General features: G+C 34.8%; 6 protein-coding genes and 4 non-coding genes across 13 annotated transcripts in view; 1 reads left to right on the forward strand and 9 right to left on the reverse strand.

Moving 5' to 3' along the window:
- Positions 1-2,635, reverse strand: part of LOC132166022 (crossover junction endonuclease EME1B-like) — an 11,887-nt gene extending 9,252 nt beyond the window's left edge. For 2 of the 4 annotated variants that reach the window (XR_009438534.1, XM_059576758.1), the window contains exons 1-6: positions 2,241-2,635; positions 1,919-2,074; positions 1,684-1,757; positions 1,092-1,274; positions 867-1,020; positions 631-740 (exon numbers count right to left, since the gene is read on the reverse strand). Coding sequence is in view for 3 of the 4 variants with exons in the window: in XM_059576758.1 (XP_059432741.1) it covers positions 631-740; positions 867-1,020; positions 1,092-1,274; positions 1,684-1,757; positions 1,919-2,074; positions 2,241-2,523 (960 nt within the window). In the remaining variant the exon portion in view is untranslated. The remainder of the gene's footprint in view (positions 1-630; positions 741-866; positions 1,021-1,091; positions 1,275-1,683; positions 1,758-1,918; positions 2,075-2,240) is intronic. The other 2 variants (XM_059576760.1, XM_059576759.1) reach the window with 2 other exon arrangements.
- A 24,661-nt stretch (positions 2,636-27,296) lies between these two features.
- On the reverse strand, positions 27,297-32,407 carry LOC132166440 (ubiquitin carboxyl-terminal hydrolase 27). The gene is made up of 10 exons (XM_059577255.1): positions 31,970-32,407; positions 31,561-31,687; positions 31,033-31,133; positions 30,720-30,950; positions 30,239-30,307; positions 29,972-30,100; positions 29,567-29,704; positions 28,811-28,873; positions 28,193-28,531; positions 27,297-27,962 (listed from the first exon to the last, which is right to left on the reverse strand). The coding sequence occupies exons 1-10, from the start codon at positions 32,246-32,248 to the stop codon at positions 27,705-27,707; spliced, it is 1,734 nt and encodes a 577-aa protein (XP_059433238.1). The 5' UTR covers positions 32,249-32,407; the 3' UTR covers positions 27,297-27,704.
- Positions 32,408-35,730: 3,323 nt separating this feature from the next.
- LOC132166792 (uncharacterized) lies at positions 35,731-38,447 on the reverse strand. Its single transcript, XM_059577678.1, has 2 exons — positions 38,379-38,447; positions 35,731-37,139 (listed from the first exon to the last, which is right to left on the reverse strand). The coding sequence occupies exon 2, from the start codon at positions 37,125-37,127 to the stop codon at positions 36,465-36,467; it is 663 nt and encodes a 220-aa protein (XP_059433661.1). The 5' UTR covers positions 37,128-37,139; positions 38,379-38,447; the 3' UTR covers positions 35,731-36,464.
- LOC132166826 (small nucleolar RNA SNORD14) lies at positions 35,737-35,860 on the reverse strand. The gene has a single exon (XR_009438627.1). It is a non-coding gene; the product is annotated as a small nucleolar RNA SNORD14 (small nucleolar RNA).
- LOC132166824 (small nucleolar RNA SNORD14) lies at positions 37,400-37,523 on the reverse strand. Its single transcript, XR_009438626.1, has one exon. It is a non-coding gene; the product is annotated as a small nucleolar RNA SNORD14 (small nucleolar RNA).
- On the reverse strand, positions 37,748-37,869 carry LOC132166823 (small nucleolar RNA SNORD14). The gene has a single exon (XR_009438625.1). It is a non-coding gene; the product is annotated as a small nucleolar RNA SNORD14 (small nucleolar RNA).
- On the reverse strand, positions 38,078-38,177 carry LOC132166820 (small nucleolar RNA snoR99). Its single transcript, XR_009438622.1, has one exon. It is a non-coding gene; the product is annotated as a small nucleolar RNA snoR99 (small nucleolar RNA).
- Positions 38,448-40,214: 1,767 nt separating the features above from the next.
- LOC132166213 (26S proteasome non-ATPase regulatory subunit 12 homolog A) lies at positions 40,215-45,416 on the forward strand. The gene is made up of 12 exons (XM_059576993.1): positions 40,215-40,323; positions 40,424-40,618; positions 41,668-41,775; positions 41,877-41,981; positions 42,117-42,173; positions 42,364-42,560; positions 43,792-43,891; positions 43,965-44,077; positions 44,175-44,328; positions 44,424-44,501; positions 44,696-44,939; positions 45,044-45,416. Exons 1-11 carry the CDS (start codon positions 40,321-40,323, stop codon positions 44,912-44,914), a joined length of 1,329 nt encoding a protein of 442 aa, XP_059432976.1. The 5' UTR covers positions 40,215-40,320; the 3' UTR covers positions 44,915-44,939; positions 45,044-45,416.
- Positions 45,417-47,103: 1,687 nt separating this feature from the next.
- LOC132166136 (ethylene-responsive transcription factor ABR1) lies at positions 47,104-48,987 on the reverse strand. The gene is made up of 2 exons (XM_059576909.1): positions 48,459-48,987; positions 47,104-47,866 (listed from the first exon to the last, which is right to left on the reverse strand). Exons 1-2 carry the CDS (start codon positions 48,886-48,888, stop codon positions 47,136-47,138), a joined length of 1,161 nt encoding a protein of 386 aa, XP_059432892.1. The 5' UTR covers positions 48,889-48,987; the 3' UTR covers positions 47,104-47,135.
- A 13,716-nt stretch (positions 48,988-62,703) lies between these two features.
- On the reverse strand, positions 62,704-69,135 carry LOC132165788 (ribonucleoside-diphosphate reductase large subunit). Its single transcript, XM_059576472.1, has 17 exons — positions 68,568-69,135; positions 68,153-68,214; positions 67,946-68,033; positions 66,905-67,168; positions 66,524-66,764; positions 66,371-66,447; positions 66,009-66,179; positions 65,817-65,909; positions 65,575-65,724; positions 65,399-65,485; positions 65,100-65,264; positions 64,897-65,016; positions 64,326-64,528; positions 64,090-64,239; positions 63,858-64,005; positions 63,218-63,301; positions 62,704-63,123 (listed from the first exon to the last, which is right to left on the reverse strand). Exons 1-17 carry the CDS (start codon positions 68,793-68,795, stop codon positions 63,025-63,027), a joined length of 2,430 nt encoding a protein of 809 aa, XP_059432455.1. The 5' UTR covers positions 68,796-69,135; the 3' UTR covers positions 62,704-63,024.
- Positions 69,136-71,044: the final 1,909 nt, after the last annotated feature.

Genomic DNA, 71,044 nt, shown 5'->3' on the forward strand with positions numbered 1-71,044 from the left:
GAGATAACATCACTGTTCACCTCTACAATAGTTTTAAAATAAAAAATAAATTAAAAAAAAAAAAAAAAAGAGAGAGAGAGAGAGAAGACAACATTCTATGCTAGGAAGATTTTGTGGGCTCCAATCAATTGACCCTTTACAACTATCAAATAAAACACAACAGAGAACTACCCTTGTCCAAATCATCATAGATGTGGGAGCCAACTAGACTCAAGACTGAATCATACTTGCACCGTCCCCACAGGAGGGGGGAGGGCGTGGGGGGGATTCTCATTTTACTATCAATGTGACCGTGGGTTCAACCAGTACAATCAACATCACTGCACCTTGATTGACTATGTTGTCAGTAAATAATGGGGGTTAAAATATTATTCAGGTGAGAGGACTCTTTTCTAATTCTCTTATTTTCCTCTTGAACACAATTTTAACTCGCAGTGAACCCATGATTTGGCTAATCCAACCCAAAAAGGTGGAATGGCTTCTCAGCTTTGCAGAGTCAGATATGGAAGAGAGGATTAAACAGAGGAAAAGAGTAAAGGCCCTGTTCTTTTGGTAAGAACTATGCTAAGAACTTACTACTGTCTTCTCTCTCCAAACATTATGATTTTGGGGACTCCAGAAAATTTGTACCTGTGAGATATGTTCTGGAACGGTCATAGTCCACACAATTGATCTTTCAATTGGATTCGAAGTTATACGGTATGTAAGCCCCTTTTCAGCGAACCTTGTAAGCAGATGTCCTAAAGTAAGGAGGTAAAACTCAGCACAAGATGTTTGAAGATTAACTGAGATGTCTTAACAGTTTAACACAATCACCTACTTGGGAATAATAAGAAGAATATTGGAAAGTGGGGAAAAAAGCTCACCCCCAACTGACCCCAGTTCAACTGCTTTAGCATCAATTTCAGCCACAATGGATTTTAGAGCAAACTTCCCTTTCTCCCACTTTTGCTTTTCTTTCTGCAATTTTTTCATCTCTGCAGCTTCAGCCTTCTGGGCTGCTTTTTGCAACTTCTCTTGCTTTACAATGGATTCCCTGTCAGCTACTTGCATGTTAAAACAAAACAGTAATTCACATCATTAAAACTTACTTCCTTCTTTAGTTTCTTCTCTTCCATTAAGTGAATCCTTTCCTCTTTCGTCATCTTCTTCCTTCCCATAGCTCTGTCCATAGTACTTTTCTTGTCGGCATCAACTTCAGTTCTCTTTTTCTGATTTACATTGTTATTGATCTGCTGCATACTAACATTATCTTTGTCAAGATGATCATAGACCTGCTAATGGGTCATCAAGTCATTGAATGTCCTATAAAGTGAAAGATACATCAAATCGGAGGTGCAACAACACCATAATTAGAAAAATCAAGGTGTTAGGATTAATTGTAGCTATCTACCCTATATATGAGTCCTTTGCAATGTCCCCATAAACTACAAAACTCTACAATGAACATCCTAATTCGAGATTAACTTCCAATTCCCATGTCACTGTCCAAGTTATTGTAAAAATTAACAAATTAGTGGACAGGTGAGGTGGTCAGTTGCACTAATTTGTCAAAAAATAACATATTAGTGCAAATTAATTTACATGTTTACCCTACCCCGCTTTTGATGTCAATTGATTGCCATCGACACAAATGCACAACAGAATATGAAATTCCTGTAACCATGCATCAAGAAGAAGTACCTGATCAACATCATCTCGCAATGAGTACGAATGCAAAGAGCTGTCCCCAAACATTCGCATTGTATTATCATTCCCTGACGAACATTTGCCGTAACTTCCATTAACAAAAAAAAGAGTCCATGTGATCGAAATTCTTTTCACTTACTTTTTAGCATTTTAAAAGACCACAGCTAATGTATTTCTTCCACATAAAACAACCATAAACAAATCAAATACATATTCGATATTAGCATACCGAGAGAACTCGTGGACTCGTTAATCCTAGAACTCCAATCCGACTCCCTCGCCACGTCAAAATCGGAGCCCATCGTTTCATTCTCCTTCCACTTTTCCCTTCCAGAACCACTTTCAGACTCATTGTCAGACTCCAAGCAAATCAATCCGCAAATTCCTGAGAATCAAGCAAACAGAGCTAAAACCAGTCCAAAAACGATATAAACCCAAAACTATGCACAAATCTCTAACAGTCAAAATAAAATTTTGAACGAATCAGCTAATAAAACAGAGAATTTTCAACAGTTCATACAATGCTGAAATGCATAAATAATCGAACTAACCGGAGAACTTGTTCTGAGAATCTGAAACCCTAATTTGGGGATGGGATGAGCCCGTTGTGCATTTGACGATTGCGACCCCAGAACTTGAGGCGGACATAGGGGTCTCGGGAACGAAGGAAGGCGTGGAGGCAGGGCCCGGTTTCTTCGGGGTCGGATCGTCGAGAAGGACCAGAACCGCAGGGTTGTCCGGTTCGAATCGGCGTTGTTTCTTGGAGGAGATATGGACTGGGGTTGAGAGCCCATTTTCTTCTTCGTCGTCGGAGAGGAGGATTGGCTGGGGCATTTTGGGAACTGGAGGAGGAACTGTAGGGAAGCGAATAGGAGGAGAGAGTGGATTCAGTGGTGGTGGCAGTGGTGAGTCTTTTTCTTCTTCTTCTTCGAATAAGCGCGGGATGGTTGGGGCAAAGCGTTGTGTTTGGGAACGAGGATAGGTTGTGTTTGGTTAGGAGAGTGAAAATATCATGTCTGGATCAAAGGAGGACCCTATCCAGGAATTTGATTTGTGGAAAAATGCTAGTTTTTTTTTTAAAATAATAAAAAAAAAAAACACATAGTTTTTCTAAAAACCGTTGGGAATGGGTCAAATAAATGACCAAACCCACCAAATGAATTAAAATCACCAAAAGAGGTTGTAATAAAAGGCAAAGTTTCGTAAACAGAACAAAACCTAAAATGGTTTGTTGCACCATCACTACTCAACTAAAGAAACCAAACAAGACCATCAGTGATCAAAAGAAAAATGGAAAACTCTATCAAAAGAAGAAGAAAAAAAAAAAGAAAAAAAAAAGGCAACACAACAAACTAGCCAGAAAAAAAAAAACAAAGAATAGAAAGTCATAGAAAAAAAAAAAAAAAAAATCCCAAAACAATAGCTCCAGCGGACGGCATGGCAAAGGAAGGCAATGAGGACACGGTGAAGGATTGGCACGTGTAAACCACACGCCAGTACTAGTGGGAGCCAGGAGGCAGAGCAACACCACAGGAGACCAGAGACAACAGAGAGGCTATCAAATACGACGTAAGGCTACCCACGCGTTTGCCCGTGTGGTCCACGTGCTAGTTGGACGGTAACACAAATGACGGCGGATCGAAGCGGAGGGACCCAGGATCACTGTGGAGTGGCGCATGTGAGGGGATGGAGCTTCCTGAAGTTCATAGATTTGATTTTGAAAAGAAAAAGAAAAAATCCAAAAACTTTAAGAAGAGGGTGAAACCAAGGTTGTGGACGGTGGAAAGGAGCTGAAATCGGGCATTCTGCGGTAAGGGAGATGTCGACGGAGTTACTAAACCAAGAAAGCTCGTCATAGGCAATAGATAGGCCTCCGAAGAAGTGGATAAAGCCTCTGAAGAGGTGTATAAAGCCTCCAAAGAGGCGCGAAAGGGTGGGGAAAGGAGGAAGGGGGGAGTAGAGGGGAAAGGTGGAGGAGGAGGGGTTCCTCCCCTAGCAGTCAGAGACTTGATGGTGCACAAGATGATCACACTATTATTAGTGTGGTCATACCCACACCAGATTATGTAAGTTTTACAGGAAGGTAAAATGGCTTTCAGGTTGAGGTAGCAGGTCAAGAGTAACAACTCTTGACCAAGAGTTGTATTGGGACTCTATAAATAGTTTATAGAGTCCCATGAGAATGTAGATATTCCTATTCCATTTTTACGTTAGTTTTTATCTTAAGCTTTCTGTTTGGTTTTCTGCATTCAAAAGTCTCTTGTTCTCCACCGGATTTCCACCCTAACGGGAGAAATCCTTTCTGAAGAATATTTACAAGATCCTACCATTAGAATCCTACAGTGGTATCAGAGCCAGGTTATGGAAGAAAAAGAGAAGATTGAAGAACGAGAAGAAATTATAGAAGATCCTCACACTCTTTTGTCAGAAATTTATCAGACAATCCACAAACAAATCATCGGTTTAGCCTCTTCTGTGGCTTTCTACAATTTGCATCAGTCTTTGCAAAAGCCAGAGGAAAAACCCCTTGTCATTACTATCGGTGGATTGCGATATACAAGCAACATTAATGCTTTGAGGAGAACGTATTTTTAGAACAAAAATACTGGAGAAAATTTCTTAGTCTCCCTATAGACGAGAAAAATTTTCTAAGAAAAATTTTCCCCAAAAATCTACTTTGGATGTTTCTGACAATGCATCTCCATCTGCAAATTTTGCTTCGGGAAAGTGTGAGGAAAAAGAAGGAACTTCGTATGTGTCTTCATCTGAAGATCTCTACACATATCCTGCTCCATGGGAAGAAGAAGATTTAGAGGAATAAGATCCAGAAGACCAAACCTCACATCCTAAAGCAGAGGAAGAAAACTCAGAGAAAAGAGGAAATTTGGAGGAAGAAGACGACGGGTTGAAGAAAATTAACAATTCCCCAGCCCCAGACGACACCGTTTTACAAAGTAAGAAGACAATTACACCAAATGACGCCGTTCAGCGTTGCCAAGTAACGAGTGAATTCGAAGTAATTAAAAACGACGATGTTCCATGTAAACGAAACAACGCCGTTTCGGGTATCATAGAACAAGTGCCTTCCAGCGCCTATTATACAAACAACACCGTTCCAATAGACAAGAACGACGCCGTTTCAGTGCTAGATCGGGTCGACACCTTCTGGAGCACACCTGAAAAGCTTATCATGACCTAATTCGTCAGTCGTTCCGCTTCGACCTAAAGTGGAAACACATGGCTCGAAAGTCTATGTTGCGAGCCCAAGCACAGATTAAAAAAGCCTAGAAACAAGTCAACGTTGAAGCCCGACCCAATGCAACCCGACCCGCTGAAGTCCGAGTCATTGCACCACAATCTAGACCGCTAAAACCCGATCCGCCATTCTGCCTGTATCTAAATACCGGCCTGGGCTTCAACCTGCGGTTCAACAGATCTGGTTTCACCAGACCCGGTCCAGCACCAGTAGACCGCTCGGTTCAAGGCAATTTCAGTCATTTCGACCGTTTTGGCTCGTTTCAACCCCGATTTTGTCCATTCAAAAACCATTGGAAATCAGATTCGAAGGGCGACAACTCTACAGGTTCTGTTTACAATAATTTTCAGCATTATAATCATATAAATAATTGGGATAAAGGTGAGTTTTCTAATCAAAGCCATCGAATTGTGAACCAGAGGTTCATTCGACCTTGTTGGTTGGCTCTAAGTCAATGGAAGTAGGTTGCGTTCATTGTTCAAGATTTGGCTAGAGCAAAGATCTCATCTGACAGACGCCTAAGGGGTCCACATCTTTTATGGATTGTTAGGACCGTTGAGCAGAGCCCCAAGGACCCGTGGCCTACAGGCATGCACCAATACACTCTTCCCAGGACGGGTGAACGGGTCAGTTCACCAGATCCAACTATTGGATATTATAGGGGTCACCCTAACAAATACAAGGCGTGTCTGACTTATCCTGAAGATTATTGAGCTGCTGTTATTAGTATTGTTATTATTGTTATTTTTATTTTTACAAACAATATTAGTTTGTAATAATAATTAGAACCGCAGACAAATTATTTAGTTTGTAATAATTAGTACAGTTATTCAGACAATTGTAAAAATTATACTGAAAAATAATAAAAGTAAATATTATTATTATTGTGTTGTTATATCTACTTTCTAAAAATGGCTATTAAAGGTGGCATTGATTCCTCTAGAGTAGAAAATCTCAATGAGAAGAATTTTAGAATGTGGAAACGACACATTACTTATGTACTCACACATGACAAAACACAATACACCCTTACATTTGGGAAGCCCGATCCAGCTGACCTAAATGATGGAGAAGCCAAAAAGAAGCATGAAAAATGGACGGAAGACGACTTAATGACGAGAGCCACACTTTTTCACAACATAAAGGACAATATCATTCCTCTATTTGAAAGTCACGAGTCTGCTAACGAAATGATGGAAGCACTGAAGGCAAAATATGCCCCAAGATCTGATACACACGTACAGTTGTTTTTAGATAAATACAACTGTGTACGTATGAGTGAAAATGATCATGTGAGCGAATTTGTTAATCAAATGGAATTAATTGCAAAGGAGCTTGCAAATGCTAGTCATCCTGTATCAAATAAAATGCAGGTGACCGCCATACTTTTATCATGGGAACATGTGGTGACTTCTTTAACACTTGGTGGAAAAGAAGTCTCCATGATTTCTCTGCCAGTGCTACTCGTACTTGAAGAATAGCGATGAAAAGAAGAAGGTGAGACGAAACATTAAGCAATTTGATGATGGCTTATACTATACTTAAGGGTGTCAACTCGGTTCGGTTTCCCGGTTTTTGGCCAAAACCGGAACCGGGGTACCCCGGTTCTCGGTTTTGGGAAACCGGAACCGAATCGGGGTCCCGGTTACCGGCCGGTTCCGGTTTTACCCGGTCTGGTAACCGGTTTTTGAAGAAAATTAGTTTTTGGGCTTATTTTAGGTATTTGGCCTAAAATAAGCCAATTTTTTTTTTTCATAAGTTAGCTCATTTTTTTAAAAAAAAAAATCTATTAATCTTTTTGTCTAAATTAAAGAGGCTTTGTTGTGATTGTTCCAAATAATTAAAAAATAAACCTAAAAAAGCCCAAAAATCCTAAAAAAATCAATGTTTTTGCCTATATGGGCCTTAGAAATAAAAATTCAATTTTTTAAAATACCCTAAAAATCATTTTAAATTAGGTACATAAAGAAAACATTAAAACAATAAAAAGTAAAAACAAGTATGTAAACAAACCAACATGCACAAGAAATAAATACCACCTTTCTACAACAATTCAAAACCCAAAAAAATAAAAAATAAAACAAGTATTTAAATAATCTACCAACCAAAAGAAATATACTCACAATAAAAATAGTTCACAAACATTAGGGGACTTAGAGGAGAAGTGAGAACCGGAGACCTAAACCTAAGCGTAAAATTTTATATATATATATATATAAACCCGGTTCCAGTATTCCCGGTAAAACCGGGTACTAGAACCGGGGTACCCGGTTTTTGAATTTTTCAAACCGGAACCGGGTTCCTAGTTTCCAGTTTCTCGGTAATTTTTGACACCCCTAACTATACCTTAGACCGTTCGAGCTCCTACATTCAAAAGCAAGCCCAAAAAGTTCAAAAGAAAATGGAAAGGTAAACCAAAAAGTAAGGTTAAACCTAAAGGAGCATGCTTCAAATGTGGAAAAGTTGGACACTTCAAAGCAAATTGTCCAAAACTTAATGGCGATAAAAGACAAAAGGAGATTACAATGACGATTACTGAAGCAATAATGGCAGAACCAACTTCAAGCTCATGGTGGATAGATTCAACAGCAACAAAATACATCACAAGAAGTAAAAAAAAAAAATTATGGACTTCAAAGAGAAAGGTGCTAGAGAGTATAAAGTTTACATGGGCAATAACATCTATAGTGACGTGTTAGGAGAAGGAAAGTGTAAGATTTCTGTCAAAGGTTCAGTATTATTTTGCATGATGTTTTGTATGTTCTCAATATCCGAAGAAATCTAATATCAGTTCCTGAATTAGATAACAAAGGATACGAGATTAAATTCAAATCTGGGAAGGTCTATATTAGGAAAATGAATACTTCTGTAATGGGTACAAAAGTGGATAATATGTATTTAATTAAAGTTATTACTAAAGTTTACATTTCACATTACTCACATGTGTCTAAAAGTAGTTCTTATTTATGGCATTTAAGATTAGGCCATATTAACAAAAATAAATTGATAAGAATGAACAAAAGTGGATTACTACCTCATATTAATTTTGGATATTTTAATATATATATATATATATATATATGTGTGTGTGTGTGTGTGTGTGTGTGTGAGTGTGAGTCATGTATTAAAGGAAAAATGACTAACAAGTCTTTTTCAAAATGCTAAAAATCAACGAAATTATTAGAAGGAATTCACTCAAATATTTGTGGACCATTCAGAACTAAGACACATAAAGGAATAGAATACTTTATTACCTTCATCGATGATTAGGAATGGATATATCTACCTCATTAAAAACAAATTTGAAGCTATTGATAAGTTCAAAGAATTCAAATTAGAGGTAGAAAAACAGTTAAGGAGATCTATAAAAACCTTGAATAATGATAGGAGAGAATATGAAGCTATGGATAATTTCTGCAAAGAAAATGGTATAAAACATTTGTACACAATGCCATATAAGCTTCAACAAAATGGTATTGCAAAAATAAGAAATAGAACTTTAATGGAAATGACAAGGTCAATGATGGCATTTGCTGATTTGCCTATCCATTTTTTAGGAGAAGCCTTATCCACATTAGCTTAAATACTCAACAGGGTTAAGACAAAATTTAAACCTTTAACCCCTTATGAGATTTGGACAGGTCTGAAACTCAACTTAGAAAATCTAAAAGTATGGGGATGCAAAGCCCATGTACTTATCCCAAAACTTTTAAGGGAAAAATTAAAAGATAAAACATAGAAATGCAAGTTCATAGGATATGTTGAGAATGGTAGTGGATATCGATTCTACCATTCTGAAAAAGGGATTAATAGAAAGTGGAGATGCTGTTTTTCTTGAAAATTTAGATCAAATAACTCCTATGGAAGATATCAGACTATTAGAAGATGGACAATCTACACACAAAAAAATTCAGATCAAATCACTCCTATGAAAGATATCAGACTATCAGAAGATGAAAAATCTACACAACCAGTACCTATGGAAAGCTCACTCGAAAATGAAGACATTACGAATCTCCAAGACAATGGAAGTAAAAGGAGATTGGATCTCAATAGCCCTAATCATGAAAACAGTGGGAGAGTTAAAAGACAAAGACGACCATCAATCATACTTAAAGATCATTATGTACTAAGTATAGATGACATAAATCTTCAAGATGATCCTACTAATTTCAAAGAAGCTGTAAAAGGTGATGATGCAATGAATGATGAACTAGACTCTATCAACAAAAATGACGTCTGGGAACTCACGAATCTACCACATCAAATAAAAGCTATTGAATGTAAATGGGTACTGAAGAAGAAATTCAAAGCAGATGGAAGTCTTGATAAATACAAGGCTAGGTTGGTAGCCAAAGGATTCACTCAACATCCAGGTGTGGACTTTGTTGATACTTATTCGCCCGTAGCAAAATTTATCTCAGTAAGAATAATCATGTCCATAGTAGCTAAGATGGATTTAGAGTTGAACCAATTAAATGTAAAAATAGCATTTCTAAATGGAGAATTAAAAGAAGACATTTATATGGTTCAACCTGAAGGATTCAATGTGAATGGACATGAAGAAAATGTTTATAAATTGAAGAGGTCATTGTATGGGCTAAAGCAATCCTCAAGACAATGATACTTAAAATTTCATGAGGCTATCATGGAGATCGGTTTCGAGGTAAGTCCACTAGATCATTGTCTTTACATATATAATGATAATGACAAGTTGACTATATTATCATTATATGTAGATGACATATTATTAACTGGAAATTGCTCGTAAATGATTCAAAAAACAAAGAATTTCTTAGCATCTAAGTTTGAAGTGAAAGACATGGGTGAAACAACTTATGTCTTAGGAATAAAAATTTCAAGGGATAGGACATCGAAATTGTTATACTTAGATCATGAGAAATATATATAGAAAAGGTACTTAGAAGGTTTAATATGGATAAATGTAAACCTCTGAATACACCCGTTTCAAAAGGTCAAGATTTGAGCAAAACAATGTGTCCTTGAGACCAAACAGAAATTCTTGAAATGGAAACCATCCCCTATGCCCAAGCTGTGCATAGTCTTATGTATACTATGACAAGTACAAGACCTGACATTTGTCATGTTGTAGGATTGATTAGTAAGTATCAATCCAATCCTGGAAAGAGCATTGGCAAATGGCAAGCAGTTAAAAGAATATTTATGTATCTGCAAGGAACTAAAAGCATTGGTTTATGTTTTGGATTAGAAGATCTAAACATTGCAAGATACACTAACACAAATTTTGCAGGAGATGTAGATGACAGAAAATCTACAAGCGGTTATATATTCTTATTTGGGGGAACAGTTGTTTCTTGGTTAAGTAAAAAACAAAATTGTGTTGCAAAATCCACAATGGAAGATGAATATATATCATGCAGCACAACGATAAGCAATGCTGTTTGGATTAAGCGTTTCATTAAAAGTTTAAATCTTGAAATGCAAGATGGACTTGTCAATGTAGTTTGTGATAATAAGTTTGTCATCTCTTTAATAAAAAGTGGAGCTCAAACTTCCAAATGCAAACACATTGACATAAGTTATCACTATATTCAAGATATAGTAGAGAGAAGTGAAATAAAAGTTGAATTTATTCCCTCAACACAGATGGTAGCTGATCCCATAACCAAAGGGTTAACTCTAGATAAATTTAGAGAGCATGTAGCAAAAATAGAATTAAGGAAAACTTAAGAAAAGGCTACATGGTAAGAATAGCATAATCAGAAGGATTCAGGGACACCTGAGTGAATGATGGTATGTGTTTCTTTCGTCTCATTAAAATATTTTTCGGGTGAATGACACTTGTAAATAACAGATATTATAAACTGACATAAATGTAAAGTCCACTCAAAGACATTATGTTAAAGTTTGGTACAATATCTGTATACCAATAGTGTAACAAATCATTGAAAAGAAGTGTCAATGTTTATCTCAAATAAGGATGACCTTGGAGATAAGAAATTGAATAAAAGATTCAATTCAATTTACATATGGTTATTATGTAAAAATCATTAATTATAGCATTAGGTGTAGACTGTATTCCCAACTATGGATAATTAATGTTAATTGCCTAGATTATATGACAAGTAAATTCACCACTAGTATGTTGTCAGTTAGACACGTATGGTAAAAAGGTTCAATCAGATTAAATAACATAAGTGCGCACACATAAAAAAATGTTATGATCTGATTATTGTCTTCAAGCATTAGCAGATAAGGAGTTGACATGGTTTTGTGGTACCAAAGGTAAACATGTACAACTAAGGTTTCATTACTAATTATAATAGTATGATCAAGTGGGAGATGATGGTGCACAAGATGATCACACTATTATTAGTGTGGTCATCCCCACACCAAAGTTTTACAAGAAGGTAAAATCACTTCCAGGTAGAGGTAGCAGGTCAAGAGTAACAACTCTTGACCAAGAGTTGTATTGGGACTCTATTTATAAATAGAGTCACATGAGAATGCAGATATTCCTATTCCATTTTTATGTTATTTTTTATCTTAAGCTTTCTATCTGGTTTTCTGCATTCTAAAGTCTCTTTTTCTCCACCGAATTTCCATCATAATGGGAGAAATCCTTTATGAAGAATGTTTACAAGATCCTACGGTTAGAATCCTACAAGACTCAAAGAGGTAGAGGTGTAGATCCGGAGTAATGCTAGGTACCATCTTTTTATCCTCCTAAAATCCTTCTAAAGCTGATGTGGCTTTTAAATCACCATTGGATCAAAATTCAAGTATGATTCATCTAAAATTTAATTGTGATTTTAAAAGCCACATCAGCTTTAGGAGGATTTTAGGAAAATAAAAAGATGCTACCTAACATTACTCGTAGATCCAGCCAGTTATAATTGGCCACCAACTAGTAACCAACAAATCGCTTTTAAAAGCAGTTGGAAATAACCTGTAACCGACCCTACCGGTCTAGTTACCGGTTTTTGCATTTATATACACCTGGTTATCGATAACTGGGTGTGTCTATATATATAAAATTTTATTTATTTTTAAATGTAAAATGACGTAATTTACTTTCGGTCTTTTTTTTTTTAAAAAAAAAAAAAGCCCAAAAAATGCTAAATTAAGCCCAAAAAATAGGTACAATACCCAAAATAGGCTGAAAATACCCAATTTTTTAAAGACCCGATTACCGGTCCGGATAACCGGCTATGAACTGGTAACCGGTGGTTATTACATGACTGGGTAACCGGTAGCTGGTTACCGGTTCCCATTTTTAAAATTGACCAACCAATGACCCCGAGTCCAGTTAACGGTTTTAGCCAATAACCTTTAATCGGAACCGGGTTTACACCCCTACAAAGAAGGAGAAGGATTTTTCTATGGAGAGAGAAGAGAGCTTTTCAGAAGTGATCTTGTGGACAAATGCTAGTTACCGAATCATGCAAGTTTCTTTTTTTTTTCAAAAAAAAAAACAAAAAATCAGAATTACAACAGGGGCAGGGGGAAGGCACCAAATCATGCAAGTTCATTGGAGAGATGGACCAACCTATAGTTTGGAGTGTTATAGCAATGCACCCAATTATATAACAAGAAATAACTCGGAGTGTTACTTTTTTTTTTTTTTTTTTTTTTTTTTTTTCATATGTCTACATGAAAGGCGAACTAGTGACTTCCACTTTATAAGGCGTGGTCCTTTACCGATTGAGCTACTTCTTGGGAACAACCCGAAATGTTACTTATAACTCCTCAATAGTTAGGTAATTATGCAACAGAAAGGTATACTCCTTTTTTTTTTTTTCTTCTTTTTTTTTTTTTTCCTGTTTCTTTTTTTTCTTTTCTTTTACAACCACAATAAAACAATTCTAAATCACGAATATAAACCAGAGTAGCAACTAACTACTAACCCATAAATAACTTAAAGCATCATAATCATGACTTAATAATATCACCTCAATGCGGTCATTAACAACGGTGGAATAAAAAGATAAAGGAAAAAATACACTTTGACTTGCACCTTCAACTTTAAAAAATGACATTTGGATACCTCAGACCATCATTCTGTTATTAAAAAAGTCACTATATTAGTAAGGATTTAAAATGGATGGAAAAGTGGTCATGTGAGACCTTTAACTCTATCTTTTCAAAATACCCTGACTTTTACTATAAAATACCATAATTGCCCTTGAAAATGAATTACCCTTATAATTATTGAAAACTTAAAATAAAATTGAAAAAAATATATATATATTAAAAAATTAGAAAAAAAAAATATAAGTGGTGGCCGAACCACCCCACACTTTAGTTTTGTTTACTTCTTTATTTTAGTTTTAATTAATTTAATTTGAAAGGTTTTTTTAATAAATAAAGACACCAATGTGAGGTCACCTGATGGGCACGTAATAACTTTCTATCCATTTTAACGATTTTTCCTAACAGAGTGACCTTTTTGTTATGGAGCTAAAATATATTTTTTTTCCAAAAAAAAAATAATAATAAATCATGCACAATTGTATGATAAATTTCTGGAGTCTCACAAGTAGTGGCCGAGTGACATTAGAGTACTCAAGGAGGTGGTTTTGAAAGGAGATAATAGGCCTAGTATTGAGGATTAATGCTATAATATTATACAAGGTATGAGATTTTCTATCGTAAGACCATGGAAATAAGTACATTTCAAACACTTGAATTTTTTTTTTAAGACACACACACACACATATATATATATATATATATATATATATATATATATATGACAATTTTGTAAAGCCTGAAAAACTGCCATATATGTATGTCATTTTATATATATATGCTTTGGTAACTTTTCTAGCTAACTAGCTAGTATATATGGGAGTATGGGATATTAAACTTCACTTCACTGATGTGCTCTTAGGAATAGCCACAACAGTTCTTTTGGCCTCTCGACTAGCTTCTTCTACGAGGTGTGGTTGTTTTGCTTTAGAAGGAGATGTGCTTCTAGTGATTTTTGCTGTGAATCAACCAATCTCTTTTCCTTTTTGCAGTTTACCTCTATTGTATCCGATATTACTCTTGATCTCTCTTTAATACTTTGAAAGTATCTAGCGTACGAATTATCGTGCACACTTGTTAGCTAAATGAGCCGCTACCCATCTTATGTTTAGTAGTATTCCTACAGTATCCATCATTCTCTCTTCTATTCGGATCAAAAATGAGAAAAATATGCTTTTGTAACCTCTTTTCCCCTTTCAATTTATTTATTTATTTATTTTGTTAAAAAAAAAAAGTGGGGGATATTAATGTTGATGAAGCATGTGGGGGAGAAAGGTATGTGGGATGTGTGTGATGGAGAAGAGAGTGTTTGAGGCCATCCCAACACATTCACGTGAGCTTGTGCCCTCATACACAAAGTTGACTACATGACTTGAAAAACTTACTTATGATTACTTAAAAACAGAAGCTGACATGAAATATTAAGAAAGCCAAAGACTAGACACCACCACATTATTGTGATTGGTAATTTGATACCACCCCATTGTCCAAAAACACACACAAACTTCCATAAACCCCCCTATACAAATTACATGGTCCATAAATTAACCATGCATATATATATATATATATGAACAACCCAACACCAAGCAAGTCATCAAGTGTTGCAGTACTACTTGATATTGGACCATGGGGGCTCCAAAATCCTGTCCCATTACATGCCATCATGACATAATCTGACCACTACCTTTTCAGATGACTTTTTCAAGTCTAGTGTAAGTGATTGTGTCCATCCATGTCGGCCCAATCAGGTTGTTTATAGATGCTATATATATATATATATACATTTTATTTTACTTACCCGAAGGTTTTTTATTCACTACTTATATCAATTTCTTTCTATATTTCTGCTTTATTGTCTTTTTTGTATTATTTCTCATTATATATTTGTACATGACATCAAAGTCATTTTTCTGTTTTTTTTTTTTTTTTGGCATTATTCTAGTCATCCATATAAAATTAGGATCATTTCTATTTCATTTAAACTGAAATATTCAGCTAAGGTATAGTGAAGGGGTATTTTTATCCCTTCAAAAAATGAAAAGACATAAATACCTATTCACTATAACTAACTGAATATTTTTCAATTCATTTGCACTGCAGAGGATCATGTTCCATCCATACACCGCGCCTTGCTGTTAGTGTCTTTCATATTATATCTCATCATATATTTTTACAATAGAAAAAAAAAAACAAAAAACAAAACAAAAATATAGGTGCTTAAAATGCTTATGTATATATATATAAACTAGACTTTCTTTTATTTATATTTTTTTTCTCATCCCTCGTTAAGCATGCATGATGAACATGTAAAATTGTAGATGAGGAGCCAGCTTGCTTTAGAGATGAGATATTATGTCTGATATCTCCACTTGTACGTCAACCCGGGGGGGGGGGGGGGGGGGGGGGGCAAAGTTGAAGGAAGGGAATTGATGGTTCAAAGCAGATAGGGGCCCCTAAATTGTAGTGCATATTGCTGGCAGGTGCCATGAACAAATGCCCTTACAGTACCCAAGGGGTAACTTGAGCTGGCTCATTCACCGATGCTATGGACCGGACCCCATCCCCATGCATATTATATGATGTGGGGGCACATCCATGCAGAGGGCTTAAGCACTAGCCTGTATATGTGCATGCCCTGGGGGGCCAATTGAAGAAACACCTTTCCCTCTTTTTAGTGCTTTTGGATAGGGATAGGGTTGCTTTAAAGCTTCATTCTCATAATCTCATGTCAAACTCAACTAGGAATCTAGGACCCATGGATATTATACCTTTGCTTAATTCTTAGATTAATGAATAAGAATAAAAAGATCCACAGTCTGTATTTTTGTCCAATTTTTCTCTTCGAGCATTGAGATTAATTAAATAAAATGGGAATTTTGTCTTAAAAAAAAAAAAAAAAAATTGGCCCTAAAATCAATCGCAATCCCATATGGGACGGACCATATAAATGGCGTTTCAAACGCGCCTCGCCTTTGAGGATTTGGGGCTGAGTTAATTCGGAAGAAGGCATCGGTTAAGGTCGGGCGGGTCTCTGCCACCCTGTTATATATAGTCGTCGATGATATGAGCTAAGTTTGAGGATTCCTTAGATTGAGAGTTATCATTGTATCTTAATTTACTTTGATACTATGTTAAATTAGTTTAAGCTTAAGTTGATAGAAAATAGTGAATTTAATTATTTAATTAATATTTTAATGCTGGGGGTAGGATTTGGTATATATTAATGTCCAATTATGAGCAGCATGTAATACAAAATTGTTGAAAAAAGTCTGAGATGAGGACAAAAAAACAAAGGAAGAATTTGTCCAAGAAAATAGCCTGACATGATACTCTTGTTTCCCTAACTTTAATAAGTCACCATATCTGGTTCATGAATCAAAAACATTAGTTCGACAATGTGGCTGTTCAAAAAGAAGGATTGCAACATGATATATATATATATACCTTTAGATTCCAATCATTGTAAGAGTGCAGAACTTAAAGGGCTTAGGATGGCTTTGGAGGTCCACAAAAACTTCTTATATATTCAAAAGGAAAAGGGTAATAAAGATAATACTTTAAAAGCTAAGAACAAAATTTGATAGTTAAAAACTTTTCAGGGGAAAAATTAAGTAATTTCTAAGGGAGGGCTAATATTTTTCATGGAAAAAGTTTTTCCAAATCAAGCCTCAGCATGATCAGTGTCTTTATCTTAAGCTTTAATCGGCATGCAATTCAATCATGTTTAATGTATGTGCAAAATAGGGACAAGGCAGGGCCACTGATTAGATATTCACCCCTGCATCCCATGTGATTTTTGTACAGATCATCGTGCTCACACTATCTGAAAGGGATTGTAGCCCCCACCAGTCTAGATAATCTCCTTCCATTCATTAAGGCATTGTTTCTTCCATGATTAATCAAATAAGAATGATATATATATGCCATGATGAAGTATATATATACACTGATATAGCAGAACATTATTGTATACTTCAATTCTTTTAGGGAATTTTTTGTATAGCCACTTCTAATGAATGAATATGATCCATTTGATGTTAGGAGGGAGGCAATTTCCTTGTGCTTGGCTCATTGCTGCTGCACAAATCAGATGAATCTTTGTACAAACAAGAAAAATGCAATTTTTTTTTGAGGAAATTGTCACATTTTTTTGTTTTTCTGATATCCGAGTATCCGTGGCTTCGCTCTGACTACATCCCGGAACACTATTTTGCAGCGAAGGGCTTGATTCTACCGACACCCCTCCTCCACAAACCACCTCAAAGATAAATTGTCTCCCCCAAAAACATGTTGAGAAGAAAAAAAGTAGGATTTTCATAAGACGATAAAGAGTACATATTGTCATATACCCCCAACCAGATAACAATATTGTCATGCAGAACAGTACAAGACATTGATGCTGTTAGAACACCAACATGCTGACCCTATAAACCCTTCTTTTCGAGTGAAAATCTCACCAACAAATTCACATCACACTCACCTATAGCAACATCACATTTCTTACTACTATTCTTCCCCTCTATATAAGAGATTGAAACTTAGATGAAGATGCAATGCAGAAAAGGGGATTTAGTATCATATCAAAAGCACTCTCAGTCTCCAAAATGGCTATATGCAAGCGCCTTCTTCTTCTGGCTTTTCTGTTGCTTTGCTTCATCTCCATCACAGCTACAGGTAAATTTTCTCTTTTTCTATATACTTTCAATTCCTTATACCAGCATTCCAAAGTGCATGCAAGTTTGATCTTTTGCAGCTTTTTTTGGGTTTTTTCTGCAGCAAGGAATTTGCCAAGGGCTAGCAATGAAGCTCCCAAGGGATATGTTGATCAAATTACACCAAACCAAGATCATGAGGTGCTTGACAGTGATGAATTAGTGTCTATGGATTACACTCCAACAAAAAAGAATCCTCCCATCCATAACTGATACATATATGATCCAACTTTTGTTGATCAAATCCCAGTTTAATATTAGTTTTGGGTGTATATATGTTTGTTGAGGGGGGGGATAAGAGAATTTTGAAAAATATGGTAAGTATAAATGTAAGCCAGAAACAAATAGTCATCAGTTGATTACTAGCTAGCTAGGTTTAATAGGTGTTCAAGTTAGGGTTATGGCAAGTTCCACAGAGATGTGTTGGTTTGCCTTTGTTTAGTTCTCAAATATATATATATATATATATAATGATCTTCTTTGTTAAAAAACTGAATTTGGATTGCTGCCATAGGAATGTGATTGCATATATAAATAATTCCCTCTGCCAAAGAAAAAGAAAATTGCTTTCAAAGCTAACAAGAGGGAAGTTTAAGTTGTTGATGGATTTTTGTACATATAATAGTCTTTCTTATTTTTTGTTTTGGCAACTAGATGCAACTACAGTACTAGTTCTTTTTCTGGTGTCTGAAGTATGGAGTTATGTTAAAATATTAAATTTACTATTCCCTATTAGCATAAGCTTTTGGTATAGACTGTATAGTCTTCATAATTTACCTTCAATTTCAATAATTAAATATTTCACGTCTTGCGTCTTATTTAGTGGAAAGAGTTTAAGCTTGCACATGAGAGGAGTATTAAAATATTAATTAAATGATTGAATCATCATTTTTTATTAATTTAATCTTTTCGAATAAGCAGTGATTTAACATGTTGAATATTAATAAAGATAAGAGAAATCCTACTCATAATTCTCAAGTATCTATATATCTCTCAATTTTATTTTTTTATTTTTTATTTTTTTTAAGAAAACAAGTGGACGTGAATGTGCCACATAAACAAGAATATTGAGAGATGAACACTTGAGAATTCTGAGTAGCATTTCTTCGAGAATAATTAATTAATGTCAGTTGCTTGTTCAATTGCAGCTACAAATCCAACTCCACCCCATGATAGAGTGTTAATTGGTTTGAACCATAAGATGCTAAGCTATACCGTCATCAGTTTAGTTGATCTATAGCTAAAATCATAAGCAAAAGCAACTGGTCAAGAATATTAATGTGTTGAAGAAAAAACTTTTGCATTAGTACATGAGTAATGAATCCTACACGATCAACTAGCCGGTTAGGGTTGATGAATGAAAGCTTTTATTTTATCTAACAAAAAAAAAAAAATTAAGCATGACCAGTTGCAACATAAGCAAAGTAAGTTTAAATCCGATACGAACCCAACACGAAATTAGTGGGTTATAGTTAAAGGGTCTGATCCAATGACGGTAACCATGACCAGTTGCAACATGAGCAAAGTAAGTTTAAACCCGATACGAACCCAACACGAAATTAGCGGGTTAGGGTTAAAGGGTCTGATCCGTTTAATTAAATTGATCAAATTATGGTTGACATTTACAGTTTTATATTCATGACTCAACAAGGTCCGAACCCAACACTTTACATTTAGGACTCACAATTATTTACCCGACCCAAGAGCCTGATACGAAATTAACAGGTCATGATTAATTTATTTAATCTTATACTTATATTCGACACGTGAATACTTAAATTCTGTCACCTCATAGTTACAAGGTCTATCAACCGATTAATTTAATTATATTAAAAAACATCACTTTGAAACATACAATTTCCTATGCTCAAGGTCTGATCATAATCAAATGATTATATAAAGAATTATAAACAATTGATTTTATATATTAAAAAAAAAAAATGTGATGACTAATTACCATGCATGGTTTTATGATTTAGTCAAGGGTAAAATACGTTTACACCATTTGAAGTTTAATTTCTAATTTTTCTAATTACATATGAAATTTTTTTAATCAATATTAATTACTTTCCACTTTTTGTTAAAATCGTGGACAAAATTTTGTTGCATGAGATGCACACACTAACTGACCTTGTAATATTTGGTCACCTACTTATTATTCTTATACGACTAGTTTAGTTAGTAATTTGATTGAAGATGGATGAAATTAATTAATTAAAAACATTGAATATCACAAAAAATATGTATGGATCGGAAATATTGAAAACTTCAGGCATATCAGTAAAACAATATCAAACCATATGGAGTATTGGTAAAAAGTTTTCTGAGGACAGGATTATAAAGGTTTTTTTTTTTTTTTTTTTTAATAAAAAAGGCAGTCAGGGGAGACCAACTGTAGTTATTCTACTTAGGTATGACCATAATACCACTTACCCGCTGAGAGCCGTACAGAAGATACCTAGACGGTGAAAACTGTAAGTGCTCCGATCCCTCATGATTATAAAGGTTAGAAAACGGCAGTTTGATGTTAGGTGGAAAAATTTAAGGAAATCTGTTGCATAGAACGGAAATTAGGCATGCCATTTTCTTTCTTTATTATTATTATTATTTGTTTTATTTTGACTTAGGAGCTTGAGGCATACTTTAGGTTGCTCCTCATATACAAGGCCTAGTTTACACACATATTCATGTTCACTATCACTAGAAACCTCAAGTTTCCTGAGTGTTCGGGCTATGGACATGTTTGCGTTGTATGTCTCAATTATAGGAAGTCCAAAAGTAAAGCCATGAACGCTACCAAGAATAATGATGAGTCTGATTCTGATTACTCAGATAAAAACGACAATCCCATTGATTTTGTTGCTTCTATGAGATGTAGTAGTGGGTCTAGTCACGAACAATGAGCTGTAAATGGCGTATAACAAGCTTTTTAAAGAATGCACCAAATTGAAAAAGATCAATAAAGATTAATAAGATTGAACTTGAAAAAGGAGGTTTTTGGTTGTGATTTTGATTGATAATTTTAAAACTGAGAATTGTGTGATTAATGAGAAAATAAAGACACTTGAGAATGAATTACTAACAATTCTAAAAATCAATTGAAAAATTTCTGATCTCTAGTGTACAACTTGATAAACTGTTGAATTTGCTTATATAAATTAACTTATGCAGCTAGATCATATATTGGGAATTGCCAATAGAAATTATGGTAGAACCATGAGAACAAAAATATTTCTATTCAATCTTTGTTGGATTAATCTTGATTATTTAAATGTTTTCTAGTGTTGGTTTGTAAGGTTTTAGAGTTAACCAACTAATGTGGATAGGTTATAAGTTGTAAAGGTATATATATTAGTGATTGTGTAGTAGTAATCTGCAATTTTGTATGTTTTGTAATTCTAGTTACTTATTAGCAAATTATATTATTGTATATTAATATATATATTGGTTTAATATATTATTACCCTTTTCATTTTTTTTACTATATTTTTTCCAAATGTTTCCTCCAAAAGACCTTCTGCATATAGATCAACATCCCCTACAATTTCAAAGAAGCTATGATTCAGAAACAAAGTCTTCATTGAGATCTCGTTCTTCCAAATTAAACGGATTATACTTACCAAAAAAATTACACATCAAATAAGAAATTACTTTGCATCTCTTGTATTATCTTATGCACTTAGTTCCCCTATTCCATATTAATTAGGGGGTGAAAAAAAGCCACGACAAAATAGTCTTGCAATACATTCTCTACCGACCCTTCTCACATTCTCTCAATTTTCAAAATCACATTTGAATCTGTGGGGTTTATGCAGGTTCCACACATGCATAAGCCCACCGATCCAATGGTGATTTTGAAAATTGAGTGGATGAGATAAAAACCGAGGCTCATTATAAAATATAGAGAAACAAATATTAGACAAGTGTTTTTAGCTCAGCAAAAAAAATAAAATTGAAAGGCTTTAATTGCCATGCACATGATGATCAAACCCTATCGGTAATTAATTTCCATAATTGTATTGTTGCTTCGTCTAATTAATATTTGTCTGTATCTTTAAGCTTTAATTAGCAAGACAAATCATGTTTAGTGTATATGGAAATGAGGGACAAAGCAGGCCCACGCGCAGATGATCCTATAGTTCATCCCACGTGATTTTTGTACACAACATCGTCCATCGCCTTATCTGAAAACGATTGTGTCGGGTTTTTCTCCCTCCCTTCATTAATGCATAGTAATTTATATATAATTAGATGATGATTGACTCATATCATAGATGATTAAACTCTGTAACAAGATCATCATCATTCAACAGTTCTTCCTAAATTCTGGCCTCACAATTACATTGAAAATCTCTTGTATGTATATATGCATACATAAACATGCATGCCACCCTTACATGTTTGTCATGAGGTGAATTGCCATGCATCATGCATGTGCTTGTCTGTACTGGATCATCAATGCTGCTCTTGTCAGCCCGGAGAATAGGTATGAGCTCAGGCCCACCGATCCAAGTTGCTCCCACTTCCTCCATACAGATCATCTAAACCTAATATGGAGAGACATGGAGGCACTAGAGATCACAAAACATAAAACCTGATCAGTTGGATCCATTCCTAGATCTTCTAAGTGGCGGAGCCGGGGGGTGTCCTGAGGGGGCACACGACTCCTAGCGAGCCAAGTTATTACGTTTAATGGCCATTGTCGTTAGTTATTTAGTGGTTGGATTTGTTTCTGGCTTGTGAATAGGTGGTTTGGACGGTAAGGATTTGTTCAGCATTTGAAGTTCACTTGACCTACTTATATACATAGAGTTTCTATTAGGTATAAAACGTGCGTAGGAACATGCCGAGGCCAGATTAATATAAACGCTAATAAAACTCTTAACACACCGACATGCAAAAGCCAGAGTAAATCCTACATATAATTTTGCTTTATGTGAATCAAACTCCTAATTCCGCCACTGTCTTCAATCTAATTAAACCCTTAAACCCGGTATTGATGTCCCTTACTTCGAAAGAAAGTGCAATCAATTCTTTAAAAAATATTAGTTGATCCGTGTTCTATTAATTCAATTAAATGCATTATATATAAAACCCCTATATTTAAATTTTCGGAACGATGAAGGAGAGAAGTGGAGAGAGAGATGTGATATACCATAATTATCTTACATTAAATCCCGTAACTTAATTAATGAAATTCATATAAGGAAAATTCAGATTAAATCCTATATATATAATTTCGCTCTCTGTGAATCAAAATCCTAACTCCGCGATTATCTTCAATCTAAACCCTTAAACCCGGTGTACTTGGAAAGAAAGTGCAATCAATTATTCTTGTAAAATTTAGTTGATTCTTGTTCTATCAATTCAAATTTGTAAAATTTAGTGATAATCAGATTAACCTAGCAACTACTATGCACAAGAGAGAATGAAAACATGTTGATACATATTAATTAATTAATTAAAGAGAGAAGCTATATATTAATTTGAGCATATGCATGGAAGAAACATGATCAAACCTAGAACCCCACCCCACCCTAGCTAAACGACATTGGAATTAATTCTGAGTACTTTTTATCCCCGACTATCTTCTAATACAAGAAAAAAGAAACAAAAAAACAAATTATATGCAGCTTTCAAGGGGAGACAAACTCAGATCCCTCTCACTGGTTAACCTGCATATATTGCTCCTTGCATTTCTCGTCTTTGATTAGACTATCCTTTTCATGCTAGACAGCAGGAGACATCGATGTGAACTCTGTTAGACAATATTAGACACGTTCAAAAGTTCCAATACGCAACTAGATCGACCGTCCATATAATAATATTTACATGACTATATACTTTAATTAATTATATGTCTATATAAAGGAGAGTAAGATGAAGAGAACTCTACGCAGACAAAGAAGAGATCGATCAAGTGAATTATTATTCAAAAAAGAGTCGAATTTGATGGCTGCAGTACCATGCAAACGCCTTGTTCTTGTGGCTTTCCTCATCCTTTGCTTTTTCTCTATCCAAGCCACAGGTAGATAGTAATTAAAATATATATATATATATATATATGCAGTACTGCAGAATATATATATGGTTCTTGCTTGATTATTATAATTAATTGTTTTTTGGGTTATTTTTTGGTTTTTTGTAGCAGCACGCAGATTAATAAGAGAGGCTGGAAATGAATCCCAGAAGGGCCATGATGATCTGTTTTCTCCCAAAGAAGAAAGGATGCTAGAGAGTGCTGATGAATTAGTGGCTGCAGATTACACTCCGGCAAGAAGGAAGCCTCCGATACATAACTAAAAATGAAAAAATTTTGTTAAATAATTAAGTATTGGTATATATATATATATATACACGTATATGTTTTACTTATTAAGATTAATATATAGTTTTGAGTGCACAAATAGATCTAGGTGCATGGATCTTTTGATGGAGAAATGGAAAATGGTACGTGAAAATGTAAACGGGAACATATAATTTTACTTCATGTGGTTTGTATGGATCTTTTGTAAACTAGGGTTTTATAGAAAGCTTTATGAATAAATATATTGGATGCATCTTTGGTTGTATTTTTAATTTTTTTTGTAAATTATATTCTGTTTAACAAATTAAACCCTAAAAACAAGAGACTTAAACAATTGCTCAACCTATCATAAACCCTAATTTTTGACAAGTAATTATCAATTAAGCTTTTATGCTAAACATATAGCTCAAGTAATCGCATAGATGTGCTTTCTCCAGGCATCAGACTCAAGCCAAACAGATCATGAGGGATATATATGTATATACAAAATTTCTTTTAGTTGTCTGTTATAACATAGAATTATCTCCTTTTTCTTTTTTCTTTTTATTATTTGTAAATCTAGTTGCTTTTCCGGGATCATAAGAATGCATATATAATTGGTTTGATAAGTTATAGATTGAATCAATGATATATAGATCTAAAAAAGAACTTTAACTATATATATTAGATGAAGATATGGGATTGATAGGGAACAAAATATATATATATATAGTGCGATGACGGCACTTGAGCGCATATTTGTTGCAGAGTTAACAAAGATGTCAGCCATTGGAAGCTCCCATTGGAAGCTCCCATAGAAGGGTACGGTAGATTGGAAGAGAGCTTCCTCTAGATCTAGCTAGTGCAGCTAGAAGATTGAGAGGCTCCTCGATTGCTTGAGTTTGAGCTATTTGAGGGTATTTCTGGGTGCAAGATTAGCAACAGAATCCTAGCACATGAGCACATGTCATTAAAGTTTCAATTTTGCTGGTGCTGGAATAACTTAATGGCGAAAAAAAATCTGCCAGCACAAATTTATGGACATGCATTAGGTTGCAGGTACAAACAATAGGCTAGGAAATGAATGCCAGGATCATATTTTCTGGCATTTATTAACCGATTCTTAGCATTTAAAAAACGCCACAAACGCACTTTTTTTTTATTTTTTTTATTTTAAGTGGGAACACCAAGGTCAACCGCTAGTGTGTTCTGCTCAATGCGCACCTCATGGATTAAAAGATGACCATAAAGAGATCTTCACTTTTAGTTGTGACAGAGGTGACTAAAGAGTCAAATTCAAAGCCAAAGGCCAGCCAAAATGTAAGAGACCACTTCAAAATCATTGAGGGGCTAATCAATGGCTGCTGCCTGCCAAAGTGTCAGCAAAGCTAGCTTTTCGTTTTTTGAAAGTAGTTAGCAATTGACATGTTGCCTTTCTTGATGGCTGCGAGTTGATATCTCAACTGCATATATAATGTGAGCCCAAGAGTGTGAGGAGAACATCCTCTCAAGAGCAAGTCATACCTCACCAGAAGTGGATAACCCTAGCTACTACCACTTGGGAGAGAATACTTTCCGACATAGATGATAGAGTAATTTTATAAGTCACTTTTATGTTACTCGAAGGATGAGGTGACTTTTAAAATTACCATTTGATCAAAATTCAATAATGATCAATCATAAGGTGAATGGTGATTTTATAAGTCACATCATTCTTTGGAGTGACACAAGAGTGACTTCTATCATTACTCTAGATAATATAATAGTATTGAGAAATAGTTTTGGCTTTTCTATTCTATCTAGAGCCTCTTGTTGTTGTATTAATAAACATATATACTTGGATGTATTTTTACACGACTCGATCTACTTGTTGTGTACAAGTTAAAATTTGAATCTGGTTCAACCTTATTTTATGTCTTATTTATCTTATCTCTTCTCTCTCATTGTTGTGTGTTTTTTTGTTGCTTCTTGTGGATGAGGTTGTGTCTCAATAACTATAATCATATATGAGTTGTGCATACTAAAATTCACTCTCATTTTACTGGTTGATCTATCAGTGTCCATCAACCATTGGATCAATCTTTATTAATAAAAAATAAATAAATTAAATGGCTGATTATGGGCACTGCCACATCAGCCCAATAAAATGAGAGTGGGATGGGAGTTGAGTACTTATAATTACTCTGTGACAAATTAGTTTCACAATAAGATTAATTTTTAGTCTTTTTTTTTTCTTTTCTTTTTTAATTGAATGAGGGAAAAGGGTTACAAGGGAAGTCTTTTATTTTTATTTGATGTACTATTACTAGGGATATTGACAATGGGTTGGATTGTGGATAACCCAATCGGCCAATCTTTAATGAAACAGGTTTATTGAACGATCAAAATTGGGTCTAGCTTATTCAGGTTTTTTATGCTTGTTAATTATGTATGAAATTATATATATAATCTCACTTTAAACATTACATTAGGTAATTGATTATCAAATTATATATCTTAATTAATATGGTTAATTTTGTTTGATATTTATGGATGTGTGAGGTATTTGGAACAAGTTTGGATAAATAAATAAGCCCGAAACTGTTTTTAAGATCGGGTTTAATTATAGAGCGTAACTATAATTGGAATTCAAGTCGGGCTCTAGACATGCTATTTCAAAATGGATTGAATATTAATTGCTTCACTTAAATATAGTTGTTGAAGATCATTCATTAAGTAAGTCATACTCGTATAAATTGGACTTGACTCGTAGACGCTCGTACAAACTCCTATAATATTATTTTTTATTTTTTATAGTATTTTTTTTTAGCTTGCAGTGAAAACATTAATTTTAAGCATATGAAAATATGAGGAAAAAAATAATCTTCTTCTTAATCTGATAGGCATAACTCAAATCCTTAAATCATGAGTCTTGATATGTGTGTGCATTTATATATACAAAGTATATAATTTACTATTTTAATAGTATGAGTTTGTAAAATATATCATTAGATATACTATAAATAGTAAATTTTGTAATAAAAACATATTGATATTTTTTACAACTACAAGATTGGCTAAATTAATTTGTATGAGTTCATAAGTAAAAATTAGTTTACCTAATTACCTAGAACGGTATAAATTGTATAATCTTCACAAAAATTCAGAAACTACAATTAATACGGATTATGAAAATATAAAACATGATGACATTTACAATATGTGAAGAACGACTAAGTTGAATAAGAAATTCATGAACACGTTCGAGTTTGTTCAAAAAATAAACGGACAAAACTTGAATAGATAATTTAGCCTCAATGATGAGCGATGAGCTCAAGTTAGGTTCATGCTCGAAACAAAATTAAATAAATCAAGCTTGAACATTAATACTTAATTCGAATCGACTCGATTACAACCCTGAACACAATTAGATCCTCAGTTCAAAATATTATGTACAATTAGAGAGATAAAAGACACCCAAAAAAAAATAAAAATAAAGGGCATTGCTTTATACTCATTTTGAGAAAAGTATGTACCAGAAGCAATAATATATAAAAATGAGGCTTTCTATTGTTCTTCCCGTTAGAATTCTTCTATTCAGCTTCAGCTTTTCAGGGTCTCTCCAAATAGCAAATGCCTCTTGGTATGACTTTGGTAGCTTGAAGAGCCATCCATGGAGTTGCAATTAAAGAAGGAGCATTTGGCCATTCTGGTATAAAAATGAAAGTTTCACAACAAATTGATATATTATGTGCATCTTTCAGCCTTAGACAATTTTCTCATAGAAGAGCAAGCTAGCCTCTGCATCAAGAACATCTTTTTCTGAGACATTATGCACTTCAAAATCTGAAATACAAAACCAACTCTCGTTGTCCGGCTCAAATTGATCGTCGGGAACTTCCTTTTCCTTATTTGAATCGGCTCTCACACTTCTGTAAACAGTGTAATGGCCACTAGCAGCTCTTCCAAAGTGCTCCACAACAGAAACAAGTCGATACAAATGAGTTTCTAGAGGGACAGTTACCTGCATGCACCAACACATAAATAAGACCTGAACTTGAAGGGTTTTTTTTTTTTTTTTTTTTTTCAGTACTCACCTTGAGGGGTTGAAATTCATCAACAGAAACATAAATGTGCCAAGTGTCTATCATCAATCTAACAGGCTTTGTAATGAAAAGTAATTTATCGTTGATGAAGGAAAGCACAAGTCGATAACTCTCAAGATTCTAGCAATATCAGGAAACCTCAACCTACCTTGTAATCAGATTGCATATGCATGATTGTAGGCATGGATTTTGGGGATCCTTCAGTTTGGGCCGAATTGATTTCTCCTTGAACACCTTGTGCATTTACACTGCAATGAGATTCATCTGGATCGAGTTCTTTTGAGTGTACATTTTCTCTCGATAGTCCATAAATGTAATTTAGCTTCATACTATCAAATTGCACACTCAAATGATTGGCAAGAGGTTTTGGTTTTTCGCATTGTAGCGTCACTTTCTTTCTTCGCAAATTTTCTCCCGAACTCTTTATTCCCACCCCACTGGTCATGAATGGGAACAGGTCCAAGATCAATGGAAAAGAAATATGTCCCTACAATCATCAGTAGAGAAGTTAGAATTTCCTTGCGCCAATTTCAGCGAGGAGCATTTCATGCAATTCACAAAGTATGGAAGAACTGAAGGACAACATATTCAAGAAGGGGAGAAAGAAATTAAGTAATAAAAGAGCATATAGATAGACATATATTGTAAAACTAAAAGCAAAATAAAAGGCCGGAAAGGTATTTTTAAGTATTAAAAACCACAGTACAAATAAATAATAAGAAACTTAAGGTAACAAATATAATAGAAGCAAGCAAATTCAAAGTACCTGAAGTTTGACTGGTTCTCCAAACATGTTTATCGACACACGTTTTAGATGAATGCATAGAATCTGCAAGTACATAATTGTGCTTGGGGATTAACAACATAATCAGGAATTCAGAAAGAGAAATGGAGATGTCAGGAAAACTTCAATTCAAATACCAAAAGCAAAAAAGCAGTCTTTGTAAACAAAAACCAGGGTGAAGTACCCAAGTTTGAAAAATAAAATAAATGTTGGGGATAGAGTTTTGGCCTTTCATCACAGCTTGTTGCAAAACAAAAGTTTGGCATTTGGATTTAGCTTTTCAATGAAATTTATTGCAGTGTTTAATAGATGAGATCGCGCTTGGTTCCAACAGCATCTTTTCTATCTTCAATTTTTTTTTTTTTTTTCTCATAAGCTAGTTTCATAGTCTAAAAATAGTCCATCATCACTCTGGTATCCTAAGCCTCCAAAGTCCGTCCACCCCCGCCCCACTCCTCACAGATCATGCATTGTAGCCTATCCATGCATGTGTTAGAACATAGATACATTGCTCCATCTGTGTGGAGCAAGGATTTCCTCTGAAAACATAATGAAAACCCAGTCCTCAAAAGGTTTAATGACTTCCTGCCAGACGGATCCTACAGTTTCATAGCAACCACCTAAACAATAAGCCAATCCCAGTTCTGATTCCACCTATAGGAGATCTTTCGATGTTAATTTGACAGCTGGCAAGTACCTCAGGTATCATTACTACAAAAGACGGTCTAGTATGTGTACCTTTGGACAACGAGCAATGCTTAGTTGCTTTAGTGTATATGAAAAGTTATTAGACCATGGTAGTGTCTCTAGATGAAGAAGTCTTTGGCAGTCGCAGTCTTCTTGCTCACTACATACCCTAAGTTTTTCAATCTCCATCTGAGAAACAAATGCACAAGAACCACAACATAAAAGATAAATAGCAGTCAATTGCTTCAAGTAAAACGGTAAGAAAAACTCAAGAGCCACACTCAGACCAACATAAAAGTAATTAAAGGTACTCAATAAGCAAAATGATGATGAACAAACAGGATAATGGAGTAGCAAAAAGCACCAAGCCCACTTCATTGTTGCCATGAGATAAATCAGGCCAGAAGGCTAAACTTTGATCGGTGAATAAATAGACTACTCAAATCAGATAAATACCTCGTTTGCCCCTACAGAGGACAAATACTTTATTCCAGCAATATGCCAACAGTGGCTGCAGTGGTAATTCTCAACATGTTCAGCAATGATGAACTGCTTCAGGCAATCCTCCAAAGTAGACCCAACTATCTAGTGTTGTATAAGAATAAGAAAAACAAAAAGAAGGGTATAAAAAATAGCATATTAAAAAAAACATGAGGACAGAAAATCCAAGTGACAGGCTTAAACATACACAATCTTAAATAGAAAAATCTTCAGAAAACATACAATGTGGGCCCCATTATTGAGCACAGGTGACAGAGGCAAGCTACGAAAAGATTCAAAACTCAATGAGATCTGCAAAATCAACAGAAAAAAAAATGTATATAAAATGATAAATTGGAAAATCAGGACAGAGAAAAGGAGAAAGGGGTTATAGGAGATTACAATAGTAGCCTATAAAGTTCATGTGCAAGAAATAATTGTTTTTCCAAAATAATTTGCACTTAATAATTCTCACAAACCAAAGATAAACCTAATAGGTTAACTATAGACTTTTCTCCTGAACAAATTAAATAAAATCAAATGGATGGAATAACTATAGTTTATTACAAAGGTACTTCATGAACACCCAAAGTAATAAACAGAGTTATATAACTTTCACGCATACCAACATGCATGTGAAACTGAGACATAACTCTGAATCAAATAAGGCTATGACATTTAAAGCATTTCAATTACAGTTGTTCTCTGTGAAGGCCACATGAACCTGAGATGAACAGCTTTGACAAGTCAATATGCTACCAAGAATTCCATCAAATGGTCCGAGGAACTGCTGCTGCCATCTTTCCTGCTCAGTTAGATCCTCCCTCCTCTTTGGATTGAGAATCCTACAACTGGAAGCACAAACATCAACTAAAGAACATTGATTTGGAAAATAACAATCTGAAAATTCCTCTCTTAAAGAGGACAAAAGATGAAGGAATGCTTCTGCTGCATCCTACAAGGACATGAAATAAAAAATTAGGCTCAGGATCATAGTTTACTCAAGTTATTAAAGCATTCAAAAGGAACCATTGCACCTGCTGGGCTGTCAGATTAAAATTTGGAATATAATGAGCCATAGCTAGCATCACTTTTCTTGGACTCAAAACAACTCTTCTTCCACCAACTTCACACAATTCTGCAGATAAGGATCACTAGTTCGGTTACACTGACCAAGTCAATTTTGTTCATTCAACCGTACAACTTTCCAATAACAAATTCAGAATGTAGCGTATTGAAGATTCATTCCAGAAATATAGCAGAATTAGTAGCAAACATTACAGAAACAAAGTTGAGAGTGAGAAGAAAATATAATATTTGTCATCATAAAGCATCAACTATCAAGGTTAATGTAATCCAGGAAATCAAAGATGACTTGGGCATCTTTTAATAAGTGTTTTTCTTTATAAGAATTCAGAGTAAAATGATGCATGAATTGCAGATTTCCAAGATAAATGCAATTCAACTTAACTTTTTATTGGTATACGCAAAAAAGACTAAAGTGCATGCCAATCTTTACCTCCGAACACAAACACTATTGACATAATTCACAGTGTTAATTTTACCTTCTAATAAAGTAGCTAAAGCAGCTGCAAGCGGCAAACTTGCAACCTGTTCCTCATCCACCGATAGTTGACATTCCTCTATAACCTTTTGAAGAAAATGTTGAAAGTAGGAACAGCTAGCCAGAGCCTGAGAAAATTTCCGGATTTAAAAACGGAACAAGAAGAAGATATTACCACTTTAGGTCCTCTACTAAATAAAACTACAATTACAAAGCAGTTTGACACTAAGAAAATTTTAGAAAGAAAAAGAAACATAACGTTGAATCTCTTCAAATTTCCATTCTCGGAGACCAAATAGAAAGTCCCATCAACTAAACTATCTGTCTCTCTTGTTCTTTCTAAATTTTCTCAGCCACCAAACTAAATTTAAGCAAAATAAGAGAAACCCATATACTCGAAGTAATCATACCTGCAAAATTACATTGAGAAAACAATTATTACCAAGATTTTGCAACCCGGGTACCAACCACAACTCCTCCGAACGATTCGCTCTCTCCGAAAACCAACGTAAGCTACTCAAATCGCCCACTTTACAGTCTCTTATAGCCAAAATCAAACCAACAGCACCCAAAAGACCAGCCACGTGAAACCCAGAACCTGAAACCCAGTTCATACAAGACAAAGTCCTAAACCCATGTCTGAGATTTCTAAGTATTTTCTTCAGGCTTACGCCTCCTTCGATTTTCATTCTATTTGAACCTCTAAGTATTATCAGTATAATTTGTCTCTGAGTCTGTGATAGACTGATAGGACGTATAAACGCACTGAATCAAACGCCAAGAGGAAGAAAAAAAACGACTTGCGATTTACGAATGAAAAACAGGAGTCAATTTCACGCTTAGTACAAAGTCAATTCTGCTTAGCGAAAGCGAAAAAAAAAAAAAAAAAAAAAAAAAAAGGTTAGCTCTTTGAGTGTGCGATTTCTTTTATCCTTTTCTATTGTTTTTAAAATTGTTTTGATAATTTAAAGAATATAAAATGAAATTATATATATATATATATATATATATATATAAATTTGGGTAGTTTTAGTTTACCCCACCAGCCGGTGGCTCAGCCACCTCCTAATGGGGATGGCCAACTCACCCCCAAAAACTATTCGGAGGTGGCTGAGCTGCCATCTTAGGGTAGTCTAACTACTGCCCTTAATTGTATACATTTTAAATTTTTATTAATTGTATTTTTTTAGTTGGTTTTAAAAAAAGTAAGTGTCGAAAATAAACATCAATTCAACCCAAAAAAAAAAAAAAAAAAAGAGGAAGAAAACAAAATTGAGTTTGATACATTATCCAAACAAGCCGTAAATACCCTATTTCTCATAAAATACATTATTGACAACTCTTTTCCCCTCCCCTCAACACTATTTACACTTCATTTTTCAAAAATTAAAAAAAAAAAAAAAAAAATCAACATCAAAACATTCTTAATTTTTTATTTTTTATATTACATTATTCATTTTTTATATCACATCATTTACTTTTTATTATTATTCAAATAAAAAAATCACTAAAAAAATAATTTTTTTTTTCACATTTTTATACAACTTTTTCATATTTTTATACCAAACATTCTTTTTTTTTTTTTTTCATTGATCCACATTAACTACATTAAAAAGGGGAAAAGGGTGAAAAGAGGTATACCAAACACTCATCATTTCAAGTTGCCTCCATTAACTTACATCCCGGTTAAACTACCATTATGCTTAAAAACAAATTCGGTTAGAAATGATTAAATTAAACAGAATTGCCTTATTTTTTAAAAAATAAAAAATCAATTAAAAAAAATTCAAAGGACATAAATACCCTAAAAAAAAAAAAAAAAAAAAAGTGATCAAAGGGCCTTTTGTGTCGATAAAAATTTATTTATTATTATTTTTGAATGAAAATAAGGAAAATTACAATTTACCCCCTAAAGTTGACAGTATTTTTTAATTCGAATATTAAAGTTTTCAATTTTTGCAATCCACCCCACAAAGTTCCACTTTTTTTTCAATTCGACCAATATTATCCTAAAATTTCAATGTTTCCCCTAATTTTTATTTTTTTGTTTTTTTTTTTTATTTTTCATGAAAAAAAAAAAAATTTGGGAGTGCAAAAATGGCCAAATGGCTAAATGGGTGGCTACGGCCGCCCTGAATTTTTTTTAAAATTTTTATAAAAAATAAAAAAATAAAAATTAGGGACAATATGTGAAGTTTTGGATATAATTGGCCAAATTGTAAAAATTTGAAACTTTGGGAGCGTGAATTGCAAAAATTGAAACTTTGGTGTTTGAAGTGAAAAACGCTGCCAACTTTGGGAGGATAAACTGTAATTTTTTCACAAAAATATGAGGATTTCATTGATTAAAAATTACAAGCATAAAGCTCTTACAAAGCATAGCAAAAAAACTCTTAAAGCACAATGCATAAAGCTCTACAAAATTATAATCAGGCTATGAGGTTACAAAGTCTTAAATACAAACAAAAATTCTTACAATCAAATGCTATCTATAACTTCAATCTTCTACTAACCCATATACAAATACAATTAAAGAGCAGATCTGCTCCGAACATACTAAAATCTAAGATATGAGTAGCTAAATTTCCTAACAAAATTTATTTAAACTGGCTATGAGAGGTAACCCCTTACACCGAACTATCCACGAAATATTTTTGTGGATAAACTGTAATTTTTCCACAGAAATATGAGGATTTCATTGATTAAAGATTACAAGCATAAAACTCTTACAAAGCATAGCAAAAAAGCTCTTTTCAAAATTATAGTCAGGCTATGAGGTTACAAAGTCTTAGATACAAACAAAAATTCTTACAATCAAATGCTATCTATAACTTCAATCTTCTACTAACCCATGTACAAATACAATTAAAGAGCAGATCTGCTCCGAACATACTAAAATCTAAGATACCAGTAGCTAAATTTCCTAACAAAATTTATTTAAACCGGCTATGAGAGGTAACCCCTTACACTGAACTATCTAGGCTGTGAGCAATAGCCCCTCACACTAATTATTCTTTCTCGCTTATGATGGCAGATCTAGAGAGAAGAAACATCTTATTCAAAACAAAAAATACAAACAAACAACCGCAGCAGCGACAGGGGAGGAGATGAATGGCAAAACACAGTAATAGGTGGACGAACGCATAGCAGATAGGCCGAAGTTGCTGATGTGGTCGGAGAATACTTACAAATATAAAATTAAAAATAAATAAAAATAAATAAAAGGAGATGAGGATAAGAACAGTGAATAGAAGAGGAAGGAGAGAGCTCCCTCATAAATTTAGTTTTTAAACTTACAATACTTAAATAATTTTCTTTTTTAACAACATTTTAACTAATGAATATAAAGTTTTGCAACAAAATAGTAGTTCAATGAGTTCAAGTGTAATGGGCATATTATTATCCCCCTTTTTTTTTACATGTACAAAAAGGTGAATAGATTTGAACTAGTGATCTCCTCTTTATAAGGCATGATCCCCCTATTGAACTATCCCATGAGAACATTTATTATCCTTCGTTTGTTCCTATTATTCCTATTTCAAACTTTAATCACTTAAAGTCGACAAAAATTTCCAATTAAAACTTCCTAACCCTTTCGACTCTTCCCATGATAAAATTAAAACCTTAAAATAAACTCTTTATTATATAAATCAAATTTCATCAACCAAAATTTACTTTCATAAATATCCTCATATGCTCTTTAATTTCTCCATAATTATTCTTATGTTTATAAATATTATTACAAAAGTATTAATTTCAAAATTAAACCTTTTTAATGGGGACTAAAATTTGAGGTATTACCTCCTCATCTCTTTATAAAAATTTGTCCTCAAGATTTGCATAAAAATCCTCTCAGGGCTCTTTCTGGCTGAGGGAGAAAATTTTTTCTCTCCGCCTAGTGCAGTTATTCCCCTCACCATTCTGGCACTAGTTCTCTTTTTTTATTTCTTTTTTTTTTTCATTGAGCAGCGGTGCCGCCGTTCTTTCTTCCTCTGTCCACTTCCCCCTCCTGGTCAACCTCATTTGGAAAATGTGAAAAGAAGTTATGTAACATGCAATAATTTTTATAAAACAAACGAGAATACAATAACCTAAATCCTAAACTTGGACAATGCAGATCAAGACAAGGAGTTAAAAAACCCCAAAAGAAAATGTGATGTGGCATCATGTGACGAACACCCTCAGACATCCAAGGAAGGATTAAAGCAGCACAAGCTCTCAAGCCTGGCGTAGGCGAAAGCTCTTAGGCGGCCACTGCGAATGTTTTGAGAAACAAGCCTTTGGATTTGTCATCATTGGATGATTAAGTAGCATAACGCACAAATATTGAATACCCAAATCACTCAAAACTAATTCCAGATCAAATTTGAAGGCGGAATCAGATTCAGCAATTTATTTAAGAAGAAAAATTTCTCAAGAAACAAACATAGCATTGAGAAATTCACACATAACAAATAAATAAGAAATATGCTCAAAACATTTGATCACAAACAGTTGCTGTGTGTGGAGGTGGATGATTATGTAGCATTAAACAAATTTTTTTTTTCCGATTAAGTACTGTTGTATATATCAGAAAAGCGTAAGACGCCTCTAAATACACACTAAATACACAGAAAGTATAAACAAAAACTATAGTTAGGCCACAAAAGGCCCCATAAGAGGACCCTAAATCGCCAAACAAAACCCTAAGCCCACAATAATAGACCCTAGTCCCCAAAAAATCCCTAAACCAACAAAAGAACCTCCTAAGGACCTTAAAACGCAAAAGCACCCTAAGCCCCCAATAACGGACCCTAAGCCCAAAAACACCCTAAACCAGCAAAACCAACCGGCCTCTACCCCGACTAGCACCTCCAAGCAACCCTAGACCTACATACATCCCAACTAGAACCACTGCATCTAGCATCAAGATGAATGGAACATTTCAAATTTTTGAACTACCTCTTTCTCCATAGATTTTGAAACAGAAACACCATCTTCCATATTCCGATCTCTTTCTATGGCCAACAAAAGATCCATAAGTCTTTTCTCATCACCCCCAAAAGACAAACCCAAAGAGGGAGCGATTTCCATTGCATTAAGCACAACCTCAGAATAGCTCTCAAGCCCCACCTCTCCATTCTCTCCAAACCTTGCCGACTTGCACTCCCCCACCTCTACATTCTCTCCAATCTTAGCCGAGTTGCACTCCCCCACCTCTACATTCTCTCCAATCTTAGCCGACTTGGACTCGGACAACACAGCCTCCGAGGACACAACCTTCACTTCAGACGAGGGAAGAGAAGGTGAAGAAGCGGAACACGGTCCAAAAAACTCCCGCCGAAGAAACCCCTTAGCCAGAGGAGGTTTCCTGTCAGCCTTGACAGTAGCTGTCTCTCTTTCCTTAGCTACTGGAACCAAGGCAGAGGAACCCAGCGAGCCAAAGTCTGAAGGCGCCACTTTCGCAGAGCCCACAGTAGCCTCCACCGCAGAAGCAAGACTACCACTGGGTTCGTCGGAGAGACAGGTCTCCGGCATGTCAGAGCCAGAATCCACGCAAGTAGCCACCTTGATCATCGTCGATGCCATCTCCCCGTATTGCTACAGAAGTTAGCAAAATTACATAAATCCTAACCACTATTTTCAAACCAAATGATTCAAATTATCAACTCCAACATTTAATCATGTATAATATGCAATTATTTTTATAAAACAAATGAGAATTCATGTCACATGCAATAACCTAAACCCTAAACTTGGACAATGCAGATAACAGTTGGAAGCCAAAAATAAAAAATAAAACAAGACAAGGAGTTAAAAAAACTCCAAAAGAAAATGTCATGTGGCATCATGTGAAAAACACCCTCAGACATCCAAGGAAGGATTAAAGCAGCACAAGCTCTCAAGCCTGGCGAAGGCGAAAGCTCTTAGGCGGCCACTGCGAATGTTTTGAGAAACAAGCCTTTGGATTTGTCATCATTGGATGAATATGTAGAATAACGCACAAACATTGAATACCCAAAACACTGAGCACTAATAACAAATTAAATTTGAAGGCAGAATGAGATTCACCAATTTATTTATGAAAAATACATTTCTCAAGAAACAAACATAGCATTAAGAAATTCACATATAACAAATAAATAAGAAATATGCTCAAAACATTTTATCACAAACAGTTGTTGTGTGTGGAGGTGAGTGGGAAAATTAGTTTCAGACATCCAAGGAAGGATTAAACAGCACAAGCTCTCAAGCCCGGCAAGGCGAAAGCTCTTAGGCGGCCACTGCGAATGTCTTGAGAAACAAGCCTTTGGATTTATCATCATCAACGTTCGGCAAGAAACAAAACATTCATCGGACTCGAAAATAAATGCTTTTTTCTTCAAACAATGCATTCTTCAGCCAGATTTAATGAACAAAATTCAAACCCAGAAACCAAAATCAATTATTCTAAAAGATTTTGTAATATACTCGCATTCAGCACACAAAAGAAAAAAAAAATCTAAGCTCTATACCACTAATAAGCTATAAAATTCAAGGGATGTACCACCCATTAATGATCAGCAAGACCAGAGAAGAGAAAGCTGACAAAGTGAGTAGGATGGATGGATTTGTGGGGCTTGTACATCCCTAAAGCACTCGGAACACTGCTAAAGGGGCAACGTCAAATTCCCCAAAATAATCACAATTTCCTACGACAAAGCCCTCAACGCTTCAAATTCAATTACTAAACATTTCACGAATACACATCAATACTACAAATCAGAAAGAACATCAAAACTCATTCAACGAATAAAGCAAAATTGAAAAAAATAAAAACAAAAAAGCAAATTAATAAACCTGTTTGGTAGCGAGAGAGAGATAGAGAGGCTTTAATTCATAGAGGAGAGGCAAGAGCAGATGGGGGCTTTATAGCTGAAAGGGTTAGGGTTTTAGGGTTTTGTGAAATAGACGGCCAAGATTTGTTCTACTGGATTTGGAGATGGAACATTCTAGACCTGGGCTGGGTCGTTCGGCGTGGGTTTGATTCTTCTTGTCTCGGATGGGCTGGACTTAGGTGAGAGTTATACTTATACCCAATTCTCATTGGGATTTGCATCCTGCCGGCCCAACCAAATGGCTCACAAAAGCCAAAAAAAAAAAAAAAAATCTATTCAATATTAGAAAAATGTTACAAGAAAACAAACAATAACAAGGCCCAAATAAAAAATACAATGCTAGAATAAAAAAGAAAAAAATAAAAATAAAAATAAAAATGGGTCATAAAATACTCCGTCCAATGTTCTTTGCATAGAAATCCAAGAATTTGGCCGTCTTGGAAAACTATTGTACGTACAAGTCACGATAGAATTTGCTTACTACTGCATTATCAACAACATGTTGGAGCATAGCAGAGTGGGGGGAGGGAGTTACCACTCCCTCCTCCCCGCCCCTTTTATCTTTCCCCCCTTTCCCCTCCCTTTTCTCGCCTCCATCATAGATCGATCAAGATGCATGTGTCAATGGTCTTTGGGATGCTTTTTAGTGGCGCATGGTTGGCCCGTGGTGGTGCGGGAAACATGTGATAGTGTTGAGTTTTTGTTATTGTATTTTCGTTGTTTTTAAATAAGAATATATTCTCTCTAGATCAACTTTTAGAAGCAATATATTAGATGGAGTTTTATTTGTTTTTTAAGGTTTTGTTTTCACAAATTCTTAAGAATAACGGAATTAGTTTTCGGTCGATCTTTTATTTTCTTATGATTCATTTTCTATGAGCAAACCATAGACCGATGATGAAGGAGTTATCAAGCATAGAGAAGAATTGTCATTATGGAAAAGGTAGCGAAGGAGATTGCGATTGATAAAGCACTAGTAGCGAAGATAACAAAAAAAAAAAAAGGAGAGAATCAAGAACCTGGCAGCAGATAGAGACGTAATTCGCCGGAATTTGCTGTAAATCTGAAACTGATTGAGATGGTGACTTTTCATAAATATTGTCTTATAATAGCCCGATAGACTATTGTGTATGTCATATATAATGTTTGAATTGTGAAGATTTCAAATTATATCTTTGGCATTGTACGGAGTTTTTTTCCCCATTTGATTGTTATATCAATGAAGGGATAATTCGTTCAACAAAAAAAAAAAAAAACATGTTCACCAAGTTCTTTTTTGGAAGGTCTTTAAAGAGTGACTCAATTGGTTGGAGTTCGCGGAAATCACTAGTTCAAATTACCAAATCCTTGTGCACATCCCGTTAGAGGATAATTCCATCACCTCTCAAATTCTATCAAGTAGTAATTTGAACACTTCCAAAATTCCTCCCTTCAAAGGTGGGGGTGGTACCACCCTTGGTGACCCCTACCACAAGCTCTTGTAATTTTATTTTATTTTTGTATTTTTATTAATTATAATGTTTTCTAAAATGTGTCACTTATATGATAAAGAATCCAATTGTAGAAACAAATAAAGAACTAAAATTCAAAGTATTTATTTTTGACATTATAAATGGAAGTATTTCTAGCCTCAGGTTTGGTTTGAGCTAAAATGTTAAATCCAAATTGAATTTGTGGTGGATTAAAATTGAACTAAAAGCCTAAAATGATTCCATTCAAATAAATATCCTGAACCTCAAGGGCATCATTGCAAACTTCCTTAAAAACCAAAGCGTCTTTCTTGCTCTTTAAACCATCTCGCTTTTGCTTTTTTCAACTCGGACACGCTCTCTCTCTCTCTCCCACTCTTTTTCTCTGCGCTAGGGTTTCGATCGAATTTCAGAGCGAATTCCAGAACGAATTCAATGGTAATCTCTTTTCCCAAGATCTGAATTTCAATCTTGCTATAACTATCGCAGTTGATTCTGAAGCTTTTGTTTTTTTCTACGATTCCTCGAAAATTCTCAGGAAGGCGGAGGGAATCTAGAGGCGTCGATAGAGCAATTGCTGAATGTGGAGAAGCAGATGAGGCTGGCCGGTGAGGTGGCCGGCACCAAAAAGGCCGTCACCGACATTCTTCAGCTCTGCTTCGAAGCGCGAGCCTGGAAGACACTCAACGATCAGATTATTCTGTTGTCCAAGCGCCGGGGTCAGCTTAAACAGGTACGTTAGAAATTTGGGAGGTCTTGGGTTCGTGTTTTGTTTTTTGTTCGGTTTTGAATTTGTGTTTATTTGGGTTGGTGGTTTAGTGGGTATTTCTTGATTTGGTTGCATAGGCGGTAGTTTCGTTGAATCTTGCATGTTTCATTTTGGGTTTTTGGGTGTTTTAATAGTCTTCGAGTTACTCTTTCGTGGGAGTTGTTTGAAATTGTATATTTGGTGAAGAAATATGGTGCTTGAGTTTCGAAATGGGTACTAGAGCTGTGTACTTGATTGATCCTACTTAGTGATTCATGTTAGATTTTGCTGTCCTTTATTTGAAATTGCGTGACAGTCTATATTTTGTTGATAAATTCTGGAGTTCTGACTATGTGGTTAGGATAAACATATTTGTTTTTGACACTTTGGTTTTGATAGATGTACTTTACTGTATCTCTTTGTAAGTTTATGTTGGCATGTCTGTATAAATTAACTCGAGCAAACAATAACAAATCAACCACTTGACCATTAATGATACTGTGTTACAATGGGTCATAAAGTGAGATGAACATACAGGCTGCAATATTAGTTAGAAGGGAAATGTTGGTTCGTTGGAATTATTAGTTTTAGTTGTTGGAACTGTTGAACAAATTAAGAAATTGTATTAGTATATCTAGGCATACTTTTGCATGCACTCATATTATCTTATATGCATTTGTGTGGATTTTGTGCTTATGAATGGACATAAGTCCAATAGAACTTGTATGTGCTTGCTATGGACTGCTTTGGACTATATTAATTTTATCATGGTTTCTCTTAGGGCTTCAATTGTTTATGCATCGTTTTAAATGTATAGTCTAATGATACTTGACTTGTGAACCCCTTGCCAATACTTTTTAAATAATATCTAATCTTTTTTATTACTCATAAAAAAAAATATATATCTAAAAATTTAGTTGGTTTTTTCCTTCTTTTTTTTTTTTCTTAAAAAATAAAAAATAAAATAAAAAAATAACACAAGAGATGCTTATGTCAATACTTTTGTTCTTCATGGGGCTTTCTGCTTTTCACAGGCTGTAACTGCAATGGTCCAGCAAGCAATGCAATATATAGATGAGACACCAGATCTTGAAACTCGTATAGAGCTCATTAAAACACTAAATAGTGTATCTGCTGGGAAGGTAAATATATGCTGATACGTTTCATGTTCTGTTACCAAGGATCTAATCTAACACCATATGTCTTCTTGTACGTTGTCTAAATAAGATCCTTTGATTTGTAGATATATGTTGAGATTGAAAGAGCCCGGTTGATCAAGAAACTTGCAAAGATTAAGGAAGGACAGGGGCTTATAGCTGAAGCTGCAGATTTGATGCAAGAAGTTGCGGTAAGTTTGGGTTGCCTCATTTGCTGGTAGCTTTCTTAGATGTCCTAGTCTCATATAAGAAACCAATATATAGTTGGAGTTATTGGACCTATGACCTTTTTTCTGGTACATCATTTTGAATATCATGCTTTGCAGGTGGAAACTTTTGGTGCCATGGCAAAAACTGAGAAAATTGCATTCATTCTTGAACAAGTATGTGCCTCTTTTTGTTGTTCTCAGTACTTGTTGATTTATAAAAGAACACTTGTTCTGGTTTTTATTTTATGTTCTTATTCTTCTTCTTACTTTTTTTTTTTTTTTTTTCTTTGAACTATAACTTGGGGAGTGGGGTTGGGGTTGGCTATAAGACTGATCCTAATTGTATTTTACTTGGTTGGTGAAGGTACGTTTGTGCTTAGACCGCCAGGATTTTGTACGTGCTCAAATATTGTCGAGGAAGATTAGTCCAAGGGTTTTTGATGCTGATACTTCGAAAGAAAAGAAAAAGCCCAAAGAAGGTGACAACATGGTTGAAGAACCTCCTGCTGATATACCATCTTTGTTGGAGTTGAAGCGGATCTACTACGAATTAATGATAAGGTACATTTGTTCCTACCTTTCTTCTTCTTTCCTGTAATTCTGTTTTATGATTGCCGTAGTTGTCATGTCCATGATCAGATTTCAGATTTTGATTCTCTTGCAAAGTTTTATTTTTGATAAGTTCTCTTGTAAAGTTTTCTTGAAGATTTGTATATGGTCAATCAGATTCTTAACTCCTTGTGTACGATAATCTTTGGTTGCTCTGTTTAATATTACTACTTTGTTGGTTTTGGTGAAAGGATTTTGCACTAGAAAATGTTTTACATGGAGAAGCCTTTCCAAAAGTTTTTGTGTGGAATTTATACCCAGGTACCCAATCATATATTTTCATAAAAGATGTCTTGGGAGAAGTTTGATTATAACTAATTACAGGGCCCACTGCTTTCCAGAGAATCATTTAGATGTTTGACTTTGACATGATCAATGGAAAATACCGAATGTTATTCTGGTAATCAGTTGTACAACATGCCAGCAATTGTACTTGCTCTTTTATTTGAATTAAGTTGTTAATGACCTAATTGTTACTACAATTTTTCTTCGTTTGGAACATCTGGTACATTTTTTCTACCACAATATCAGATAGATTAGTTGGACTTATTTTGCTTGGCAGCTAGTTGAACTATGTACTGCCTTCCTACATCAACTACCATGACTTAGTTTCTAATTTACTTTATATCATCTGATGTAGTGAACATTGTGAGTGTTATTTTATGTGGCTACTTTGACAGGGGATGAATTTTTTATTAGAGCTAGAGTGATTTAGGACATGAACTAGTGAACTTTTATATGAGCTCCATGAATACCATTTGTTTTTGGTTGTAACCCCCCTGTGGATTGGTAGAAGGAATAATATAATGAGTTTGTATGGGTGAAATTTTTACAGTTGGCAGTTCTATTTTTATGTGAAGATTTAGCATGTTGCTTATGCATCACCAATGACCACCACCTCTGCTGTCACTACTTTCCCCTGAGTTGTAAGACCAACTATAAAGTAAATGTGGCAGTTTCATTTAAATGGCCCACCTGATCAGAGAAGTTTTTATCTAATGGAAACAATGTCGATACTGATGTTCTGGAAGACATTCAGATGAAAACATTATACTCTACTCTTTCGAGAATCGGTTCTTGTCAACTGTCTTTATTCGTGATTCTCTAAGTAATGATTACATGTTTGCCTTTATTGCAAAAGTAAACAGATATATCTTATACTGTTGTTTCATCATCATTGTAGGTATTATACCCATAACAATGATTATCTTGAAATTTGTCGCTGCTATAAGTCAATTTACGACATTCCATCCGTCAAAGAAAACCCAGCACAGTGGATGCCGGTAAAGCTCTTTAACATTTCATCTCTTCCTTAACACTCTTGAACATCCTCTGACATCCTCCTACATGATGTAGGTCCTGAGGAAAATCTGTTGGTACTTGGTTTTGGCACCACATGACCCAATGCAGTCAAGCCTTCTTAATTCGACCTTGGAGGATAAGAATCTTTCTGAGATTGCAAATTTCAAGTATGTTGTTCACGTGTCTTCCTTTAGTGTACTTGGTCAGTATCTGCTGTTAGTCTTGGTTGTTGCCTAAGGGTTTGCCTTTGTTGTTGTGATGTAGGTTGCTGTTGAAACAAGTGGTCACAATGGAGGTCATCCAATGGACATCACTTTGGAATACATACAAGGATGAGTTCGAGAATGAAAAGAGCATGCTTGGAGGCACTTTGGGTGACAAAGCAGCAGAAGACCTTAGACAGAGAATAATTGAACATGTAAGTTTGGCTTTAACGGCAAAGACAGTTAGGTGCCTTCAATTTCACTTAATATAGTTGAAAATTATTCAATTCATTTTCTTATGCTATTTCAGAATATTCTTGTTGTTTCAAAGTACTATTCAAGGATTACCTTGAAGAGACTTGCAGAGCTGTTGTGCCTCAGTATCCAGGTTCGAATTTGCTTAGTATAATATTAACTGCTAAAGTTCATTTTCCCATGCTGATTCTAGGCTTTTGCCTTTCTCTCAACTGATTGATTAATGTGGCACTATGATGTCTATAAATTCAAGAATTGCATGTCTTCCAATCCAATTTAATTATTAGTATGAGCCATTGTAATTTATGACCCTTTTCAATAATTTAGGAAGCTGAGAAGCATCTTTCAGACATGGTTGTGTCCAAGGCACTAGTGGCAAAAATAGACAGGCCAATGGGAGTAGTCTGTTTCCAAACAGCAAAGGATAGCAATGACATTCTTAACTCGTGGTCGCTGAACTTGGAAAAGCTGCTTGATCTTGTTGAGAAGAGTTGCCACCAAATACACAAAGAAACCATGGTTCACAAAGCTGCTCTGAAAGTTTGAAAAATGATACATTTGCCAATTGCTGGTAGAACCTCTCTCTCTCTCTCTCTCTCTCTCTCGCTCTCTACCCTTCTGTAGAAATATAAAAAGAAAAATAAATAAACATTCCTACTTAATCCTTGTATGCAGGTTGCCTCAAATTAAGCTGTGACTGAATCTCTTAGATCATATTGATTATCCACCTCTGCTGACTGGGTTGGGCAGGCTACATTTGTCGGGTCTTTTCTCTTTAAGTTGTTTGTTTTTTTTTGTGGGTCAGGTCAGAAGTAGGGAAATTGAATATGCTTCCTGGAACTCTGATACTAAGATTTGTTGTATACTACCGCCGGCACAATACCTTGCCGCTGACTAATTGACAGGAACCTGAATGGGGCTTGTTTATAGCGGTGGACAGAAATTGAGTGCTTCACTTTTTATCTTGCATTCTTTTGCCTTTTTAGAGACTTGGACATCTTCCCACATCATTTCCGTACTAATTCATTTGTGTGTGTTTAGATGTTTCTATTCTTTTGCATTGATGGCTGTGATTTAAAATGTATCAATTTCTCATATGCAAGCTTCCTAGTTCAGAAAACTTGAAAGAGAATAATGTCACTCTTCACACCTGTTTTACACATTAGCCGGTGATAAATGAGTGGAAATAGTATCATTACTCGTAGCGAAAACACGATTGACACGTCACAACGGGTCAGTGCCTATCCAACACAATTGTAATGCACATTTGCATATTTTGTTGCAATATAAACAAGTGGTGCTGATCCTTTTTTTTTTTTTTTGGCATAAATTCTTCTTGAATATTAAAGAAAAATGCCCCGCTAGTTTTGAGGCGTGGCTTCATCCGGGCTCATTTCAGCCGGTCAATCCCGTCGGTTCATTTTCTCATAAAGAATAGGATGGAGGTTGATATTGGATTCAAAAGTCCAACGAATTGTGTAATTTAATAGAGACATCTTTTTACTTTTCAAATCCTTGACATTCTTTGAAGGAAAATAATCCAATTATCATAATAAAAAATACATATTGAGTTTTGACTAATATAAGCCACAGAGATTACAAATTTTTTATTTTTATTTGCAAGTGGCCAGAAAGCAAAATGGGATTAGATTAACTTCATTTTAAAGTGAAATAGGAAGGATTTATATAATTTAAATCAATTATAACCATACAATTGTAACCATACAATTTTTTTGAGATCATCTCAATTTTAAATAAAATAAAATAAAATAGAAAGAAGGAGGAGAGATTCGAACTAATGATTTTCGCTTCATAACATGTCCACACAAATCGATTGAACTATTTTTTGGAGACAAGTCCATACAAATTGATTGAACTATTTCTCGAAAATAAGTCAAAGGCCAACAACGTGGATAATATTAATTTAAAGTTAAGCATTTAATCTATAAAAATTGGTAGACTACGAAAGGCCGACGTGGCTCGTCAAAAACTTTAGAACGTGAAAACTGAAAGCTGAAACGATCGCTTGTGCTTCCACGTCTACAGTGGCGTGAAAGGTAAAGGAAGCCTCACTCCGAAGGAAGCTCCCCACTATGACGGAAAAGCAACTTCTTTGCTCAGACGCAAAGGATAACCGCTTCACAACGGCTCTTCCATTTTCAGTTCACATTTCTTTTCATTTCTTTTATTCTCTTCTTTTTCTCTTCTCTTCTCTTCTCTTCTGTGTCTGTCCACTTCTCTCCATTTCACATTTCAATCCCACCGCCATACATTATCATATAATTAATTTTAAGGAGAAGATATGGCCAAACGGCGTCCCATCACATCCCTTAAAAAGTGTACAAATCAATGACTTTTCTCGCAAGTTCTATGGAAAGTACACATGGATGATGGCTTGGTCTCCATGATCTTCTTTTACCTTTCTCTCCTTTTTTTTTTTTCTCTTTTTTACTGAAGGTTCTACTATGACTTTTTCCAGTCGCTGTAATTTAGTCAATAGTTAATAAATGTTAACTAAAATAAAGATTAGGCTTTTGGTGCATTTGTAATAAGACCAACCACTGCCAGATATATTTTTGCATATGTATGAGCTCATGAAGAGAAATAAAGTTGTCAACTGAGATTTTGTGGACTTCTCTCGAATCTTCGTTTGGATAATTCTACCAATACCATACTAAATCACAAAAGTCATTACTAATAAATAAACTAGTAATACACTGGGAAAAAAAAAAAAAAAAAAGGATTTTCCTTTTTAGAAAAAGAAAAATTAGCTAGGGGGAGGAGTATGGTGGCCAGAACCGGACCAATCCGGTGCTGAAAAATCTGGGCCTTGACCCGGCCCAAGGTTAACAGGCGGCTGAGCCGGGAAAAACAGAGGAAGTTGAGGGGGTGGGGAAGAATTAGAAGATGAAGAAACAGATGAAGCAAGCGAAGAAGAAGATATTGATGAAGGAGAAGACTGAAAATGAGAAGCCATTGGGGATGATGAGAAAAACATCTGATCATAGAGGTTCATGGATTGCCTCTGAAAATCAACCAATTGATTGGAATAGTTGAAGAAGTTTGTTGAAGAAGCCTGAGCGCCATGCAAATGGTGGAGTGGCTGAGAGTGAACGATCGGAGCAGTGGATGTTGGAATGGCCAAAAGGGTATTTGGAGAATCAGAAATGGCCAACTGGGTCGTCGGAGAACTGGCGGATGGCTGCCGGAGCGAGACATTTTCGGGGAAGTTGAGCTTTGCCTTGTTGCCTCTGAACCGGAGGGCGGCTTCGTCGTAGGCTAGGGCGGCGGCTTCGGCTGTGTCGAATGTGCCTAGCCAGACTCTGGCAGCTTTGAATGGGTCTCTTATCTCGGCTGCCCATTTTCCCCACGGCCTTTGTCTCACTCCCCTGTATCTTGTTCTTGTTTCTGCTGGACGGATTTCTTTGTTGTATTCGTACGTTGGAGACAATGTTGTTTGTGTTGCTGTTGCTGTTGTTGTGCTTGAGCCTTCGTTTGCTGTAGATGATACAAAATCAGTGAAATCTTTTTTTCTTTTTCCTTTTTTTTTTTTAAAAAAAAAAACTCAATTTGATACAAAAAATGCAGGGAGATTAAAAATATTAAGAGAATTAAGTAGTTGTAGCTTGTAGGGTGGTCCTAAAGCAAAGGAATGGTAGTATAATGATAGCACAAAACATTCTTTTTCCTTTTATAATCCTACTAGATTCTGTTAATGCATGCAATATTAAAACTTAAATAAACAGAAAATGTGAAAAAAGAAAAAAAAAAGTAGAAAACTTTTTGTTTCTGTATGAGTTTGTTTATCACTTGATAGCTAGCTGGTGATAGGTAGATAGAACATATCTTTGGAGAAAATATGCTTTGAAATTTGAAGAGTAGAAAGAACATCAAAAAATTAAAAACAAAATAAAACGTAAAAATCCCAGGAAATGAACGACAAAATCAGGCCCAAAAAAAAAAATATATCTATAGACTGATAACTCAGAAAATCAAAACTAAAAAGTAAAGATATATATATATATATTTTAAAAAAAGAAAGTTCGAGAGAGAGATTGAGAGATGATTTTGGTTTAGTATAGCAGCTAACCTCTCAATCCAGAGCCTCCATGTGTAAAGTCACTGAAAGCAGTACAAAGCTTTGTAACCGGTGATCCACGCAGTTCTCCGCCGCCATCCTCCTCTTCTCGCTCTCTCTTCCGCCGCCCAGCTTCAACAAACGGTGAACCGGAAGAATAAGAAGTCCCAGAAGAAGGAGGAGGAGGAGAAGTCGTCACGCTCGGTTTTAAATCGGACTCGTCGCCGGCGGTGTCTCCAGACACGACATGCGTCAAAGCCGACACCATCTCAAACATCTCCCTCTCTCTGTCAAGCGCGGAGAGCATTGCCGGCGCCGCAGCTGTAGAAGTGCTCGGGTGAGGTCGATAGAAGAGCCAATCATCGACCTCCCTCTCATCCACTTCGGCAGCCCTCCTCGTCGTCGTTTGTCTCGGATTCGCCACCTTAATCGGCATACACATGAAATCCTACGTGCAACAATTCTCAGAATTAATCACCCTTTCTTCTCTGTTTCGAAGAAAGAGTGCTCTTAATATAAGCAAGCAATCGTGCGAATCAAATGTCCATCACCGCCATATTTGGAAAGTTTATCTATTAGTAGGTCCGGTCATCTTTCTTAATTATAATCTTATAATTCAAGTCACCGTATTTTAATATAAAGGAAAAAAACAAAAACAAAATCAGTCCATTATACGGAAGTAGTATGCAAAAATAATAAATAAGTATTTGGTCCCCAAAGAAAGCTCAATCGGCTGTGAATCACGCTTCATGAAGCAAATGTCACTAATTCGAATCTCCCTTCCCCTTTCTATGTGTGGACATGTCAAAAAAATAAATAAGTATTTGTATTTAGGGTCCGCGGAATCCCTTTTTTTTTTTTTTTATCAAATATTTGTTATGCGAAATCTTAATTTTAGTTATAATTTGCACTTTTTTAAATAAGTACTTCCTAGCCTGTTTATAGAAATCGCAGATTTTTTTTTTCTATTTTAAATTAAATGTTACGCCTTACGTTTTACGATATATTTTAAAAACACAAATTATTATTTTGAAATCACAATCTCAAACGCACCCAATTTTTGTCTAATTCTTTTGACGAAAATCGTCAAATGTTTCGTCAGCATTCAGGGACAGAGCAAAAAACTATTATGAATAAGGGCCGAAAGTTAACAAAATTTGCTGTTAGGAGTCGGTTGGCTGTAAAACATTTTTTTACCTTATAATTTCTTTTTTCTTAGGACCTATCATCCCATAAAATGTATTTGTTATTTGATGATTTTTGTTAAAAAAATAATAATAAAAAAAATAGACTGCAAATCGGTGTGAATATGTAGACTGATTTTGTATTTTTTTAAAAAAAAATATAAAAAGGGAGTTATTTTTTATATTTAATTGTTAATTTTTAAATTAAAAATAAAAAGTATATGAGTCAAAATATAATACGTATGATGCGTAAAAATAATAGTATCTAGATACCAACACAAGTTGCCAAATGGAGGGTCGAGCGACTTGAGCCGCATGTTGTTTGGGTCAAAGCGTATTGTGAACGCCAAAAAGCCGTGGCCAACTTGGTGGCTCGGGGCAAGCTCGCGTCGGTGTTGAACCTTGTAATAGAGATATCATCATATCAAGGAGGAGTTGCCGACATCAGATGGCCCAGTAAGACAGTTGAGAATCGGGCTTCTAAGACTTTCGGTAAACCCAGTTAACCGCCGACTTTAATGCTAATCTTTTACACTATTTGATAACTCAACACAAAATTAACAAGTTAAAGTTGAGTAATTTGACCCGTTTTATTAAATAAATTGGGTTAGAAATTAGAATTAACATAAATAATTTTATACACTCAACGTTTGGGGTCAATAATTTTTGGTACAAAAATTATCTGATTGAGATTGAGAGGTCTGATCCCTATATAGTTTTAGACTTATAACTCGAGACGACCTTAATCTAACGTGTGAACATAAATTATTATCCCTAACTATAATCATTTATGGCTCTTTATCAAATTTCTAGTTTTGAATAAACAATTGGAGTGGGTGAAGACATTAACTAGGTTTGAAGATTAATGCTTTTTAGAGCAAGAGTCAAACCCAAGACCTCCCCTTGTTATTGTGGGTGTGTCTAAATGCTGCGATCACGGCTTGGTTTCGCTTTATAGTCACGGAAAAATGTATGTCTTTAATTGGTTCAAAGTTTGACATCCTTTTTTATTAACCAAGTGAAGAGAAATTAGAGTCGACAATTTTTGATATGACCCATAAATTTGATATGAACATAAAAAATTAATGAATTATAGTTGAAGGGTTTGACCTATTTAATTAAATAAGTTGGGTTATGAATAACCTATATAGTCTTATGCTCATGTCACGACACGATCTGCGAACTCTAAACAAACTTAAGATAAAATTAGCAAGTTAAAGTTAAAGGGTCTAATACCGTTTAGCTACATGGGTCAGGTTATAGTTAATATGTATAGTATTATACTCATGTCTCAGCACAATTTGAACCAGCAAACATGAATTGTCACCTCTAAGATAAATAAAAATGTTTGATTGTTTTTTTTGTTTTTTTTGTTTTTTTTTTAAAAAGGATAATATAATAATGAGTAATTATTATCTCATTAGTTCCGTGCACATGACAATTTTGAATATTATACTTTTGATTATTATTTTGTCAAATCAATGGGAGCTTAGCTTATTATAAAAGGGATTGGGCAAGTTGGCAAATGGGAGGGTAAATGGTCTCAAGCTATATCTTCTCCTGCATGCCTTCCACTCGTAGGCTGGCCATACACTACTGTCAACTTTCTACTTGTTTTTTCTTCTTCTTCTTCTTCTTCTTCTTCTTTCGTATTCATTGAACCAAGTATATGAGTATATCCATTACTTGTCGTATTCTTGCTGACGTGGGGCATCCTGATTGGCTCACTCGACGGTGATTTGTTTAAAATCCAAGTTGACTAAATCTATTTTCAACGCTGACTTCAGTCAAAGCACTGGATTGCAGATTACGCGTTAAAACCTTTTGTTTGTTTACTAGATATGCGCCCAGGCTCAGAACCCCTATGTATGCGGTCCGAACAGATGGACCACAAATACAATCCTGTGGGCTATATAGTTTACCAATTTTAGATGTCGACGCATCAAACATCCCACGTGGCTATGGTGGAAAACCGTGTGAAACGAATTCTGATTTTTTGCGACTCTTTTTGAGTTTTTTCATTTTTTCAATACAAACATGATGGGGATGGGAACTCGTTAACTTAGTAGTGTTCATTTTTATGGATAGGCGTGGACACTACAACAATAATTTGACTCAACCGAAAATGATATTCAATGGACTGTTACATCATTCGATGTAACATTATAATTAGAGTTGACAATTTTTGATGTGAGTAGCGAACTTAATATAAAATTAAAGGTTATGGTCAGAGGCAAACCCAAGTTCAAGGGTGAGGGCGAATGTCTCCCCAAAATTTTTTACAATTATTTATAAAATATACATATTTTATGAATTCTTCTTCCTAAAAATGATATATTTGTTCTCCCAAAATTAACATAGTATGCGTTATTCCGTTTATATTCTTTTTCTCTTAGCCATCTTCCCCATATCTCGTTTTTTCTTGCATTTATTTGTGTTTTTTGTGTGCAAAAGTGTGGAATATAATGAAAATATTTGTTTTTATTTAGTTTTTGAGTGATTATTCTGCAGTCATTTGGGTTTACAATATTTACTTTTGGCACAATTTTTCTTGAACTCTATAGATCGTGTTTAGTTTATTTTGCTAATTGTTTATATTATTGTGTGTTTGAAATGCTATGAGATTAAATTTAAAAATTCTATATTTTTATTTTATATAAGCAGGCACAAACACACATATAGATAAATTATATTTATTTATGAGCTTTTGTATTTATATAAGTCAGTGTTCCTAACTTATCAAAAAAAAAAAAAATCCATCCCCCACACCAAAAATCCTGGTTCCGCCCCTGGTTATGGTTAAAGAATTTGACTCGTTTAATTAAATGGTTCAGGTTAATATTGACATATATAGTCTTATATTCATGCCTCGATACGACATGAACCCGACATGTGACATAATGGTTAACAATTTTTGACATAATAGTTAACAATTTTTGACATAAACCGTGAACTCGACACGAACCCAATATAAAATTAGAGGTTTAGAGTTGAGGGGTTTGATCCGTTTAATTAAATGGATCGAGTTATATATAATTGACTTATATAATCTTATACACATGTCTTGACACGATTCGAACTCAACATGCGAACACGAATTGTCACCCCTACCTTTAATAGCATTTCAATTGTATATACGACAATGATATAACAATTTACTAAATAGCATTGCCCTTTTTGACTTACAGGAAATATTGTTTAGAAAACTCCTATATATATATATATATATATATATATATATATATAATTGTCATACAATTATTATTATTTGATGGTGAAAATTAACTATTAATTTTTTAAAAAAAAATATTTACAAAGTCGTTTCATGATATTTCAGTTTACTAAAATATCTTTGCTCTTTGACTTAAGATGTGAAGCCTGTATTTGTATTACTCACTTGATGAATCCAACTTGCATCCCGTTGAAACAAATGGCATGAGATATATCACGTGATGGGTTTTGTTTCTTACACAAATGTGAATACGCACCAACCATCTAATTTGCAAGTCTTCTTTTTATTATTGTTATTATTATTATTATTTTGTTTCAATAAATAAGTAGATTCTTGGAGTTCAAAGATTCAACTACGTACAGTGCATTTTAATGACAAAAATTATATATGTCAACGTGTTAGTACAACACGTTTGGACAAAAAAGAAATAATGGGGTTCGAAGGACAAAAACCAAAAAAAAAATGTGACCCATTGAAGATGGTTGAGTACACATTTTGAGTTCAATCATTAGAGTAAGACATTTCGTAGAAAGGAGATTAATAGTATTGTTATAGGTAATTACTCTTATATATATCTCAACATTCTTGTGATTGTGAAAGTTCCCACCCATCCTATGACCTCATTACTTCCAGCTTAATTTATATACAAATTTATTCAAAACACAGGTCCCCCAATTTCCATGACCCCAATATGTTTAATATGTTGGGAGAAAGCAATGATCAATATTTTCATATTTATAATAATTTAAGATTGTGTTAGTCAGGAACGGAACCAGAAAATCTAAGGAGAAAGAGCCAAAAAAAATATATTAAGATCGATAAGGTCAAACATTAATGAAAAATATATTAATATTAAATATTAAATTATTATATAATAATATCAATTCGGTGTTAACAAAAAATAACCTCTAAAAAAATATAAACAAAAGAAAAGATATAAAATAATTGTTTCATAATATATTTCAATTTTTTTTTTTCTTTTGGTTGTTTTTCATGAATTAAAAACTATTGTTGATGCAATTTTTTATACGGCCTGACTGGTGATTAGCTACCTACAAAATACTAAGAACGCCAAAGATCGAGAATATTCTGATGCTTAAGTTAGCATTTTTGTTTAGAGTAAAAGTAGAGCAATGGGCTAAGGTTTTTGAGAGGAGTTGAATCCCTTGTTTTTAATTAAATTAAATAATTTGAAAGTATTACACTTAGGGTTGAAAATGTAGGCAGTTATTAACCACACTAACCGCTAACCATACTAACCGATAGCCACTTTTAAAGGCGGTTACGGTTAGCATAACCGCTAACCGCTTATATATATATATATTTAGAAATGACTTGTCCCATAAACTTAAGCTGATAGGAAGAAATAAATTTAATCACTTATCATTACTTTAACACTTCCCTTTAAGTGTGAGCTCAAAATTTCTTTTAATAGGTGAGGCGGTGTAAACGAGCCGAGCTTGAGCGAGCTTCCCTTGTTCAAGCTTGGCTCATTTAAATTTTGCTCGAGCTCGAGCTAATAATAAGTCGAGCCGAGCCAGCTCACGAGCTGGCTCTTATATTTAATGTTTTTGTTTTAAATTTTTTTTTTTAACTTCAAGTACTCTTAAATGGCTTAAGAAGTTAGTTTGTATATGAGTATTTGCTTAGCCTGGCTAGTCGAGTATGAAGCCTGAGTTAATACAGAAAGGCATTTGGTTTCAAAGAGAGAGGATATGCATCCTTTTATAGATAAGCAAACTTGGAGATTGATGTTTTCTTAACAATGTGGGACAAGTTAACAGGTTGCATTCAAACTGCATTGGGACAACGCCCCCTACAAAAAAATATTTTTTTAACGTCTCTCTCTCAATCCCCCTCACCAGTCACAACGGATCTTCCACCTGAACTCTCATTTCCCACTCTCTCACTCTCACTCACCAGACATGTAGTGATAGTGTTTGGGTCTGTTTGATTCATCAATAGTTTATGCCTTTCGCAATCTCCCTCAATAGTTTCTGCTTGATTCTTCTTCCTTTCGTTTGGATCTGCTCTAATTGAATCGAGGTTTTTTTAATGATTGCTCTCTCTCTCTTTCATCACGAAGGGTCTAGAATTTTTCATTCTCTAACGCTTAAATATAAATGCAATTTTAAGGTTTTAATAATTATGAGATTTATAATTAATTATCTATTACTTAGTTTATATATATATATACACACACACACTCGAGCTTATACGAGCTGTTCACGAGCTTAGCCGAGTCGAGCCGAGCTTGCTTCTTTTAATATTCGAGCCAGGATTTGTGTTCATGAAGTGCTTCATTTAATATTCGAGTCGAGCACGAGCCGAGCTTATGCGAGCCGAGCCCGAGCTTGCTCGCGAGACGCTTCGTTCACTTAACAGCCCTAGGCACAATACGTAAATTATCAGTTGTCTCAAAAGCTTAAGCAGATAGGAAGAGGTAAATTTAATCAATACTTTAACACTCCCCCTCACGCGTGTGCTGAAACTCCCTTTTAATAGGTGAGACCCATTGAATATTTAATTTAAATTGAAGGTGAATTGACGGAGTTAATGTTCGATCCCAGGACCTTTAACTCTGATATCATGTTAAATCATTATTTATCCCAAAAGCTTAAGCTGATAGGAAGAGATAAATTTATTCACTTGACTATTACTTTAACATATGTCGAATGTAATAGGGTATTATCGTATTATCATAGAAATGACTTCGTTTTGTTTTTTTCTTTAATTTTTTTTAAAAAATTTCTTTCAAAAAGTGATTTTTTTTTTGGTAAAAAAATCGAGCCGATCTTATTAATAAAACAACTTAAGTATAACCGCCTATTAACTGCTGGTTAATCGTCTAGATGATTACAGTTAGCAGTTTTAGCTAATAATCATTAACTGTAACTGCCTTTTCATTCCTAAATTTACACCCACTAGAAAAGTTAAAAAGCTTAGAGCCTCCGTAATCACAAACCCATTACAAGGTGGCAATTAAACAACGAGTCTAATATAAATAAGGGTGCGTTTTTAAAAAAATAATATGCGATTTTAAACTAAATCGCAACTTTAGGGTGTTTGGGATTGCGATTTTAAAAACGCAAATTTTAAAATCGCAAAAAAATCTGCGATTTCAATAAGCTAATTAGAGGGTACTTATTTGAAAAAGTGCGAATTTAAAACAAAATCACGATTTCTATTAAAAATATATTTGGCGCAATAGTTACATTTTTTAGAACGGAAATGAAAAAAATACCAAGAATACTCACCTAAAATATATTAAAACCCTTCTTTTCTTTTTTTCTTTTTTTATTTTTTCATCATCTCTGTCTTGTTCATCCTTATTGGTAATTTGATCATGAAACTGCAATTATATGTTAATGTTATCCAAACTCTCAATTGATTAAAAAAAAATACTTTTTAGTATGTTTTACCAAATGCCTGTGCGATTTTAAAAAGTAGCGATTTTAAAAACGTAATTTTTAAAATCGTACTTATTGAAATCGCACTCCCAAATGGGCCCTAAAAGTCAATTTTCTCAAATAAGATAGAAGTCAATTTCTTCTTAAAAAGTCTCGCAATTCTATTTTTTTTTTCTTTACGATTACTTTTCTGACTTAATCATCAAAGTCTTTTAAGCGGCTCTCAACCAATGCCACTTCATTGATCATTTTCTTGTCTTACAAGTGACCCGTCAACCGGTCGACCCGTTCAAAAATCTCTTTGGCACCTTTAGAAAGAGACTCTCACATATTCCTCCTCGATCCCATCTATAGTACTTTCTTATTTCAAACTTTGGAACCGCCCAAAAGGTTTTCAAACATGCCAGTGCATGATCTCGTCAAATGGGCGTTCTGCGGCTTCTGCCGATCCACTTTGGTGCAATTCCCACCCACCCACCTACCCCCCCAGAAGTTGGCAAAGAGGACATCTAATTTTGGTCTCAAAAAGTTTCCTATTTTGTATTTTCAGCTCTTTATATTATTTTCTTAAAAAAAAACATGGGCAACTATGAAAGATTGAAATGAAAGGTCATCGAGGGGTAATTCAATCGGCTGTGAACCACGCTTCATGAAACGGATGTCACTGGTTCGAATCTTCCCTTCTCCTTCTTTTATGTGAACATGTAAAAAAAAAAAAAAAAAATTGGAAAGAGATATATATATATATATATGGGAATAGTTTACATTTTTATGGAATTTTGGTGCCTACGGTGATTAATAAATTATATATAGTACATATTTATTTGAGTAAGAAAGCATTTATTCAACTTAGGAATAAAAAAAACATAGCATTAAGTTATTCTAAAAATGGCTTCTGAGCAAAGTCAAAAGTCAAAATTCAAAGTATAAACAGGCAAAAACATGCATAAAAGGATGGAATAGTTGAAGACAACGCATATGGGAATGATGAATAGTTTGAAAAGGGAGTGTTACAGTGAAGTCCATGACATAATAAATTATATACAGCTACCACCCAATTCCTTCCTAACAATAAATATTTGACTTTCTTTTATTACCCACTGGCCTTTGACAACACGTTTTTATACATCACCGATAATATACTATTAAACACCGTCTTGTCATTGAATATTGATGATGAAAGGTTTTTTTTCACTCGCTTCATATTTTTTTAACAATTGGTTTATTAATAAAAACGTAATTTTTAAAACCACACTTAATAAAATCGTAATTCCAAACGAACCTTAATACAATATAGAAGTTTTAGAACATTGGCCGTAGATGCTCTTAAAGCCTGTTTGAATTATGTTCGAAATTAAAGCCTCTATCTGTTTGAATTATTTTCAAGCTGCTGCGTTTAAGACTTTTATAAGAGCAAACAAGTCTCAAAGAAAACATTTTTTTTTTTTTATATATAAGTTTTTTGATAAACAGATTCATTTACTTAGACACGGTTTTTTAAATACTAAAAACACTTTTTAAATTCCTTAATGCAATCTCAAATAAACGTTTTAGAAGCGTTTTGCATGGTTAATGGAGGTTGATCCAAGTCTCACGACACAATACTCCCAACTCCAGTATAATTCCACTAAAAAATTGTTGACCCACCTATCAAAACCAGATAATTTGGTCAATTCAAACAAAATACCATAAAATAAATAAAAGTCCATCACAACCCTAGAAGTGCATGCACATATCTGAAACACATGCCCAGACAGACAGACAAAGAAAAGCAACGGTAGGGAACCCCGTTGTTTGTTTGACACAGACAAATGGATTTTAATTTTAATGGAGGTTTCTCTAAAACCTTTGCAAAAGAATCAAAACGTGTTCAAACTCAAACAATTTGTCCGAGTCATTGTAGTTGCAGCTACTCACACGACCGCACGGTACCGTTCAAAGGGTTTGAAAATATTCCAATATCCCCAGCACCCGAAGCAACAAGGCACCACTACTTTCTGGAATTCTAATAAATTGCACCTTCAAATGCTTCTAGAAGGAATTAACAAGACTTTTCGGATAAAATCAGAAAATAAAATTAAAATAAAATTCTGTTCGTTGAAAGAGTTTTGATTAATTTGGTTTGGTTCCGTTATAAAATTAATTAAGTAATTAAATCTATCATCTTTTATGGACTTAAAAACTTGTATCATAGTAAAGTTTTTGAATTTGAACATTGTTCCCGGCGTTGTCCCATCTTAATTGAAAATTTTACGTGTTAAATCTCACTTATCGAGGGTAAATGTTAAAGAGCGATGCTACATACTCAACTTAATTACATCTCATTAAACTGATGTGACAGTATCTATTGGTTATTGAATCAGCCTTTATTATGGTGAATTATGAGCAAATATTTTAGTTTATTTGTTGAAAGATTAGTACAAGAATCATGGGGAAAGGGCATAGGAAAATTCGAATAGAGATTTTCGGCAGCCAAGTTGAGACATCCAAGAGTCAGACATTTTGTTCATTTAAAAAAAAAAAAAAAAAATTAAAGAAGAGAGATATTAAAGGAGAATCCAAATTTGAGGTATTAGCACCAAATTTGAGACATTAGCACTAAATATAGGATGATCGAATCCCTTTTGGGTGATACCATCCCTAAAGGGTTAACCTTCCACCCCTAGGTTTTAATTTTGAATCCAAAAATAAGTTTTAAGCCATTAGAAACTAAATATTAACTCATAGAAATTTAACTAACAAAAAAAAAAATCAACAAAATTTTTTATTATTATTTTTTTTAATATATGTCCGACACTAGGCTGCCAAATTTTGGCGAGAAATGCTAGAGTCCCAACTTAGAGGCCCAACTTAAGTCCAACTTTTGCCTTATAAAAATGACATTTTTATGAAGAAAAATATAATTTTTGTATTTTAAAAAAAATACCAAATAAAAGAAGAACCAAAAATAGATATTATTCATTCACACATTTTTTTTCATTTGATGTTTAGTTTTTTTAAAAATAAAAAAATAAGATAAAAGTTAGACTTAAGTTGGGCCTCTAAGTTGGGTACCTATCATCCCTCAATTTTGGCAGCCGCATAGCAGGACTCGGAAAATTCTAAGCATAGTAATTAATGAAAATATCAAGATTTGTGAAAATTTGAGTATTCCTTTGAATATCCTAGTTCAGAATGGGTGACGGCTTCTGACTAATCTCTCTTTCAGTTAGGTGGTAGAATGGTTTTAGCTTGTGGTTTATTGTGTAGGAGACTGGTTGTAATTGTTTGTGTTTGGGTCTGGTTTTTCTTTTGTTTGTTGTACAGAACCAAGTTCTAGCTTATGCTTCTTGCTGGTGTGTTTTGGCGTTGTGTTGGAATGAAATTTTTATTCATAAAAATAAATAAATAAATTGTTAAAATATCAACTAAATGACTGTTGTGCTATTTATCATACCCCGTATTTTTCAATTATTATTTTTAATTAATGACTGATCATAGAATTGGTTTTGCTCCTCAAAGCAGTAGTTCCCTAAACACCCATTACAAATATCATTATGGTTTGAGTCGTACACTTAGAATTTTTGACCCGGAAAAACATGTAAGAGTAGTATGAGGACCGTTCAAACAAATTCTAAAGTTTACAAAATTAGAAAAAAAAGAAAATTCTAAAGTTTACTTTGATTCTAAAAGTCTTTGTTTTTGACATATTTCCGATCCATCACTCTTCCATCTTTCATCTTAGGCTCCGTTTGGTAAAGGGTTTTTAGGGTTTTCAGTGGTGGAGCCACTTGAGGCTTTGGGGGTGTCACGGCACCCCAAAGCTTTAAAATTTTATTTTATATTTTTGCTATTTTTCTACCCAAGTTCCATATGGCAACCCCAAAAAAAGGAATTTTTTTTTTCTCTCTTACTAATGCAAGTTATTACTCGGTACTCTCAAAAAATTTTTAACGACACCCCCAATATTAATTGTCTACCTCCGCCACTGGGTGTTTTAGTAGTTTGATACTATAACAAAAATTGATTTATGAAAAAAAAAAAAAAAAGAATATATATATATATATATATATATATATATAAAAGTAAAAAAGTGATTGATGTAATGTAAAAAGTAAGATAAATAGTATTTAATCAAAATCATTTAACAAACACACCCTTAATTAGACTGATTGTAACAGCACAATATAAAATGCACCCATGCAGCCTCTTGCCCACCATCTTTCTTCCTTGAAAAATGAAAAAATCACACTTAGATTCAGTCAAAAAAAAAAAAACTTGTTAATCAACAATAAGCATTCACTTTTCTTGAAACTAATCCATCACTATCGCTTGCCAGACCTAGCGGTGAAATGCACCATAACATTAACACTTATTGTCATCAAATTTCTGGACTTTTGCATGGCATGTGTGTATGACCAAATTGCTACACTATCAGGTTTCTTAATCTCTCCATTTGACTAGGTTCAAATATTTTAATTTTATATCAAATTTTACTCTTATATATCTGCTTGTAAGGGAAGGGTGCTCAACAGCGCTTCTATACATCTATATATAATTAAGATTACACTTAATTTACATTTTCGAATTTGATATCTATGACAACCTACTATATCTTGTAAGTTGTTTGCTCTTTTGATTTGAACTTGGTACTGATACCAAATGATACAAACTTAATGTAAAACTAAGCTTTAAAAATTTTCAAATACTTATATACACATAATTAAGATTGTACATATATTTATCATCATGCGGTTATTGCACTAAAAAAAAAAGTACAATAGGAAAGTTTATAAAGTAACGATATATAGAAGTCTTTCTAGATGAGTAGTGATTTTTGGCACGTACACCGGCATGCTTGAACAGTAAGCATGCCGGTGTTAAAATATTATTAAAATAATATTTGAACAGTAAAAAAATAAAATAAAATAATATTTTAACACCAACATGCTTACTGTTCAAGCATGCCGGTGTACCAAAAATCACTACGTACTCCTTTCTAAATATAAGAAACTTCTACACATATTTCATCAAAGAAGTTTCAAAATTCAAATTCCTTTTGGATACTTCAATCAGTCGTAGCCTAACTTGAACTACATGATAAAGATGCAAATGCCGAAATGGACAAAAAGAAATCCTGATAATTCAAACCCTCCAAGCAAAAAACCTATGGCTGGCAATTTTGACACGACCCAACAACCCAACACAAACACGACACGAAATTAGCGGGTTTGGGTTTACCTTAAATGAGTTTAGATCATAAACGAGTTGACCCGTTTATGAGTGTCTAGAGGGTCGTGTCACAGGTGACCTGCCAGACCCGTTTACTTCTTTTTTTTTCTTTTTTTTTTTAAACCTAATTACCTAAAGGAAAAACGCAGTCTCTAGACGAACTAGACCTCTCCTAGTCCTCACGCTCACGCCGCCGCCGCCCCTCTTTCTTTCTCCAACCTTTTCCATTTTTCCTTTGTTTCTCCAACCTTTTAGATGATGTAGATTTTTTATTATTTTTTTTTTTCTAGACAATTAAGCCTATTAAGTGATTTGGTGCGGCTAGCCTACTAGGTGTTTAATTTTAAAAGATAATTGCTAAAACTATTATTATTTTATTAAAAGAAAAAATCACTTTTTAAGTTAAACGGGTAAATGGGTCATGTCGAGTGACCCGTAAAAATTCTCGTGTCTTGTCATGTCGTGTCTGGTGGGGCCGACCGGTTTATTAAACGGGTCGTGTTTGAGTATACATTAAATGAGTCGCAAGTCATAAACAGATCAACCTACAAACCCGTTTAACACCGATGTGCTTACTATTCAAGCACGTGATTTCATCAAAGAAGTTTCAAAATTCAAATTCCTTTTGGATACTTCAATCAATCGTAGCCGAACCTGATACTACAAGACAAAGATGCAAATGCCGAAATGGACAAAAAGAAATCCTGACAATTCAAACCCTGCAAGCAGAAAACCTCAACTTGACACAGAAATTGTCATGGCGTGGTGTTCCGTGCAAGATGGAAATTGTATTAAAAATATAAATATAAAATTATAATGATCAACTCCTACTCTTCAAATTTCATATTAGATTCATATCAAAATCGTAAGTCGTACAAGCCTTATATAATACATCAAGTTCGGATTATGTCAAAACATAAGAATAAGATCCTAATTTCATGTTTAGTTGTAAAAAATTGGTAACCCTAGCATGCATAGGCAACTCAGCAACACAATCAAGCCTAGCCAATTTATGGCCCATTAACAGTTGAGGATTGTAGACCCAAAAGCCAATCAAATGTAACAAGCTCAAGCCCAGAGGAAAAAAGTACAAGTACAAGCCAGTATCCAGGGATTTTAGGAAAGGAAAACACTAATGTGCAATCACTGGAGAATTTAGAGTCTCCTTGTCACAGATCCAATAAATTTGTAAAATCTCAAATCTAACAAATCATTTGGAATAAAGCCAATTTCCATTTATTTACAACACCAGCTCCAGTCTTTAACTTGTAATGCATGAAGCACGAAATCAATACAAAATACATATGTAACAATTAACAAACCAGTACCAATATACAGAGACTTCGAAGTCATTGAAGGTTTGATATTATAGTGTTTGATTAGTAGACTTCTAAACCTATATGCCCCTAAAAACTTCAAAAATATCATCTTAATTAGAGCATAAGAGCCTGAAAGCCAAAGCTAAATTTCTGTGCTCTGAGCCGAAGAGAAAGAATCTCAACCAGAAGAACGTTTTTTGCCACTCCATATATAGAACCCTTTTAACTTCCACAAGCCATGCACTCTTCACGGTTTGTAAGAGAGCATACCATCTGTGCCATCTTGGTATCAACATCATCATCCACCACCTTGGGTTTTTCCTGCATTATCAAAAACAGTTCACATAATTATATACAGGAAAAAAAAAAAAAAACTGAAACTGTGAAATCAGTAGCAATCAACATTGATCATTACGTTGAGAATAGAAGTATCGACAGTGAACTTTATGGCATCAGCTGCTGCTCTTGATCGCAGATAATACATCCCTGTCTTCAGACCCTTCATATTCCCAGGAGAAAGAAGAAAAGAAAAGCAATCGTTACAATTTGTGTTAAAAGAAAATTACAAATGGCACATCTTTCAAAAAAACCTAACAATGCGACAGGTACCTATATCATATTGAAAGATGCAGCAGTTGAAACAACACAATATCAAGTTTTTAAATGAACAGAAGAATATGTAACCATATAAAATTGACCTAGTGTTTCTGTTATGCTCAAGAAAAATAAAACATCTGCTTCCTAGATTGTCAAAGCAAGGAACAACCTTCAACCTCACCACATAAGGTAAAATCATTGGCCAATTGCACAATACATTCATTTTGTTGTCATTGAACAGAAATAATTTACCATCCAACAAGGTTCAATTCTTTAAAAAAGTTAAAACCAACCATAAGACCAAATGCATCCTATGGCTAATGATATACTGCCACATTATGTAACCATTCATCACAACTGGAGCACATATATCATCCTCTGAATCGTAACAAAGAGGGCTGGATTTTTTTTCATATAATTCCCAAACTCAGATGTTTACGCAGAACTAAAGTTAATACCTTGGACCACGCATAGAAGTGCAAGGAGGTAAGTTTCCCAAAATTGGGTTGGTCCATATGAATATTGAGGCTCTGACTCTGATCTATGTAGCACCCACGATCAACAGCCATATCAACCAAAGTCTTTTGCTTGATCTCCCAAACAGTTCTGATTGCAGCAAATTGTCTTAGCACAAATCCAAAGTATCAACCATACTAAAATAGGAAAATACCAAGTAAATACAACTCATACTTGTAAATATCTTTCAGTTCATCAGGGATTTCTGGTATCTTCTGAACAGAGCCATCCTCATAAATTATCTGATTCTTAATTGCAGGAGACCACACACCCATCTCAGTTAAGTCATGAAGAAGATGTTTGTTCACCACAACAAATTCACCACTGTAGAGAAGGAGAGATGAGATTATAAGGCAACCATGGACATTTAGTACTAAAAAAGCTAAATCGTGTAGGATGGCAAATCAAACCTTAGAACTCTGCGACTGTATATATTGGAGGTATATGGTTCAAAACACTCATTGTTTCCAAGAATCTGGCTGGTGGAAGCAGTCGGCATAGGGGCAACAAGAAGTGAATTTCTAACACCATTCTTAGATATCATCTCCCTAAGAGCATTCCAGTCCCACCGATCTGAAGGCGTTACACCCCACATGTCTGGCTGAAGAATTCCCTGCACAAGATAACAACCATCTAAGCAGGCAGCTATAACTAGCATTGTATTGTGCAAGTGCATAGGTGCCATCTTTTAGGCCTAAGAGATTCAATGGAACTGTTATGGAATGTCAGATCAAGAAATGCCATGCATCAAATTGTTTTGGATGAAACCTTTATCGTTATGCATTGGAGTAATTCTCAAAGAAATTCCGTTACATGTGATAAAGTTCTCTACATTGTGGGGGAAACCCCCATCTAGGGTCAGTTGTCTCAAAACAGATCACAATGACAAAAGCCAATATATATATTAACGAGACTAAAGCAATCAAACTGCAAGATTAAAGCACTCCCATGTCCTGCACAATCATTTTCACAAGTAAATACCTTGCTCACAGGACTCCCATTATATGATTCATAGGGCCCTTCTTTTGCAGCTAACTCTGAGGAAGTTTTCAGAGCATGATAGTATATGGTCTCAAATATGTCTTTGTTCAGCTGTTGAGCCTGCAGTCCATAGTCAAATCAACTATTAACCTAAATTATTCAAATTAAGGTTACGAGTACCAAATGCCAGAAATAAGCGTTACCTCAGGTGAATCAAATGCCATGCCAAGCAACATGAAAGTATCAGCAAGACCCTGAACTCCAATACCAATAGGCCTATGTCGGAAATTTGACCTTCTTGCAGTTTCAACAGGGTAGTAGTTAACATCAATTATTTTGTTGAGGTTATAAGTAACCAATGCAGAAACCTGTCCCAACAGTACAAGGAGTAAAGTTACAAGCCAAATTCTTTAATAGTTGACATTCTGCAGAGGGGGCAAGAAAGGAGACATTTATAACAAGATGCTAACATGCTAATCAATTTGGTAACAAAAGCTCAAACCTCTGCTAGTTTGTCAAAGTCAAAAAATCGATTCTTAGAGCCTCTGCTACCAACAATCTTAGATGGATGTGACTCCATAGGAACCCCCTGGTAAAAAAGCAAAACAAATGTTAAATCAATAACTGAAACCAACAAATAGGCAAAAGTCTTGACATGTTTGCCAGATGCACTCCCACCTTCTCTCTGACATATCGCGGAAGAGCAATTGATGCCAGATTGCATACAGCAGTCTCTGTTGGACTTGTATACTCAATTATCTCAGTACACAAGTTTGAAGATTTGATGGTACCAAGATTCTGCTGGTTGCTTTTCCTGTTGCAAGTATCCTGTAAAGAATGATAAAGAAAAAGAATTTGAATAAATATTGCACAAATTAAGAAATGAAACATAAAAAGTCAGATAAATTTCATTGGATGACCTTGAAAAGCATATAAGGGGTTCCTGTTTCTATCTGGGATTTCAAAATCTCAAACCAGAGATTCTGTGCTTGGACAACCTTCTTTGCCTTGCCCTATAAAGAACAATAGTGGATGATCAGTAAATAACAACCAGTAAACCACAAAACACATTTAACAGGACCAAAATAAAGCCAGGGAAAATTTGGACATACCTCTCTTTCATATTGAGTGTACAATTTCTCAAATTCTTCACCCCAACAATCTGCCAAACCTGGAGACTCACTAGGACAAAACAACGACCATTGTCCATTACTTTGCACTCTTTCCATGAAGAGATCAGGCACCCAAAGAGCATAAAATAGATCCCGTGCACGATTCTCCTCCTACAAGAATAAATGGTTAAAAACTTATCATTAACAGCCAATTGCTTTAAATACTGAAAATAACAGCCAATACAGCTCAAATTAAAGAAAATATAATATCATACACATGGGATAAATAAGGATAACTTTGCAGCTAATGGATAAACACTATTGCTTCATGGCTAGTTAAAAACAACCCCATTTAACCATACCTTCCCATGATTCTTTCTTAAATCTAGAAACTCAAATATGTCAGCATGCCATGGCTCCAAGTACACAGAAAATGCACCTATAAGCAGGACACATACAATATTAGAACAAAATACTCTTCAAACAGTATGCACAAGAAAACATCATAAGCATACCCTTTCTCTTGCCTCCCCCTTGATCAACATAACGTGCTGTATCATTAAATACACGTAGCATTGGAACAATGCCATTGGATGTCCCATTTGTTCCACGAATATAGCTACCAGTGGCACGAATGTTGTGAATCGAGACACCAATTCCTCCAGCTGATTTGCTGATAACAGCACACTCCTTCAAGGTGTCATAGATGCCTTCAATGCTATCATCTTTCATGCACACTAGGAAGCAGCTACTCAACTGCCAAGTTACATCAACAAAAGCAAAGTCTCACTAACCAAATCACCCCTTTAAACCAAACATATTCTCAATAACCATAACACCCTTTCACATCACAATTGGAAGAGGAAAAAAAAACAGAAGCCTATACACAAACATACTTGAGGCCTGGGAGTTCCGGCATTAAAAAGGGTAGGAGAAGCATGAGTGAACCACCGCTGAGACATCATATGGTATGTTTTGATAGCAGAATCAATATCATCCTTGTGAATTCCAACAGAAACCCTCATCAACATGTGTTGAGGCCTTTCTACAACCTTTCCTTGGACCTTCAATAGATAAGACCTCTCAAGGGTTTTGAAACCAAAGTAATCATAGTCAAAGTCTCGATCATAGATGATCTCACTGTCCAAACGAGCAGCATTCTGGGGGGAAAAAAATCAAATCAATAAAGGCAATAATATTTAACACCCATATCTTTGCAAAGACTTCCGGATCATACACTGTTATTTTTCTTTCATTTTCATTATTTTTCTTAATTTTTCAGATGACAAGCTATCTAGAGCTGTTCAAGTTGAGAGAATCTAAAACACCATAAGACAAAAGATATTGCATTACTGTTTTTGTTTATCAATAAGTTACAAGCAACTAACCTCCACCTTGTTCTTACAAGGGGAGGAAATGCCAATTGAGTACTCAAACCAATACGTGGAATACACCTTGAGAATCAAACAATTGAACTCCAAAAGAGAAATGAAAAATCCATGATGACCATCCTATTGCCAAAAAATTTCTTCATTCAAACCAAACTTAACAGTACAAACTTCAGACAACCTCTTACCACAACTGTGGGAAAAAAATCAAGATAAAATTTCTTCAAGAAAAGAAAAATCAAGGGTCCCAGTAATGAATTAATGACCATAGTTTGTCCATGTCATTGTATAAGCAATCAATATTTACAAATCAATTGTAATAGTTCTATAAGCAGTATGGACATGCTCCACTACTACTCTTCTATGCCTAAACAATGACAAAAATATCAAAGTATAAAAATCATCATTTAATCTCAAAGATTAATCAATAAATTAAACTTTTAAAAAAATAACAATAATGATAGCACAAGCGAACACATAGAAGCAAAACTTTAAAATGCAAAGTTCACAACCATGCCTATTTTTCAGTAAGAATGGCAGTGTAATTACCTTCATGATTATTTCATAAACATCATCAGCAATCAGAGGAGCCTTCTGCCCAGATCTCTCATTAAAATGGTAGTACATGTCTTTGATCCTGCATTGAACAATCACCCATATCAAAATGTAGTATCTTTTTTTTTTTCTCTAAATTTTGCAACCACATCTGCTAGTTGAAACTAAAGAAAAATATAATTGAATTTTGGTGATTCTTACGTCTCCGAGAATGACTTCTTCGTGTTCTTGTGCAGATTTGAAACAACAATTCTTGCAGCCAACTGCATCATACAATATCACAAAAAGGAACAGATCAGAACACACACAGTCATCTCTAAGCATTAACTAAACAATCCACAGCAAAATCATAAGAGTTTTAGAAAATATACAAAACCCAGAACCGAAAATCATTAAAGAAAAAAAAAACCTACAAAAAATAATCATTGCTTTTACCGTTCTTAGTCTATGAACATAACCTACATACAAATTCAACGGAAATTGAGAAATCAAACCAGACCCAGAGACAAAAGCCGCAAAATTTATTTTGATAACCAGGCCAAACCCATCATAAAATATATCAAAGAAACAAAACCCGGAGCCAAAAGATCAACAAAGAAATGGTGGCCAAACTCACAGAGGCATAGTCGGGGTGATTGGCTGTCATGGCGGCGGCAGTCTCGGCTGCCAACTCATCGAGCTGGCTGGTGGTGACGCCCTTGTAGACCCCAGCGCAGACCTTCTGGGATACCAGCACCGGGTCGCAGTGCTCCATGGTCAACCCATAGCTCAGCTTCTTCAGCCGCGCCGTGATCTTGTCAAAATGCACCGCTTCCTGCCGCCCATCCCTCTTCACCACATACATTTTCTAACTACTCTCGCGCGCGCGCACTCTCTCTCTCTCTCTCTCTCTCTGCCTCTGTCTCTGAGGAATTTCGTCGAACAAGTCTGGTGCACACAGAAAATGAGAGAACGTGGGTCAGTTATATAAAGGTAGGGCGCGTTTGAAAATAGGGATTAGGGTTTAGTCTGGTTTTCGTGGGTTTCCCTCTAAGAGGGAGTTTTGAGATTTGAACTTTTCGCGCCAGAATTTGGGGGAGCGTTAATGCGGCTGTGGGTGTGGGTGTGAGCGTTTGTGTGTAGATTGGCGGGTAAACGTGGGGGCGTGGTGGAGCTGGCGATGTGTTGGCGTGGGGACCACTCAGTTGATGACACTCTTTAATGAATAAAGCATTCAAAACGACAGGGAAAAAGCGAGATTTGTTTTTAATTGTTTGGATTGGGTTTGAACTTTGAATAGAGAGGATTGGAAGGAACGGGGCAATGCAAATTCCAAATTGGGGCGCCATTTTTCTTTTTCTTTTTTGGCGGTTGGTCTCAAGACTTTAAATTTTTTTTTTTTTTTAAAGAAAATTATTAAAATTAATCAATATGATTTGCCCTTGTCATAAATAAATTTGTGAGATTTCACAATAAATAAATAATTGTATGCGGTATGTCTACGTAATAAATAAGTCATTTCATACCATTTTTGGTTTTTTTTTTTTACCTAAGTAATAGACAAATACAAACTTGCCCTTAAAGAAATAATTATAAAAAGAAAATAGAAAGAAAAGAATATATTGGGGCTCTACTAGGATGGCTAACCACCCCTTAAAAGAGCCTCCAAGCACATTTATGAGTGGCCTCACAACCATAAGGAGACTAGACGATACCCGTTAGGATTTGCTCCAGACTAAACTTAGTGGACTAGACCGCGCTCGGAAACCTACCAAGATACAACCAAGACCCCACCAAGTCCCAGCTGTGACATTTTTATAATTTAAAATTTGATATGATTAAATGAAAAAGAAAAAAAAAATTGTAATTATATATATTTTTTTTCTGTATGTGCAAAATATTGGAAAATGTTTTTGTTAAAAACAATTTATGACATTAGGTCCTAATGGGGTCCTAGGCAGGTCTCAACGGGGTCTTGGTTGGGCATATATATATATATATATATATATATATATATATTTCGTAAGCGCAAAATATTGGAAAATGTTTTTGTTAAAAACAGTTTATGACATTAAGTCCCAAGGGTCCCAGGCAAGTTTCAACGGGGTCTTGGTCGGGCCCCGGGCCGGTCCCAATCAAGTCGTGATGAGGTCCCGATCAAGTTCTGATGAGATCTTAGATGGGTCAGGTTGGGTCATAGGTGGGTCTCAACGGGGTCCCAGTTTAGTTCCAATCAGGTCCCGGCGGGGTACTGTGTGGGTCCCTAGCAGGTGCCAGTTGGGTCTCGTCGAGGTCCCGATTGGGTCTCAATTAGGTCCTAGTGGGGTCCTGGTCGAGTCCCTGTGAGGGTTTGGGCAAGTCTCGGCGACGTCCTAGTTAGGTTTGTAAAATAGAAACTATTTTCCTAAAATTAAATAAGATTTTTTTGTCAAATGGAATATATTTTCTGTTTACTATTATTTTACGTCGCACTAAACAGTCGAAAATATAAAAAATATTTTTCAAAAATCATTTTATGTCAAAACAAACGGAGCCTAAGTGAAAAATTTTTTTAAAAAAATGTCGTTAAACCCATATACCAAAACAATATTTAACCCTTAAAATTATTGCTCCCCTGCACTACCTTAGAGCACAGGATCTCACACAATAGTGGTTAATTTGGATCCTTGATGAGCAAGCCTCATCTTGGATTATGGACTTTTGAAGCGGGCCTATCCTCAAATATGAAGCATAGAAGAATTCCATATGGGCCTGGACAATAGAAGCCCAGCTGCTTTTATTTTTTTGGGGGACCCTAAATGTTGTTTATTGCTTAAAAACCCCCCGATCAAACTTCTCTCTCATTGAGCACCTAGAATATGTTATGTAACTCCATTTAGGCCCATCATCTGGTTAAGCATTTAGGTAAAACTTTACATCATAAATTTACAAAGAAAAAGAAGTTAGTAATTTCCTTCATTTATCACTTAAGACCTCAATTAATTGACAAGGCAATATATTTCTCACATTGCTTGTAGAGGTGCGTATTCATCTAATATTTAATTGTCACAATGTCACAATAATGTAATATAATATCATATTGTGAATATTATATTACATTATTTTAAAATTTTA

Source organism: Corylus avellana, chromosome ca11, assembly GCF_901000735.1.
Source record: "Corylus avellana chromosome ca11, CavTom2PMs-1.0".
Taxonomy (NCBI): Eukaryota; Viridiplantae; Streptophyta; class Magnoliopsida; order Fagales; family Betulaceae; genus Corylus; species Corylus avellana.

Coding starts and splice junctions, on each gene's coding strand:
- LOC132165788 (XM_059576472.1), bottom strand. CDS start 68,795: ATGTATGTGGTGAAGAGGGATGGGCGGCAGGAAGCGGTGCATTTTGAC. Junction 66,448..66,523: donor AGGGGGAGGCAAGAGAAAGG/GTATGCTTATGA, acceptor TCCTGCTTATAG/GTGCATTTTCTGTGTACTTG. Junction 63,124..63,217: donor TCGATACTTCTATTCTCAAC/GTAATGATCAAT, acceptor TTGATAATGCAG/GAAAAACCCAAGGTGGTGGA.
- LOC132166440 (XM_059577255.1), bottom strand. CDS start 32,248: ATGAAAATCGAAGGAGGCGTAAGCCTGAAGAAAATACTTAGAAATCTC. Junction 30,101..30,238: donor TCAATAATGGGGCCCACATT/GTATGTTTTCTG, acceptor ATACAACACTAG/ATAGTTGGGTCTACTTTGGA. Junction 27,963..28,192: donor ATATGCAATCTGATTACAAG/GTAGGTTGAGGT, acceptor TGGTGCATGCAG/GTAACTGTCCCTCTAGAAAC.
- LOC132166213 (XM_059576993.1), top strand. Junction 40,619..41,667: donor GCCGGGGTCAGCTTAAACAG/GTACGTTAGAAA, acceptor TGCTTTTCACAG/GCTGTAACTGCAATGGTCCA. Junction 42,174..42,363: donor TTGCATTCATTCTTGAACAA/GTATGTGCCTCT, acceptor TGGTTGGTGAAG/GTACGTTTGTGCTTAGACCG.
- LOC132166792 (XM_059577678.1), bottom strand. CDS start 37,127: ATGGCATCGACGATGATCAAGGTGGCTACTTGCGTGGATTCTGGCTCT.
- LOC132166136 (XM_059576909.1), bottom strand. CDS start 48,888: ATGTGTATGCCGATTAAGGTGGCGAATCCGAGACAAACGACGACGAGG. Junction 47,867..48,458: donor TGGAGGCTCTGGATTGAGAG/GTTAGCTGCTAT, acceptor TATCATCTACAG/CAAACGAAGGCTCAAGCACA.